At 46.5% G+C, this 54,307-nt stretch overlaps 2 protein-coding genes and 1 long non-coding RNA gene across 11 annotated transcripts; 1 reads left to right on the plus strand and 2 right to left on the minus strand.

Annotated features, from left to right (window-relative positions):
- Positions 1-796: 796 nt before the first annotated feature.
- On the minus strand, positions 797-14,263 carry LOC308471681. Of its 4 annotated transcripts, none has more exons than XR_013983069.1 (3): positions 14,028-14,263; positions 3,335-3,488; positions 797-2,141 (listed from the first exon to the last, which is right to left on the minus strand). It is a non-coding gene; the product is annotated as an uncharacterized lncRNA (long non-coding RNA). The 4 variants fall into 4 exon arrangements; XR_013983070.1 differs by lacking the exon at positions 14,028-14,263 and adding an exon at positions 4,599-5,075; XR_013983071.1 differs by lacking the exon at positions 14,028-14,263 and having other exon boundaries at positions 797-1,601; positions 2,034-2,141; positions 3,335-4,224.
- An 8,767-nt stretch (positions 14,264-23,030) lies between these two features.
- On the plus strand, positions 23,031-29,796 carry NDUFAF3 (NADH:ubiquinone oxidoreductase complex assembly factor 3). Of its 3 annotated transcripts, none has more exons than XM_080995929.1 (6): positions 23,031-23,205; positions 25,058-25,250; positions 25,502-25,568; positions 26,893-26,993; positions 28,233-28,335; positions 29,603-29,796. In XM_080995929.1, the coding sequence occupies exons 1-5, from the start codon at positions 23,129-23,131 to the stop codon at positions 28,323-28,325; spliced, it is 531 nt and encodes a 176-aa protein (XP_080852055.1). In that variant the 5' UTR covers positions 23,031-23,128; the 3' UTR covers positions 28,326-28,335; positions 29,603-29,796. The 3 variants fall into 3 exon arrangements, with proteins under 3 accessions (XP_080852055.1, XP_080852056.1, XP_080852054.1); XM_080995930.1 differs by having other exon boundaries at positions 29,608-29,796; XM_080995928.1 differs by having other exon boundaries at positions 23,033-23,205; positions 28,233-29,796.
- Positions 29,797-31,668: 1,872 nt separating this feature from the next.
- IMPDH2 (inosine monophosphate dehydrogenase 2) lies at positions 31,669-50,226 on the minus strand. Of its 4 annotated transcripts, XM_080995787.1 has the most exons (16): positions 50,004-50,226; positions 48,762-48,815; positions 45,722-45,770; positions 45,369-45,470; positions 44,318-44,392; positions 43,411-43,617; positions 42,044-42,131; positions 41,209-41,408; positions 40,894-40,984; positions 40,041-40,136; positions 39,520-39,591; positions 35,450-35,593; positions 34,194-34,338; positions 33,692-33,835; positions 33,360-33,443; positions 31,669-31,985 (listed from the first exon to the last, which is right to left on the minus strand). In XM_080995787.1, the coding sequence occupies exons 1-16, from the start codon at positions 50,099-50,101 to the stop codon at positions 31,964-31,966; spliced, it is 1,671 nt and encodes a 556-aa protein (XP_080851913.1). In that variant the 5' UTR covers positions 50,102-50,226; the 3' UTR covers positions 31,669-31,963. The 4 variants fall into 4 exon arrangements, with proteins under 4 accessions (XP_080851913.1, XP_080851915.1, XP_080851914.1 ...); XM_080995789.1 differs by lacking the exon at positions 39,520-39,591; XM_080995788.1 differs by lacking the exon at positions 48,762-48,815 and having other exon boundaries at positions 50,004-50,225.
- Between the last annotated feature and the right edge of the window lie 4,081 nt (positions 50,227-54,307).

The raw sequence follows: 54,307 nt of genomic DNA on the forward strand, positions 1-54,307 counted from the left end.
TCATCTCCAAACTAGAGCCATCTAGTCCTTCCAGATGCAACTGGAGACCTGACAGAACCTTAGTCACTGGACTAGACTGCTAAATCGCTTTTGGCATGGCTCATACGGCAAGCCGAGACAATGTTCTTGGGCTCTATTGACATGCCCCAAGCAAGGCTGCGCTGGAAGCTTCCAGCTAAGGAAAAATGCACTTCCGTGGCAGCTTTTCAGTTTTGACCCTTTTTTAATCCAGTGGAAGACCTCAGAGTTAAATATGCCAATATTGAGAGGCTTTAGCTCAGTAGTAAAGTACATGTTTTGCAGGTACAAAGGACCCGGGTTCTATCGCTGACTTCTCCAGTCTTAAAGGGAAATCCTCCACCTTAAGATCATTCTGGAGGGACCTTGCCAATAACCTTCCTCAACCTCCTCCAGATGTCTGTGGACCACAACTCCCAGCATCCTTGATCACTGAATTTGCTGGCTGAGGCTGATGGGAGATGGAGTTCAACATTTGGAGGCACCATGTTGGCTAGAGTAGATAATAACAGAAACTGTAGCAATTGTGTATATTCAGTCCTAAGCATTTTTGTGTGTTTACTTACCATTTGCAGGTTGACACAGAGGAGCTATATTACTTATTTACATGTTCAACCATTTGAAATGTGCTTGATTCTTTCCCTCTAGTTCCCGAGAACTTCTTTTTTAAAAATCTTTTATTTTACAACATGTGCTTTGATTAGCAAACAATTATATCAACATTCCCATTTGGGCCTGTACGGCAACCAGAATAAGGAAGGAGTCTTGGATGCAGAGCTGCTGTTTGGGGAGTTGGTTTATTATGTTATCTGTTTGGCTCTTAGATTAATGTCCTTTTGGCTTAGCATGTAAATAAAAGAACGAGCATCTAATTTGTGAGTTCCTTTCCTCTTTACACGCAGCATGACTCACATGACATCTCACATGTATACTTGTACCACACACAATAATTTATATGAAAGGACTGTCAACTTGCATGGGCCAGATCCAGTGCGGTAGAAACCTCATGCATTCACTTCTCCTTTCACTTCCTGTGCAAGATTATGCAGCTGTAGGAAATATACCCTTGAGAAACTAGAAGCAGCTATTTACTCTGTGTGCAAGGAGGACATGCTATGAAATGAATGAGTGAACCTGTGCTATAGACAAGACGCATGACATTGCATGAAATGTCTTCTTTGGGACTGGAAAAGCTGCTCACTCGTTCACCCTGCTGCATTTTTTTCATGGGCCCAGCTGGGATCCTTGAAAGAGCTTTGGACAGACACGACATCCCCGTGGCCATTGTGTCTGCTCGCTCAGCGGGAGTGATCGTGTCATTCCAAAGCAATTTCTTTTCCTGAACCTCCCTGGGCATGTGAGGCTTAAGATATCTGATCCACTCTAGGTGCATCCACACAAACTGGTCTCTTCATGCCTGGGCACCAATAATTTTTTTTTTGTTCTTGGAACATCTTGCAAGGAAGAGAAATGTCTTTTAGAAAAACTGGCTGAATACAGGAACATCGTCTTGAAGCCAACCAGGCTCTGTTCCAGTGGGTGCCTTCTGCAATTTGACGAGACCAAGTCCAGCCAGTCACCAGCTTGGGGAGGAGAGATTTGCAGGTTAAGAGTGATGGTGTCCTAGGAACATTCCTGGGCATCAGCAGTGTTAAAACATTCACAGGGTAGGGCTTGGAAAGTCCCCTGCTTGAGACCCTCCCCCTGGCCCTAGGGTCCTGTTCATAGTCTTGAGGTGGATGAGCTTCCATAGGAACACAATAAGAACCTTTTGGATTGCCCAAAGGCCCATCTAGTCCAGCATCCTGTTCTCACAATGGCTGACCAGATTCCCATCAGAAACATGCAAGGATCTAAGCACAAGAGCATTTTCCCCTCCTGTGGTTTCCAGCAACTGGTATTCAAAAACCTTACTGCACAGCCATTGTGGATAACAGCCATTGACGGCTAGCAGCCATCCCACTATAAGGCAACTCCTCCTTGGATAAACATGCTGGAGAAGAAGAGTTTACTACGTGTAATCTCTCTGGTCAAAAAAGCAACCGATTGGGAAGATGTGTCACTCCTAAGGCTTTCAAATCTTCAGCGCGTGACTTCAGTATGTGCCCAGCTGTAAATTACTTCTGGCAGAATCAAGAAACGGTTTAGGTCACAGGTTAATATACAGTGAAAACTGAAGATAGTTATTTATAACAGCTATGTTCTGATCAGAGAGACTGCAGCAAAATGTGCATAGCCTCGCATCCTAACAGGAGTGCTCCTTAGTTGGTCTTAAAGGTGCTACTGGAAGGATTTTTTTATTTTGACTATGGCAGACCAACACGGCTACCTATCTGTAACAGGAGTGCTCCTGTTCAGGGTTCCAGACAGCAAGGCAGCTGAGCATGCTCAGTTCTCATTAGGCTGCTGTTGTTCTTTAAGTGGGGTGGGGCTACCCGTTTAAGTGTTTTTTCAAAAATATTTTTGTATTGCTACGAACACCAGGGTTCCCCCAAGCAGACTGATACTTCACTTTTCTCTCAGTGGCTCCCCTTTTAGCTGCTGTATATAAGTCACCATATAAGTCTGCTGTTAGGAGCAGGGGTGTCCTACAGTTCATAAATGACCTCCAGAGCTACAACTCTCAGAGCTCCCAGAGGAGAGGGATTGACTATTAAATCACTATGATAATTATAGCTCTATGTCGGGGGGGGGTGTGTGTCTCCCAATGGCCCTCAGCACCACTAACAAACTAGTTTCCATGATTCTTTAAGGAGGGCATGGCAGCTCAAAGTAGCACGACACTGAAGCTGTGACCGTTTAAAATGTTAGGATACGAAGAGCTACCAATAACTGTCTCTGACGTGAGCTGAAGACTGATATGATAGAAAAAGGAAGCCCTCACCCTTCTCTCTTGAGAAGGTATATCAATCTTTAGCCTCAGTAGTCAATGATCTTTCAATGTACAGTGGTACCTTGGGTTACATATGCTTCAAGTTACATATGCTTCAGGTTACAGACTCCGCTAACCCAGAAATAGTGCTTCAGGTTAAGAACTTTGCTTCAGGATGAGAACAGAAATCGGGCTCCAGCGGCGCGGCAGCAGCAGGAGGCCCCATTAGCTAAAGTGGTGCTTCAGGTTAAGAAGTCTCAGGTTAAGAACCGACCTCTGGAACGAATTAAGTACTTAACCCGAGGTACCACTGTACCAGCTTCCCTTCCCTCCAACCATGCTGAAAACCCTCACAGTCTTAGGGAGATATCCCTCCCCCCCCCTTACACCACAAGAGACAACAGCAGCATCCGTGCATTTTTAGCATTAAGAGCCACGTCATACTTTTATGTGGCTATTGGGTGCGCTGGTTTCCTCCCCCATTTTGTTGTGGTAAACGCATAACCCGCTTTCGATCCGTTTTAGAATGTTGTTGTTGTTTTTCGTTTGGTTTCCATTTTTAGATCATGTCTGTTTGCTGTGCCATGGGGAGGAAGGGCTGGGTATAAAGAAAGAAAACATAGGATGAGAAACAAACCCCAAAGCCATTGGGGGGGGGGGGAATCTCATGCACAGGGAACAACTTCAGTCCTCCAGGCTTCTCTGCCTGGCCTGGGGAAATCTCCTCAAGGGACAATTCTTCACCAGGCCTGTTTTGCATCCTCCTCAAGTGGTTCTGCTTGGCTGGAAAGTTTCCCTGAACTGTTGAGAACATATCTTGCTCTCTCCTACGTACGGATCGGAGAAACCCCTGGCTTGTGTGGCTGGAATGTGGCTTACTACAGAAATTTAAGAGAAGGTGGGTGGGGGAGAGAGAGAACCTCGAAAAGGATATTGTAGAGTTGGAAACGGTTCAGCAACCGATACATGATCAAGGCAATGGAGGAACTCCCCTACGAGAGAGGTTGCAGCGTTTGGGACTGTTTTGGTTCAGAGAAAAGGCGACTAAGTGGTGACATGATAGAAGTTTAAAAGCTCGTGTGTTAAGTGAATAAGAGAAGTGTTTTTCTCCCTCTCTCTCGCAAGACTAGAACTCATGGCCATACACTGAAGCTAAATGCTAGACAGATAAAAGAAGCTACTTCTTCACACCACCAAGATATGGAGCTCGCTCCCAAACGAGGCAGTAATGGCGCCCAACCGAGATGGCTTTAAAAGAGAATTAGAAGAGAGGGCTATCGATGCCTATTAGCCACGATGGCTTTACTCTGGCTCCACAGCTGCAGGCAGCAATGCTTCTGAATACCAGTTTTATGGAAGCCACAGGAAGGGACACAGCTCTTGTGCTCAAATCCTGCTTGCTGTTTTCCCACAGGAATCTGGTTGGCCACTGTGAGGATGCTGGACTAGATGCAGCACTGGCCTGATCCTGCAGGCTTTCCTTACGTCCTTTATGGAAGAGTGTGTGTGTGTGTGTGTGTGTGTGAGTGAGTGAGTGAGAGAGAAAAGGAGTAGGCCTGCCCACTTTGGTTCCAGCCCTGTTTCGGTTCGTGACCAATGTCCCCTGAGGGAATGCGGTCCTTGACAGAAGAAAGGTTGCCCACCCTTGTCCAAAGGGCCTATATTCAACGGAAGCTGGTCCTTCAGAGTCATTGGGGCATTGCCTCACCAATCTCTGTCTGCCTTCAGCCAGCCCCCACCTGCCTGCCTTCTTGCATACAGCCGGCGGGGGTGCGGGTTTCCCCCTCCTCAGTGCCAAGGCTGCCCTTGCAGAACTCCGCTGTGTGGAGGGAGAAGACTGGGACAAAACTAGAACTGAATCGGTTGGCTCTGACTGCCATGAACTGTGGCTCCACCCATTACTGGGCTCCCACTTTACCAGTCACCACTGCCCCTACTGTGAACCACCCTCCCAGCTTCTAGATCTGCTGAACTCTGGGCCTCTCAATCCCAACTCTGCCTGTGCTGTACCCAGAACAGGAAGTTCATGCCCACATCGCGTGATTGGGCCCTTCCTGCCCCAGATCGCAGATGGCCTTATCCACTTCGTGGCTGGAAGTGCTTGCTGACTGTAGCACATCAACAGATCCAGATCTGGTGGTTTTCTCCCCAGGAAACAAACCACTATCTTTAGAGGACAGAGACGTGAAGAGCATACCCAACTCACCTCCACGGTGCTGCCGAAACAGCACACCATTCCAGCAGTCCCTCCTTAAGCCTGCTCCCTTAAGGACTTCTACCTCAAACCCTAGCCGCCTCTGGTGGTCAAAATATATCCTCTCCCATGCTGAGAGAAAGCTCCCTTTTTACAGGTACATACATCAGTAACTTGAAAATTGTGTTTCCAGACTGGACTCCTCGAGATATTGTTGGACTCCCAACTCCCATCAGCCTCGAGCCAGTATGGCCAATGGTCAGGGATGATGGGAGTTGTAGTCCAACCACATGCGTGGAGGGCCACAGATTCATCTCCCTAGACCGTCCTAGTTTTCAGATGGGATTTTGCATGTGAAGCTGATTTAGTGCCCCTGCTTAACAAACCCGCTTTCTCCAGAAGATAGGGGGCTTGTGAGAAGGAAAGCAATTTGAGAAATGCTGTGGAAAACGCTGGGTAACCCTTGCTTTTGCACAATGCCATTGAACCTCCCCAACTAACAAACCAGAGTGAAGGCTCATGAAGCAGCCAGTGCTGTCTATTTCCCCCAAAAAATGATTCAGGATGAATGCTCAATGAACCGGCTGTTTGGAAAAGGCCCCTATTGGAGACACCAAGATTCAGATAGTTCAGCAACCCAAAGTGGCCTAGTTAGATGCTTTTTGGAAACCTATGTGGCAGAGTATATCCAGCCCCTCTTGTTTATTCTGGCAATTAGAGGCTTCCTTATGTGGAAGTTCTGTTCCCAGCTGTTCTAGCAAATAGCCGTTGATAGACCATCCATTGGTTTAATATGTTTTTTAAAACAAAAAACCATACATAGCAGCTGTCATCACAACACCCCTTTGTCAATAATTCCATAAGCTGATTATGCAGCACATGAAGAAAGGCGCAAACAAAAACCAACACGACACTTTTTTTTTAAAGCTACTCCTCAGATTGGCACCTGGCTATTTTTTCTAAACAACCCAGGATTCCCCTCCGCCCCGCCTCGCTTGCTTTAGGTTCTTCATTTGCTACCTGGCTATTAAAGTTTCACCGTTGCCTCAAAAATTAACCGGTTAAGGAACCCACCCCCCCAGTCACAATCATTTTGCACAGCAATCGCGTCTGTTGCCACCTAGGGAGTCGGCTGCGAATGGAATCTGCATCCCGTTTTCCTCTTTTATATAGCTCAAATGAAAAGCTAGCTGAGCCAATTGACAGCAGATGACATCTGCAAGACCCTGAGGAAATTTGCTGTGATTTGGATTTCTAGCTCTCATTATGAGGGAGAGCAGAATCTTTGCTCTGCATGCAAAACCCCTTGTTCCTTGTCCTATAGCCCCACCGCCAGAAGCCGCAGCCTCTTTTCCCATGTCTCAAGTTAAGGAGGAGACCAAACCAACTCCAGAAGAGCAGAGCAGGAGAGCAGGGAACGAAATCCAAGCGCAGCTGGAATGCTAAGAGAAAAACAGCTGCTTTTGGGATTCCGTTGCCCGCTAACACGCTGTCGTCATCATCACTGAAGAAGCTGGCTGGCCGCAGAAGGAAGGCAAGGTGGTACTGAGGCCTGGGCAAAGAGGCAGGCTCCATCGCTGAAGGGAAGAAGGTCACACACTGTCAACCCCCATGAGATGAGATTTATGCAAGGAGCGCGAAGACAGTTCCAAGAGCAGCTATGGCTTCTGCGCAGAGGAGCTGCTACAGGTCCTGTAAGGAGAGAAAGCCCAGCCAGGGTCAATAAGTCCTTCGGCAGATTCCTCAGCAACACAGCGCACGTTTTTCCTGAAGCCCCTCTTTAGTGCAAGTTGCTGTTGTGTCCTGACTTGGTATCAAATGCTACCTGCCTGATTGTACTTATTTACCAGACTTTATTTGCCTGACTGGTAACCAGTGAGGTTAGTCTTATGTTCTTATACTTTCTCCTGTATTTGTCTACAGAGGAAAACCATGGGCACCCTGACCTTTTTACACAGAAGCTAATTTAACTGCAAGTGGAACTTAAGCACATTCAGTCAAATAATGATGCCCTGGTTAAGAATGCTGGGCTTTGGAGACCTCGGTTCCACGTGGTTCCTGAGTGGCCTTGGACCAGTCTCCATCTCTCAGCCTAATCTACTTCGCAGGGTTGTTGTGAGGGTAAACGAGAGAGGGATGCCCCCTTGAGCTCCTTGGAGGACAAAAGTATCAAATAAGATAAAAGGGTTTAGGTTCATTGAAGAGACTGCTTAAGGAGATTCCGGTGGGTGGGGGTTTAACAAATTGGGCCGAACAGCTCGAAGGTTTTGCACAATGCTTGCTGTCCTTTGTGCTGTTTCTCCTGTGTCATCTGCACTGATCCTGCAACTCTGTTTGGACTAAGAATATGCATACGGGTTAGAATTATTATTATTTTTGGATTAAGCAGTAAACAGATCTTGGTATATAAAATAAACAATATATTATTATTACTATTACTACTATTTTTACTTTTATTATTGTTATTGCTATTATTACTGCTGCTGACGCTACTACTACTACTAGATTTGCATTTATAATATAACGAGAGCACTGCAGGATCAGATTAAAGTTCCATCTATTCCAAATCTCCCGTTTCTACAGCGGTGAACCAGCTGCCTCTAGGGAGCCCGCAGCCAGTACCTGAGTGCAATAGCCCTCCGCTGCTGTTTGTCCTCGCAACACCTGGGGGCTCTATTTAGAAAACATGGCTCATGGCCATGGGTAGACCACAGATTTCTGGAAAGAAAGAAAAATCATTTGAAAGCCCCCCATCCTATGCCAATCAGTTGCTGCCACATCTGCTCTCTGCAATTTCTTTAAAGTAATTAATGTGTTGTGTGAAGAAGCACTTCCTTTCAGGAATCAGCCTAGCCCAGGTGAGACTAGCAAGGGGGGGGGGGGAGAGAAATGAGAACACCTGCCAGCCTACAATGTACCTTCGCTTGTGAGTGCTGCTAAGCAATGCAGGAAGGTGGAAGGGAGTCGGTTGTGAATGGACTCTGCAAGGGGAGGAAAATGCAAATCACAAACAAAACCCCAACCAATTTCAACATCACTTGCGCAAACAGCTTCGCTGGTAATTCTGCCTGGCATACATTAAATACTTTCCCTATTACCATGCCCCACCTTGGCAGGTGTCTATTTCTCCACCCACTTCCTAGTCCCTTGCTGGCACACACACTCCACAAGGAAAGGTGGTATTCCCACCCCCACCCGCCTTGATCTTCCTTCTGGCTGTTGTGCCACACAACTCCCCGCTGTTATTATGCCCCTGGGATGCAGCCAGGCTTAAAGCTCAAACAAGAGGAGGTAGATTTGCCAGGGTCAAATTTCAAATCTTTTATTGTTATTCCACTTCCTTGTAACCCTTTCCTTTGCAGAGCAGATGTATGCATTGTGCTAAGTAGAAAATTAGAGAAGGAGAGAATCAAGGGGGGGGGGACTATCATAGGAAAAGGAGTGGAAGGAAAGGACCATCTTGCATTAGAGTCGGGTGGATTTTGCAACCTGCCCTGATCCCCCCCCCCAAAGGGTAGAAGCAATGCATAGGAGAGGGGGGGCAGACAACACCTGTTGTTCGTGCTGAAAACACAAAGGCCAGCCATTAAAATAATCTGCAGAACAAACTGCCTTCTCTCCCATTTTATTTTAGAACCTCCTACAGGGCACCACACAACAAACCCGGCATCTACACTGCCCACTGGTTAGACTGGAGCCTGTTAGCAGTGCAGGAGGGAGGGAGGCCGGCTGCCCCCCACCCCTTCTGTCCAGCAACTTTTCTCTCATTCTCCTCCCTGGGGCCTTTTTGCAAGTCTCATGCCCAGCTGGAGAGGAAGGAGAAGAGGTTGTTGGGTAGAAGGCCCTCCCTGCTGCTGAATGTCCCCTGCAGGTATTCCTTGCCCAACAGAAGAAGAAAACTGTTGCTTGTGAACAGCAATACAGATGCACATTTCCAATTGCCCTTTGTTGTAGCACACAGAGACCCACATCACCCACAATCCCCATCTTTTTCCAAATCTAGGCAAATAAGCCCAGATGGACCAGCGGGGAAATAGTAAATGGGCAGACCAAAGTTGGCGCTGCCAGCTAGGGCTAAAGGAACGCATTCTTCTTCCCCTGCTCTGTTCCCTCTGCTGCCTCCTCTGTGCTGAATCCTAGAATGTAAGCTGCTTGGGGCAGAGACCTCTCTTCTTGTTCTCCCTCTGTAAACGCACGGTGCACATAGATGGAACTAGCTAGCTAAATAAATAGGCAGGTGGTTTAGACCACAGCGCCACGTGGAAAGTGTAGTACAACAATATCCACAGGGTCACATAGATTCCCCCATCTCTGTTCCAGCTTGCGTCTGTCAAGGGCCCAAGGCTTCCCTACCCCTTAGGGCTTCTTCCCAGACCTCACTCAGGCTGTGCCACAAAGACACTCCTGTCTCTAGGTACTGGAAGAGAAGTTAATCCCAGACAAAATGACAACTTTCCCATTCTGCAAACAATCCAGCATCTTTATTCTGCAAGCAAGATAATGGACTGGCAATAATATAGAAAGGGAAATGGAATCTGCCTCATCTATCTAGCTCATTATTGTCTACACTGAGGGCTTCTCCACACCTAGCTTTTGCCCCGTTCTGTCCAGGAGCTCTGGACTTTTCCCCTCGGAAACCTGTTCTTTAAAGCTGAAATGGAACCAATAGCAATTTGGGTTTTCTGCCGTTTGCTCCGATTCAACTTTAAAGAGTAAGTTTTTGTGGGGATAGCTAGCAAAAAGGGGGGGTGGCACTCAGATGGCTTAAAGCATGGGCCATGCCTGGAAAGTGCGGACGAAAGGAAAGTATGGCTAAGCCTGACTGTGAGTGGCTCTCCAGGGTTTCAGGCAAGGAACCACCCCAGTCCTACCTGGAGACACCAGGGATTGAACCTGGGACCTTGTGCATGCAAGGCAGAAGCTCTGCCACTGAGCTACGACTCTTCTGTACAACTGGCTTTAGCAGATACCACAACTGGCCTTGGCAGTGGTGCCTGGTGGACATCGATGCTGATGGGGTGGCCATTGAAAATAAACACACACGGTTTTTTCTGTGTAAAGGCAGTGCAGCCCCGTGGTCTTTTAAGTCAGGGCAAATGTACCTGCACCGTTTATGCCGTTCTCATGTGACCACTGGTAAAGTACCGAGCACGCCAGCCATGCTTCTTACAGCGAATAGTTGGCGGGCTCTTCCACCCCCTCAGAAAGGCAACTCTCTTCCAGCCAAAGGTCCAACTTGTGGTTCCTCAACAAAAACTGACCTGACACCTCCAGGGAAAGTTTGGCCACAGTAACTTCACAGCACCTCCTTTTCTCTCTTCCATTTTGTACTAGAGCAATAGCCACCCCTTCCTCCATAGTCCCTAGGAAGTCAGTTTGTTTTGTGCTCTACATATAGTATCTCCTGGTGGCAGTCTCTGGAGTAAGTCAACTGTCACTTTTCTACGCCAGGAGATTCTAACACCTCTGGAGCCTTTCCTGCTGATTTATATTTTTTACATTGATAAACCACCATTTTTTCCTCCAAGGAGCTCAAGGCGGCATGTATAGTTCTCTCCCTCATCGTCAAATCCCCACAACAACCCTGTGAGGTAGTTTAGGCTGAGAGGCAAGTGGTCGGTGGCCCCAAGGTTTGCCCAGTGAACTTCACGGCCGAGTGAAGGGATTTGAACCCAGGCCTCGCCCACTCACAGCAGGTCTGTACTGGTACATGATCTGTTGCTGTGCTGGTGCTTGCATGCTTTCAGGGGATACGCTATCATTTGGGGCTGCCTCACAACTACGCCCTTCCTAATTTAAGTGCTACACCGCACACCACAAGCCTCCCTTCTGCTTCCTACTGCGCTGGAGCCGTGGTTTCCGCTGGGCGCAGAGGCAGCCTAACTCGAAGAACACAAAGGGTGCTGCAATCCTGTGCAGGGTTATTAGGGAGTGAGTCCCACTGAGCACCTCAGCCCTTTCCCCTGAAGTAAATGTGCATAGGATTAGGCTGTAAGTAGTGGATGGATCAAAGGACTGATAAGGGACAGAAAGGAACCCAGTCCTCATCTTTCCATCCATCGCTCCACCTGCAGAACCATCCACTTGCACCCAAAGCCATCTCAGACAGTGCCCAAACAGCTCTTTAACTCCCCCAAGGTCAAAAGTCAATTTTGGTTGTGTGTGTGTTCCAGTGTGCGCAAAAAAAAACAAAAAAACCCAGAGAGACAAAAATACACATGTCAGCAGAACAGCAAACGCTGATTCCCCATCCCCCCATTTCCTCTTTTTTAAAATAAAATAATAAATCCATAGCAGATCTCTAAACTGCATTTTGAACCTGCGGAAACACAACCAACGTGTTGCAGCCATTGTCCTCAAAACCCACAAGGTCACCTCATTTTGTTGTTACAGATCGAAACCGTTGGCCGCACTTCTGAAAACATAAACCACCTCGATTGGAAGTCTCGGTTGTGCCTCTGAATTCCGATTCAGAGAACCAAGCATGTGATCCAAATACAAGGGTCACACTGGACTGACTCCTCTGTAGGTTTGCCGCCTTTTGCTGCAGGGCTCTGGTAAGCTGAACAGCCACCAGATACTGAGGCATTGTTTAACAGGTGGAATTTCCCCTTCTTCCTCTCTCTCTCTCTCTCTCTCTCTCTGCTGGACATGTTTCCCCTCCTAAATTCCTGTGTGTCAGCCTGCCACTGAAGACACCAGAACAGATCCAATTAAAACAGGGGGAACCCACGAATTCTCATTTGGAAAAGGAGCAGCTCACCAATATTTGAAATCCAGCCTCTCTAGCAAGGGGGTTGCTGAAAATAATTGGGGAAAGGAACCATCTCTCTGTGTGGGGGTCCCAGCTCATCCAATGGGGGCTTTCCCAGGAAGCAAAGCAGTCCAAACGACTAGGCAACGAAGGGTGGTCTTCAACTCTGAGCAGACGCGTTGAAATTAACAGAGCTAACTTAGTCATGCTCCTTAGTTTCGGCGGGTCTGCTCTGAATGAAACAATAGCTGAATCCCACCCTAATACATCAGTCATGACTGAAAGGATCTGCGCCATTAGCCACTGCATGCCCATGGTATGGTCCAAAGGTACAAGAGGCAGGTCCAAGTCTGGTCAGTGACTGAATGAGAGAGCATGTGGGAACCACATGCAATGCTGCCTTGGGTTCCACAGTGGAAGAAAGGCAGGAAGTAAGTAAATAAGCAACAACTTCAAACAGCGAAGCTATTAAAAACAACAACAAAGAAGCAGTAACAGCTTTTCTTGGCATGGAAACTCCAGGCCGGGGGAAGTTTCACCTGTTGATTTCTGCCTGCTATGCAGGTGTTGAAAAGCTCCAGGACCTCAATGCATTAAAAAAAAAAAAAAAAAAAGGACTGGAAAGTTTACCTAAATGGGGTGCAAACAGCAGCTTCGAGGGGAAGCGACTTCCACCTGAAAACAGCAGAGAGGGGGATTTTTAGTGCCAGTCCAGGTGTTTCCCTTCAGCTACTGCTGTCCCACTCTTTCTCCTCCAGAGATTCCCTATGCTCTGAAAATCCTAAAAGGAGAGCTGCCTTGACATCACAGAGAAGCACCAGATTTTTTTTATCCGGGAGGAGAAAGTGTGGAACAGCAATACTTGGAGGAGAAGGCCACATGGCACTAAAGGGGAAACTAAAGGAGGAATCCACATTAGGCCCGAGGTATGAAAGGGGGACCCTTAGTTATTCTTTTATTCTATGCTTCGGTGTAATTTCAAGATTCCTGTGCTGTGCAGGCAGGTGTGAGGCTTAATCTTCTCCAGGGAGCACCCCTTCCCACCCCTAAAATTATGATCCTTATGAAAGGGCAAACCTCCCTTTCCCCACAGTCCTGGTTCAGATCCTCACCACCCCTCAAAGAATGCCGAGAAAGAAATATAGAAAACATCATCCCTCTCTCAAAATATTGTTTGGCCCTCAACCCTGAAAAGTATGGAACAAAGAGGCCTTCTTTTGGGGGGGGGGGAGTGTACCTTCAGTTCTTGCAGAAACTCAGACTTGGCCCAGAATATTTCCTGTTAATTTAGATACCTTGGAACACCTTGCGCCATGGGGGAATAAAACACACCTTACTAGTTGTAGTAACATTTCCTTCTTCCAGTCAGCTTTTCCTCAAACCCACTATCCCCAGTTTTTACAGAAGGATAGCTGGGGGGGGGGGGGTTTGCAAAAGGTTGTGGCCTGCCTGAAACCACCCAGCAAGCTTCTGGCAAAATTGGGATCTCTCTGTTCCAAGCAGAGATGTGGATCTCTGCTCTCCCACTCTTGGCACCAGTTTGGGTTAGGGAGGGAAGTATTTTGCGGCATTGAGAAATGCAAGGTCCTTGGGAGGAAACTGCCCCTTGCTTCCTAGCCACCACACCCAATTCCTTTTGCCAGTTTGCCAATGCCACCAGTTGAGGACACCTGGCTTGATGAAACCAGAGGCAGTGACAAGGTAAAGGATCTACCTGTTGCATCTCTTAAAAGCACAGTATGGGGGGGTGGAAGGGGGCTGGCAGCAAACTGGGTCTTTGGCCCGGACGAAATAAAGCCTAGTTTTGCCTCTGCTTTCGCTTGGATCCTGCTCTCTTCCTAGTTCTTTGGCCTCACTGTGTGCACTGCTTCCTTAGCACAGGCCACACCCTGTCTGTGGGGTTCAAGTCAACTACTTTCCTCCACTCGCACCCCCCCCCGCCCCCGATCAGCCACACCATCCTGTTACCTGTGTATTTCTGGCCTGACCATTAAAACGTTGTGATGAATGTGCAAGTCTTTTGAGTTCATCCGGGTAAGAATAATGTGTGGAGACACTCCAGTGGAGTTTAACCTCTCTCCCTCTCTCTCCCCCTATATATATATATACCTGTGCAGAAACAGGTGTGAGGTGCCAGCCCTCCTGATGCCCCCTCTCTCCCACCCAGGCGCGCATCACCCACCTCTCACCTGCCAGTCTGTGGAAGCGGGGCGACCAAGTGCCCTCGCTCAGCTTTGCGTGCCGCGGATCCAGACCACGGCACAAGAGCCACGCACGTCGGGAGGGAACCTGCCTGCCCGCCCGCCCGCCTAATGGGCAAGTCGAGGCACGGCCCGGCCAGGCTGCGTGGGCACAGCTCTGAAAAGCGTGCCAGCCTGTGCGTCCCGGCCCTTTCTGCGCTGCTCCTCGCGGAGCCTACTTTATGCAGAGAGGACCAGCGAATTGCCCCCTTCCTTCCTCTCCTGGGAAGGCCGCCGCAGCCAATCAGGGCTCGGGAAATCCCCCCCCCCCCGCGCGCGTACACACATACAAACACACACTCGCCTCCTCCAAACGAACTTCTCCTTTGCTCTCGCAGCCGTCGAGCCACTTTCGCTTTTGGTCTTGCTCTGGCCAAATCCCTCCCGGGCCGGGCCTGCTGCTTGCTCCGCCTCAAGTGCTGCTGGTTTCTCTCACCCTACTCCAGAGTAGGACAGAAACTCAGACGCCCGCACAAACACACTCTGTCCCCAAGACGTCTGGCACTTCCTGCACACCTGCCTGTGTCAAAAGTGTCTTGTGCCCAAGTTCTTCTGATGCAAACCAATCCAAGAAGCACCGCGCCGCGCGCCCTCCCCCGAAATAAGAACTGGAATCGCAAACCATTTGCTAGCTTCTCACCAGGCCCCAAACCAGCTGCTTGTGGTTGTGTGGTGGTTGTCAAGACTAGGGCCTGGGTTCAAATCCACACTCGGCGAGGAAGGTCAATGGGTGGGGCTGGGCTGGGCCTCTTTCTCAGCCTAACCTGCCACACAGGGTTGTTGTGAATATAAAATAGAGCGGGAGAATAATGAAAGGCACCGTATAAATTGTAATAATAATTGAAAATAGTAATCGTAAGGCCTGTCGTGCTTTGGTGCAAACCCCAGACAGTTGGTGCCAGAGGATTATGCCTCAATCTGTCAGGTTGCAATGTTATTTCCCCCTGGATGGGAACTCAGCAGGACTTGCTTCTCTGGAGGCATACACAAGATCGCTGCAGTGTTAGTCACTTTGCCATGCAGTGGGAGTAAGCTGGAGCCAGAGAAAATGGTAATAAATGTACAGTGGTACCTCGGGTTAAGAACTTAATTCGTTCCGGAGGTCCGTTCTTAATCTGAAACTGTTCTTAACCTGAAGCACCACTTTAGCTAATGGGGCCTCCTGCCGCCGCCGCACAATTTCTGTTCTCATCCTGAAGCAAAGTTCTTAACCTGAGGTACTATTTCTGGGTTAGCAGAGTCTGTAACCTGAAGCGTCTGTAACCCGAGGTACCACTGTATTTAAAAGCCTTATTTAAGACACAGTCTCCTATCCACACCCCAGGAAGTATGTCCCACTGAGCAGTGTCTGTTCCTGGGAGTGGTAGTTAACCCCTTACAGAGCTATAGTTCCCAGCACCCTTAGCAAACTACATTTCCCAGGTTTCTTTGCAGAAAGCCATGTGCTTTAAATGCCTGGCAGCCTGTGACTGATTACTCAGTGTGTAAAGTCAAATGGCAAATTCAAGTTCAAGGGCTGGCCTGGCCTGTATATCAGGCTCGGCTGCTTTCATCAAGCTGGTGTTAGCTTATTGGGCTGTGCTTGCCTCAGTTTGTGACCAAGCTCCTAGTGGTGTGTGTGTCCCGCCCCCCACTGCCGCCCAGTTTATTATCCCCTTGCTGTTTGGGTTGCCATAGGATCCTGATTCCACACAACGGTTTCCTTATTCCACATCCCTGGGTTTCAGACATCACAGCTGCAGGGAAACACACTCTCGCAAACACACCTCCATCCTGAATACAATACAGCAGACCCCAAATAAATTAGCGGAGGGGTGGGGTGGGGGGCTCTGCTTAATTGCAGCTCCTGGTTGTAGGTGGGGCGGTTCGGCAACAAAGCCTGTATGTGTGTGGGGGGGGGAGAGAGAAGAGGCGGAGACGAGAGGCGCCAAAGTGACTTCAGCGTCCAGATGAGCCCAGATGGCTTCAAACGATGCCAAGTGGGGAACAGAAGGCCTGCGCGTCCTTCCCACCCTATTAATGTAGAGAAGGAGGGAACCCAAGACCCTCTCCAAGCAGCTTATTGGGATTGGGTTTCACCTGTGGCTCTGACTCAACATGCAGGTGTGCAGGCTGCTTCCCCACCCGATCAGAGATTTGTTGTTGGGGTTTTTTTAAAGCCTGCGAGAGGGATTAAACAGCAAACCTGGGAGATGTGTGTCCTCCTCATCAACATCAAGTGATACCATGCTATCACTTGAGCTGTTCTCCCTGCGCACAAAATCCCACTGGGAAAGATTATTCTTGCTTGTGTTCTTCCCAGCTGATTGCCTTTCAGGTCTTGATGCCTGAACACCCTGAATGCCCACTTTTATGTACACCACTTAGAGAGGCAAATTATTAAGTGGCATGTTGTTGTTGTTTAGTCGTTTAGTTGTGTCTGACTCTTTGTGACCCCATGGACCAGAGCACGCCAGGCACTCCTGTCTTCCACTGCCTCCCGCAGTTTGGTCAAACCCATGCTGGTATCTTCGAGAACACTGTCCAACCATCTCATCCTCTGTCATCTACTTCTTGTGCCCTCAATCTTTCCCAACATCAGGGTCTTTTCCAGGGAGTCTTCTCTTCTCATGAGGCATATAAGATGTCTTAAAACGAAACAAAACAAACAACAACATAATAATGATAAGGTCTGAGGACAGTTCACAAAGTTGCTTCAGCTGATACTACAATTGCGACTGTGGGGGGGTACTAAAACCATAGGTTGCCAAATTAGTGTTTCATGTTGTGCCTTCCTTTTTTTTAACTGGGCACTGCTCCCTTTTGAGTCCCTTATTTCATTATTTATTTCTAAGTACAATGGTACCTCGGGTTAAGTACTTAATTCGTTCCGGAGGTCCGTTCTTAACCTGAAACTGTTCTTAACCTGAAGCACCACTTTAGCTAATGGGGCCTCCCGCTACTGCCACGCTGCCGGAGCACAATTTCTGTTCTCATCCTGAAGCAAAGCTCTTAACCCGAGGTACTATTTCTGGGTTAGCGGAGTCTGTAACCTGAAGCGTATGTAACCTGAAGCGTATGTAACCCGAGGTACCACTGTATCCTAATAACCATGCCCTTCAGTTTAAAGCAAAACTTCTAGCCGACAGGGTGGCTTCTTTCTGATGCAGTTAGACTACAACTCCCATGATTTCAGACCGTGGATCATGCTGGGGCTGATGGGAACTGGAGTCCAACAGCACCTGGAGGGGACCACGTTGAATATATCTGTTCTAGGGGGTCTAACAGCCCAGAAAACAATTTCAAAACAGCAACACAAAAATTACAAAAACAATGACTACAAACCAACTGTGCAGGGTATAAAGATAGCAGGAGCCATGTTCAAATCTGAAACAGATGAAAGGTTTTTTCTATGTTAGGCATTCAGTGTGGAACCTGCTATGCTTCATTTACTCTTTTTTTTTTTTTACAGGGCATCCGCACATCAGCAACTTCAGGTCATCCTGTAACTCTCCTGTGATTCTTCTGTCTTTTCTTGGACTGTCGTTTTTTAAAAGCACAGAAAAGTAGAGCGATCTCCATAGATGTAGGTGCCTTTACCATTACTCTCCTGTCTCAAACTGCATAGGGCAGCGGCTGGTGGGTGGGAGGAATGACCTGTGGCCCTCTAGATCAGGCATAGGCAAACTCGGCCCTCCAGATGTTTTGGGACTACAACTCCCATGATCCCTAGCTAACAGGACCAGTGGTCAGGGAGGATGGGAACTGTAGTCCCAAAACATCTGGAGGGCCGAGTTTGCCTATGCCTGCTCCAATATTGTTGGACTCCAACTCCCATCAGCACCAGTCAGCATGACCCCTGGTCAGGGATGATGGGAGTTGGTAGTCCGGCAACCTCTGGAGAGCTACAGGTTCCCTACTGCATACGGCTTTAACCAGAACTTCAAATTGTACTTGGATCTTACAGCTGTTTGTGTTTTAGTATTACCAAAAAATAAAAATAAAAATCCAGCATTTCTGACAAATCATTGTGGCAGCTGCCTGTGTGTGTGTGTGCACGCAAAGGGCAAGCAGGAAGCATCCCTGGGGTCAAGGAGAGATTGCAGTTGGCCCTTGAACCTTCAGTTTTGATCTTCTGATGCTAGGAACTTCCCCACAAACAGGAGATCACACAGAGGTGGGTTTCAGAGTCAGAACGGACCTAGATTCAGGTGGGAGGAGGAAGGCTTTAGGAGGAATTGGCTCTGGTGAGGGGCTCTGTTCTTGTCTCCAGGACACATACAAGTTCACGGGTTTGAATTTCTTGCCCACCCCTCCCTTTGCTGACACCTGGCACCTCCCCTGCCCCTCAAAACATACCCTCTGGCACCTGTTTTCCCGCCCCTCCTTCAAATTTGAGCCAGAATGGCTGGAAAACACCGGTCTTTGGGGACATTGGGGTATTTCCACAAGCACCTGTATGTTAATTGGAGACAAGGTGAGATACTGGCAGATTTCCCCATCCTGCCCAGTGGCAGATGGGCAGGATCATATTTGCCAAACCACAAGCGAATGGCATCCTTTTGCCACCCTAGGGCTAAGAACAGACTATGTGTGAGTGTGTGGCTATGTGCGTCTTGCCATTAGTCAAAGGCACCCCGCCAAATATAACCCAAAAGCTGTCAAATTAATAGCCAGAGTTTTGTTTGCTTGTGTGGCAGGTGATTCCATGAAAACATCAAACTTAGAGAGCCGTTTTTCATCTTCACATATAGTTAACAGGTTATATATGGAATCATAGAATTGTAGCGTTGGGAGGGATCCCAAAAACCACAGCTAAATGATCTCTGGCAGAATGGCCATCCAACCTTTGTTTAAAGACCTTCAGTGAAAGAAAATCCACCATCTTTGGAGGTAGTCCGTTCCAGTGTCGAATATCTCGTTACATTTAATATAATTTTAAAGATAATTTCCCAAAGTTTCGTGATCTGTTTTTCAAAATGGCATTTTACATGTGAGTAAAACAACCAGAAGCATCACATGCAAGATAACTCAGAACATCTCTATTCCACCCCCCTAAAATTCAGATAAAACCCTCTCCAAGAAAACAGACAATAGGTTAATGACCCTTTATTGTATTGATAGTTCTGCTTTCTTATTTGCTGAACTGACAATTTTATGCTAGGAGCAAGATCGGTTGTGTGTGTTACATTGGTCACAAAAAAACATACTCCACCCAAGTAGATGATAAGAAAAATCTATGTACCGTATTTTTTGCTCTATAAGACTCACTTTTTCCATCCCAAAAAGTAAGGGGAAATGTGTGTGCGTCTTATGGAGCGAATACAGGCTGCGCAGCTATCCCAGAAGCCAGAACAGCAAGAGGGATTGCTGCTTTCACTGTGCAGCAATCCCTCTTGCTGTTCTGGCTTCTGAGATTCAGAGTATTATTTTTTCTTGTTTTCCTCCTCCAAAAACTAGGTGCGTCTTATAGTCTGGAGAGCGAAAAATACGGTAGTTTAACTTTATTCTCTTCTTTGAGTTTCTTAGCATTAAGAAAATGTGGTTGGACGCTACCCAAAATGTGTTTAACACGCAACATTTCTTGTGACCAACGTAACTCCATAATGTGCAACTTAGATAGCACAAATGTGTTGTCATGTACATCAATTGAACCTCTTTTTAGGATTGTAATAATAATAATAATAATAATAATAATAATAATAATAATAATAATTTATTTATACCCCATCCTTCCCGGTTCAAAAACCGGGCTCAGGGCGGCTAACAACAAATTTAAAACACTTAATTGTAAAAGCAACATAAAATACAGTATAAAAACATGAATAATAAGCAGAGGTTGGGTGGCCATGTGTCATGGATGCTTTAACCGAGATGCCTACCTTGCCGGGGGTTGGACTAGATGACCCTCGGGGCCCTTCCAACTCTACGATTCTGATTCTTCCTGAGAGTTTCATAATTATTACGCCTATTATCATCAGTGTAGGGGATATTAGAAAGTTTCACAAAAAGAGACGGGTCCCTGCTCCCCAGAAGTTCACAATCTGAAAGGCAAGTCAGACTAAGCTATTTGCTATCGCTTTTAACAGAAACATAATATAATATATTAATATATTTGGCAGGTACCTTCCTTCGGCTAATTATCAGTAGACTTCTACTTTGGTATGCTTTAGAAAAGTGTAGAATTTGTATTTCTCCACTAGGCCCAGAGCTGGATTTAGGTTTGATGAGGCCCTAAGCTACTGAAGCTAATGGGGCCCTTTGTATGTCCCAACAAATTGTCACTGTTTTTTTGTGTTGAAAATAAGCTATATGGTAATTTATGGACCTAATAGGTATCTAAAGCCATTTGCACATGCAGAATGTAGGCACCCTATATCTAGAAATGAGCAAACCAGTGATATTTTAGGGATCAGGCTAGCAAGTGGGACCCATTTCTTACATCATAGGAACCTACGCAACACAAAACACTGTTCCTGTGTGTAGGTTTTATTTTCTTTGTTTTTTATATTATATTTTGGAAATGTACATCAAGTGTTTTTTTCCCTTTAAATTTGTTGCGACCCCCCAAGAGAGCGGGGCCCTAGCTACAGTTTATACGTAAATCTGGCACGGACTAGGCCCCACTTTTTCTTGAAGCATGAGCAGTAGAAACTCCTTCCAGCGTCCTCTCAGATGCATAAGAAACATGCCCATCCAGACTGCCTCTCCTTAGCTAGGCTGACTAGGTGGGTTTACATAGAACAGGCAAGAGGAAGCTTTCTGACTCTTAAGGACCACTTCCTGATCAGGATCTCCATCACAGACCAAATGTGACAGGTGGCCAACATCCCTTTTGCTCTCATCGGAGGGAAATCAGGCTTGTAAGGGAAGAGGAGGAGAAGGCTCCCCATCCCTTTTTAAGCCAGTCCCGTTGTGATTCTAAAGTGGGGAAAGACTCCCAAAGACTTTTTTGAGCATTTGGAAGTCTTTTTTTAAATGTGATATATCTTTATTGTTTTAAAATAGATACATTTATGCCAGGAAAGCAAACAAACAAACCAACAGACATACAAACAAATAAACTATAAATTGACAAACAGACAATAGCAATATATGAAACAGCACAATTCTTATAATTAACATCATTTGTACTCCCAATGATGTGAACGATTGTAAAACAAGAAATTAAAAATGACTTCCAATTAGTCTCACTGTACTTTATCTGTTGATTATCTTATACCGCACAGTTACAAATTTCTTATATAGTTTCTGTTAACTTCCCTACAAACTTATATTTATACAATGCAAAGTTCAGTCTAATTCTGCCAAGAAGTTTCCTTTTATACCGTAATTTTTAAAGAATACTTTAAAGAATTCTCCAATCCTTATAGACTATTTGTTTTGTTTGGCCTCTTATCCTTCCTGTCGTCTTTGGTGGCTGCAGGTATTCTACCATTAGGATTTGCCAATCCGCCATGTTAGGTATTGCTGTATTTTTCCAATTTCTTGCTACTAAGATTCTGGCCGCTGTCATCCCATACATGAACAATGTTCTTTTCGATTTCCCTATTTCTTTTGGCAATATACTAAATAGAAATATTTCTGGCCTTTTTTTAAATGTAAATTTGAATAATTTTTAAAGTTCTTCATAAATATTATTCCAAAATATGCATTTGGAAGTCTTTAAAGACCACAGCAAGACTGGGTTTAAGATCCCCACCTCCCTCGTAATGCTGTATCTTGCTGCAATCTTAAAGCGGGGAAACTCACACAAGCCTTGGGGAGTCTCCATCTCTTAAGATCGCAGCAAAATGGGGCTTAAAAGGGAAGGAGAGAGACTTCGCCGCTTCCTTTTTAGTGCTGAGTTCGGGTGCACCCCCAGAGCTCGCGAAAGAGTTTCCTCTCCCTTCATATGTGAAGAGGGAAGGATTCTGCCTAGCGCCAGTTCCTGCAGCGCTTTGAACGTTCCTGGCAAACCAGCTGTTTGTCGGGGGGCTTTGCAGACTGTTTCTATTGTAGTATTTCATGTTGCTTTATTGATTTGTGAAGTGCCTCTGACGTTATTTGGAATGGAAGGCGGCATACAATTGGTTTTAAATAGTGCAAAATAAAACCAGCCGCCTGTCAGCATGGTCATGAGTGATAGGCGTTGGAGCCCAGCAATAGAAGGTCCCTGAGTCTCCTCCTCTATTTTATAGGGACGAAACAGAAAGCTGGTTTTTCTTAGAAGTGTCATGCTTTGGCTTGTAATGCAGACTTGAATCCTCAAAGACTAAATAACAGAATCACGGAGATGGAAGGAACTGCAAGGCATAGCTGTCAACTTTTCCTTTTTTAAAGGAAATTCCCTTATTCCGAATAGGATTCCTCGCAAGAAAAGGGAAAAGTTGACAGTTATGCCGCAAGGGTCATCCAGCCCAACCCCCTGCAATGCAGGAATCTCAACTCAAGCATCACAACTAAAATAAAATAAAAAACCAAGACAAATTTTATGTATAGTAAAGCCGAAACCCCTTACTCAGAGTAAACCCCATGGGCCTTACATCTGCATAGGATTCCAGTTACATCTGCATAGGATTCCAGTGTGTATCTGAAGAAGTGTGCTTGCACACGAAAGCTCATACCAAGAACTAACTTAGTTGGTCTTAAAGGTGCTACTGGAAGGATTTTTTTTATCTGCATAGGAGTGTGCTTTCCGTCTAATAAAGTGATTATCAACTCGCTCGCAAAGACTGCGGCATCATAGAGTCGGAAGGGGCACCGCGGGTCATCTAGTCCAACCCGCTGCAATCCCGGAATCTTTTGCCCAACAGAGGTTGCAGGATGCCTCCTGTTCATTGAGCCTCCCATGTGGAAAGGGAAAAAATTGTGTGCCCGTTATACACTTGTCACCATCTAGTGGTGATTTTTCTCGGTGCAGTTTTATATCACAGGCTGCGCGCGCTCTCTTTCTCCCGCCACCAGGCAACCTCCGGTTCCTCCTCTTCTGGCTCCGCCTGCGAGAGTTCGGCTGGCGCCGCTCCGGGTCAGGCGCGCGATTTCTTGCTTTGCAAAGGGCGCCGCGTTTTGCGCCGCTTCCTCCTCCACGAATGGCTCCGCTCAGGCTGCTGGGGCCAGCCCTGGGCTGGAGGCTCGCTGCTGCGGCAAGGCCCGTTTATCTCAGCAGGTAAGCGGGATCTACACCCCGCGGAGGAAACTGACAGTGCCCTATGGCTCGGGGCCGCCTCCCTCGCCGTCAAGGATTCCCGTGACTTGGGTTTCGTGCCAGGCAGAAATCCAACTGGTCAAGCCTACCCCTTCACAGCATCTTCGGGCGGGGGGCGGGGAGGAACTAACGCTACTGAATTTCCGCCTGGCGTGAAGCTTTTCTGCCAGTAAGAAAAAACGGAGCAAGGAAGCAAGCCCTGCTTCTTAATGTTTTATGTTAGTGACTGAGCCTTGAAGCGGGGTGTCTAACTTTTTTGCCCTCCAGGTGCCATTGGGACGCAGCCCTCTCCATCTCTGACCATTGGCAGTGCAGGTCGGGGCTGATGGGACTTGGAGTCGCCACTTGCCCGTCCTGCACGATGTCAGCTTACACCACCCTGGTGCCTTCCATATATTTTATTTTTTTTTAAATATATTTTAAACTAATTATAATATATAAAAGTGTGCACCCACCCCCACACCACTCCACCCAACCTCCCAAAATTTCAACACCTCTTGTGATGGTTTGACCCCTTTCCTTTTTAACAGTACAAATACTATAAATACCTTCCATATCTCAAAATAATTTCTCCTCTCTATTCCCCATCTTACCTTGATAGCACACATTGATTTATCATTAATAGCTATATCCCACACCTCTTCGAACCAGTCTTCCATTTTATATTCGTCCTACCCCTTCCAGATGTTTTGGACTACAACTCCCATCAGCCCCTGCGAGCACAGCAGATGGGCAGTGCTGTAGGGTGCTGGACATTTGGAAGGCACTAGGCTGCCTGAGCTTGCTTTAGCTTATGTTTAACAACAACAACAACAACGATAATAATAAAGAAGTACTCTTAAGTACACGCAGAGTATATTTTTATTCTGCACAATTAATTTCTGAAACCACTGAGTTGCTGCGGCCAGCTCAAGCATACTGATATCCTGAGTGCTATGCTTGGAAGCCAAGAGCAAGAATTAGGAATATTTCTGCAAAGCAGCTGCTTTTAACCAAGCTTTTGAAATGGGATGACTTTTGTATTGTTATGATCTTGTATTTTGTAAGCCTTCTTGAGTTCCTTTGGTGAAAAAAGGTGGGGTATATGCTTTTCAAGTAAATAAAAAAGCGGAGAGGGACCCAGAACATTTATTATTATTATTATTATTATTATTATTATTATTATTATTATTAATTTATTTGTACCCCACCCATCTGACTGGTTAGCCCCAGCCACTCTGGGTGGCTTCCAATGTATATAAAAACATAATAAAACGTCAAACATTTAAATCTTCCCGATACAGGGCTGCCTTCAAGTGTCTTCTAAAAGTTGTGTCGTTCTTTATCTCCTTGACATCTGACGGGAGGGCGTTCCACATAGAAGGCGCCATTGCCAAGAAGGCCCTCTGCCTGGTTCCCTGTAACCTCACTTCTCGCAGTGAGGGAACTGCCAGAAGACCCTCGGAGCTGGACCTCAGTGTCCAGGCTGAGCGATGGGGGTGGAGATGCACTTACAACAGGGCTGAGGCCTTTTAAGGCTTTAAAAGTCAACGCCAACACTTTGAATTGTGCTCGGAAACATATAATTTTATTGAAACTTTCCAGCACGTTATGAAAACGAAACTAATCTAAATAAAAATAAAGAGGAAAACCGGAAACAAAAAAGAAAGAAAATGAGAAAGTGGGATATGAGAGAGAGAGGGGTAGACTTTAACCCTTATATCACACAGAAGGAGGTGGATCCTCTGAGCTCTCGCCTCCCAGCAGTGATCCTGAGTGCACAGTGATTTAGATACAATCTCAAGTGTCTTCTTCTCCCTACCTCCACCGCCAGGCCACCCCAGCGAGGCCACCGCCTGACACCTTCAGATGATGAGCTCTACCAGAAGACCACGATCCAGCACCTGGAGAAGGAATCCGAAGACATCATGTACATAGAAGGCTACAGTGAACGAGGCTTCAGCATCAGCGGGAACAAGGTGGTGGGGCCTTGCGCAGTCTTGCCACGAGCCATCCTGCAGTGGAACGTGAGTTTGGGGCGGGGTGGGGCCTTTCGACTCCTCAACATCCACCCCGATGCTTGGAAATGCGGACCGTGGTGCTAGGAAGGAGATTCCCTTATCTGCAGACAGGACTGTCAACCCTGGAAGATATTATTTCCAAGTCCTGAGATCCTTTGTTAGATCATTGATCTCACAACCATATCCTGAGCTGTGTAGCCTATTTTTTCTCTTCTAAAGTAATTACAGGACTTCCTTTTTCCACCCGTCCTTTCCAGGTTGGCACACATAAGGACATCACTGCTGAGAGCCTCGTCCTGTTCCGCCTGCTGGAGCCTCGAATAGGTACAAGTGCTCTAATTTCCCTTACGCCTGGCATGGGGAACCTCTGGCCTGCCAGATGTTGTTGGATTTTATATCCGATCATCCCCGACTTTTAGCTATGCTGGCTGGAGCTGGTGGGGAGTTCTTCTGGTCCAGCAATATGTAGACGGCCACAGGTCAGCCAACGCACACTTACTGTGCTCTTGTAGGGACGGGAAGGAAGCAAAAAGCAGGGAAGACGGTTTGTGAGCAACCTGCTTGTAATCATCCAGTTTTACACCTGGATACTGCCCCAAAACGTGCTTCAAGCTTGCCACCTGCTCTTCCTCTGAAGAGCAGCTTGCCTTGGGTTCCCAGGTGATGTACACAGTCCGCCTGACTTGCCTTGAGCAGTAGACCCCTGGGAAGACCCAGGGGAGATGGTGGGACCCCTGCAGGGAGTGGAAGTTCAGTTGTGCAGGAAAATGAAGTTTCATTGCACAGATGGAAGTCCTTGCACTAATGGGACTTCTTTTTTAAATTTCATTTATACTTTTCAGAGATATACATTTCGCTGATGTTACATTCATTTTGACATTTTAAAACTTGACTTCCTTTCACCTCTTTCTGCGGTTCCTTAAATTTATTTTTATTACCTTCTGCATATCCAAATTAACTTGCTCATTTATTTATAATATATATTACACACACACACACACACACACACACACACACACACACACACTTACTTATATAGCTGCAGGTTATAACAATAATCCTACCAGTGTTTTTATCTGTTTACAGTTTGTCTGTAAATATTCAACAAACCATTTCCATTCTTTTATAAAAAGAAGTTTGTTATCTTGATTTCTTATTCTTCCGGTATGTTTCGCCATTTCTGCATATTCTGCAAGTTTTTGTATCCATTCTTCCTATGCTGCCATAATGGGACAACTTCCCTGGGGGGGAAAACCCCATTGTGTTTTTATTAAATGATGAAATTAAACTTAAGAGTGGCAAACAGAATTTCCCATCCCTCTCTAAGAAACTGAGAGCATCTTGCTGCTTTGACTTGTATAATTATTATTTTTTAAAGTGTTTTTGTGTTAGCTTTTATTACTGGGGGGGCGGGACTGCATTAAATTATTTCAGGGGAATGTTTTTTTTAAAAAAGGGGAAATGGAATAGAGGCTGCAAATAGGATTCCTAGCAGCTGATCGGAGCCAAATGAAGCGGCTGGCATGACAGTCACAAACTGATCATCTTTGCCTCTCGCAGCCCATACCACTGAAGAATGCTCAGGAGGAAGGTTGAACTGGTGTCCATTCTAATCACTTTCTGTGGTTTCATCTGTTGGCTGTCCTAGAAATCCTGGTCCTGGGAACGGGAAGCAAGGTGGAGCGGCTGGATCCCGCGGTCCTGAAGTTAATGCGTCAGTGTGGGATTGCTGTGGAGGTACAAGATACGGTAAGAGGCCCAAAATGGGGACGAGAAGCAAAGGAGACAATCTTCTCCCTCAGTTCTAGTGCTTGCTTCATCTGAATCTCTCACCTCTGTATTTGAAACCTCTGCATTTAGAATCTGGAGCTGGACGGGACATGGTAGCAGCATGGTATCGTAGGCTTAGGAATCAAATTTGGGCCTAATGCTCCCAGTCCTGCTGGCAAAGAAATGTTGGCAATATCTGCCAACAACTTAAGGAAGAAGAAGAAGAGGAGTTTGGATTTGATATCCCGCTTTATCACTACCCTAAGGAGTCTCAAAGTGGCTAACATTCTCCTTTCCCTTCCTCCCCCACAACAAACACTCTGTGAGGTGAGTGAGGCTGAGAGACTTCAGAGAAGTGTGACTAGCCCAAGGTCACCCAGCAGCTGCATGTGGAGGAGCAGGGAGGCGAACCCGGTTCACCAGATTACGAGTCCACTGCTCTTAACCACTACACCACACTGAAATTGTATGGCGATGTACTTTATTTGGGGCAAATCTTATCTCTAGAGCTCCTTGGCTATTCTTTCCAACACCAGGTTTCTGGCTGCGAGGCCTCTGGTATATTGGTGTGGGTATTTTTCACCCCTTAAGAGTAGGAGCTTCTAGGTATTGATCACTACACTGGTAACATGAGCCGTTTGCTGCAGTGAGATACACTCTGTTCATTGCTGTTGTTTAGTCGTTTAGTCGTGTCCGACTCTTCGTGACCCCATGGACCAGAGCACGCCAGGCACTCCTGTCTTCCACTGCCTCCTGCAGTTTGGTCAGGCTCCTGTTGGTAGCTTCGAGAACACTGTCCAACCATCTCGTCCTCTGTCGTCCCCTTCTCCTTGTGCCTTCAATCTTTCCCAACACCAGGGTCTTTTCCAGGGAGTCTTCTCTTCTCATGAGGTGGCCAAAGTATTGGAGCCTCAGCTTCACGATCTGTCCTTCCAGTGAGAATGCAGGGCTGATTTCCCTAAGATTTCCCTCTGTTCATACTGGCTGTTTTTGCTGAGATGCACTCTTATCGTTAGATTTGCACTCTGCCTTGATCCATGCCTTCCCCAACCAAACTTCTTCTAGCTCAGTCAGTAGAGCATGAGACTAATTGCAGGGTCGTGGGTCTGAGCCCCACATTGGACAGAAGATTGCTGCATTGCAGCAGATTGGATGACCCTCATGGTCCCTTTCCAGCGCTACAATTCTGATTCTTGTTTCGTCTCATTGCTTTCGCAGCCCAATGCCTGTGCAACGTTCAACTTCTTGACAAGTGAGCGGCGTATGACTGCTGCCGGCCTTATCCCACCTCCCGGTGTAACACGGGGCTGAATCTCTGAGGGTAAGACCCAGGGGAAGGAAGAGTCTTTGGCAGGGCGAAGAAAGTGACGCTGTTGTCACGCCTGCCATGTTCTTCGTTGCTGTGTTTGAGGGACCCTCCTGTTTGAAAGCAACACAAGCCTTTGTGCCCCAAGGCGTATTTGTCAACCTGTATGAATGAGTGACAAGTCTTTTTTAAAAAAAATACAAGTACCCCAGCATGGCTAATTCTAGAGACAGCTTACTTAACACCCACTTTTGGGATGAGGCCCTGGGGTCTAGTAATGTAAAAAAGAAGAACTGCCTTCAGTTTGATCCACGTGCTAAATTAACTTCATGTGGCAACCTGGATTTGAGGATGGAGAGGCAGTCTTTCTTGTGGAAAAAAATCTAGCACTGTGGAGTTTGCACATTAGATCAGCTGATCGATGGAGATTGTTAGTTTCCCATAATTGCGGTCTAGATACTATACTACCAATGAGTGCTGGATATTAGCAATATTTTCAGTTATAGCACTCCTCAGTGTCTGTTTATGGTCTGCCTGCTTTGAGGGCTGCAGACTCCCCCCAAATAGTTGGAAGGAATAATTGGATATTCACAAAAAAACGAAACCTGTAATTATTGAAAAGGTTCAGGAACTTAGGAAAGAATAGAAACAGGGAGTTAGAATGTATTGTACAACCTAAGCAATAGAAAATATATTGGAATATAATACAGAATACTTATTTAGATTTGAGATTGATTCAGCAAAAATTGGCTTTTTGGATATACTGGCCTCCACAACTACTCTACAAGAAGGTGCTGTCAAACTCGGATGGACATTTGAAGTGTAATGCTGGAAATATCTGCTTAAGGCATATGATGTGGGATTGTCCAATGCAACTGGACTTTCTGAAGTTGTTGTATGTAACAACTTTGCATGAGCAAAATCCTTGATATTCATGGATGTTCGTGTGCTTTTAAATTATGTTCCAGTTGTATGGGATTGATGGCAGGACAACAAAAATTGATTTTGCAAGCCTTTAGAGAGTCACCGAGTGATTTATACTTCAAGCCTGGAAGGGTAAATATTCACCACCTATTAGAGAGTTGCCTAAAGACCTTAAATCCCTTGCTGCATCTGAACGTACTTTCTAGAAACATCAATTTCATTTGATATATGCTACCCAGCCGGCCAAGTGGATATCCAATCTCTCTATATAAATCACAGCAGATGTAATTGATGTAAGCTGACAGGTGTTCCTCCTCCTTTTTGTCTCCCCCCTTAATAATCTTGCAATAAAAATCAGTTAAGAATGAAGACAGGACAAGCCAATGACAGACCTTTGGCAATATGGATGGCATCCTTGAGCGAAGTGTGTAATCTTAGCATTTGAGCGTGGACTAGCCCAGAGTGGCGAAGGTCCAGAATATACTTGAAACAGAATAACGTGGAACTATATGTGTGTGTTTTCCCAGTCTGTATAAAGGGATTAAGGACCCACCTGTTACGTGGCTCTTTTAAGAAGCTGCTTCTACTGTCTCTTATGGGTTGGCAATTTCTGCGCAAAGGGAAGTAGTGGGGACCTTCAAGCCCTGGTGTGTAGGCTTTGAGCCATCCATCCAGCCTCTCCTCACATTGTGTGCTTTAAGAAGCATTTTATGTGGAACCAGCAGTGAATTGCATTTCTGTAGCCCGCCTTCCAAGATGCCACAGAACTGGCAGGCGTGCTTTTAAAAAACTATTCTCACAACAACCTTATGAGGTGGGGCAGATAGATTATTTGAACCTGGGTTTTCTCCAATAACACCCCCCCCCCGCCCCATTTCTGAACCACCCAAATTTTATGAAGGAAACTGAAAAAGTGTAAGCCCAACAACCTTGCGTGTGTGTGTGTGTGTGTGAGAGAGAGAGAGGGGGGGGGAAGGAAGGGAGGGAGGGAGGGAGTGAGTGTGGAAGCCAGGGGAAGGAAGGGAAATGGTGTGACCATTAGACTACTCAAAGGAGATCTTGGGGCCATTTCAGGCACACAAACCTCTTGGAAGTTCAAATATGTCACAAAGGGGAAAGGAAACACTTATGTGAGCTGTTCTCTGCAGAGCTGGCGCTCTTGATATGTCATGTCTTAGTCCCAGCAGCTCCCTTGCATGTTGCAGTTCTCTCTCCCAGATGAAACATGCAAACCCACTTGGCATGTTGCAGTAGCAGCAGGCAAGAGGAGCAGAAATTCCTTCTCTCAATGATGCATTCTCTGAATATGAGGGCCCTTTGCAATTCACCAGAAACTGCAGATCCTCGCTACTGTTATGAATGGAGGGGAAAGAAGTTTAACCTCCTTGAACTGGATTATTTGCTTCTCTGGAAGGGACCTTCCCGGAAAGATCAGAGTGCCTGTGCTTCCTTTAAAGGCTTGACATCTAAGCATCATTGCCTCTGAACAGGTGGCCCCTTTTAACAAGCCGCAGATCTTTCCACAAGTTCTGGCAAGAGCAGCCCCGTTCTCCTAAAAGGTCAGACTGCATGCTCAAAGGCTTGGCAAAAGCACATGAGTCCAACTTTACTTGCCCCCTTTACAGTGGGGGTGGTCATTCAGCAGTAAGGTAAAGGGTAAAGGGACCCCTGACCATTAGGTCCAGTTGCAGACAACTCTGGGGTTGCAGCACTCATCTCACTTTACTGGCCTAGGGAGACGGTGTACAGCTTCCAGATCATGTGGCCAGCATGACTAATCCGCTTCTGGCAAACCAGAACAGCGCACGGAAACACTGTTTACCTTCCCACCGAAGCGGTACCTATTTATCTACTTGCACTTGACATGCTTTTGAATTGCTAGGTTGGTAGGAGAAGGGCCGAACGACGGGAGCTCACCCCGTTGCAGGGATTCGAACCGCCGACCTTCTGACCGGCAAGCCCTAGGCTCTGTGGTTTAGACCACAGCGCCACCCGCGTCCATTCAGCAGTTATTGAACTACAACTCCCATCATCTCTGATTATTGCCCTGCTGGGCAGGAGTACAAGAACAGTTGGAGGATGGGCAAAGGTTAGCCACACCCGTTTTAAATACCAGCTACGTTTGGGGCCGGAATGGAGACCCTTAAGCCAGAATTCTGAAACTATAGTTTGAGGAAAGTATTAAAGGCATTGTCTTCTGACCTGTTCATCTGGATAGAAGGAGCAAGTGGAATGTGACTTTAGCAGAGAAATAATGTGCGGCACAGCACAGGCTGGGGTGGGCTTCTAAAAATAAAAAGGTATGTCTGGATGTACCTATGTAGAGGCTCAGCAGCACACGGTTGGAAGGATATCGGCTCTAATCCACGACTGCCAAAAGAAAAGACGATGAACCCTGCCAAATAGCTGTAATTGCACACGGAAGAACTTGGAAGAGGCCTTCTTGCCTCTTTGTTTTATTGTAAAAAAGAAATACAGAGACAGAGACACAGGACCCCTCTCCAGAGCCTCGTTCAGCTGACACTTCTGGAATAGGCTGATGCGTTTTATCTTCAGCCCGTTGGTCAAAGCGGCTGATAATGCGAAGGGGAAGCAGCAGGCAGCTCCACCCCTCCGTCAAAATGGCACTTCTGTGAAGGGAGCAGTTCATGATCATGGCAGCAAAGGTCAGGCACCACAGGGCAAAAATGAGGCTCAGGGAAAGCGCAAGGGACTTTCATCAGAAAAGGCGTTTTTCATACCTAGGCAAGAGAAGGAAAAGAAAGCTGAAGTTGCGCGCTGTTCACCGGAAGTAGCAAATTATTGCTTTCTTTTACCAAATGGAATTAGATAGGGGGTCTCCTGCTTAATTCCACTCCCCTGCTCACAACCTCAGGAGCCGTTTTAAAGTAAAGGAAGAAGTGGGCAGCAGTCTTGGCCCTTGTCCTCGACTCTCCATTCACAATGTCAGCTGGAACCCAATGATTTTAAAATTTATTTTCTGCTCGGAACTAATTCCTGCCATGGGCTCCAATCCAGAGCAGAAGCATGCTCTGGATTCAGACCCTGCAGCAGCTGCTGCAGCAAAAGAAACAACCCCACTGTTTTTACTACCATACATTTGCATGGTCGCAGCATGAGGGTAGGCTTGTTTCAGTGCAATGAACCTTGACTGTATCTTCACACGGTCTCCACCTCCAAATACGTACTAGTACTGGGTGTAAGAAGAACACCCTCAAGACCTGTAAACCACTTACAGTGGTACCTTGGTTTTCAACCGTTTTGGATTACGACGTCAAACCCGGAAGTGCGTAGCCCATTTTTTGGACTACAACCCATTTTTTTGGGATTACCTCCCCTTTTTTTGGAGGCCCCATTGGCGAAAGCGCACCTTGGGTTACAACCTGTTTTGGTTTACAACCAGACCTCTGGAACGTATTATAGTTGTAAACCAAGGTACCACTGTATAGTGCAGTTAGAAGTAGAGTGGTACCTTGGTTCTCGAACTTAATCCGTTCCGGGAGTCTCTTCCGACTCCCGATCAAAAACCAAGGCACGGCTTCTGATTGGCTGCAGGGGCTTCCTGCGCTCAAGCGAAAGCCACGTCAGACGTTCAGCTTCCGAAAAGCGTTTGCAAACCGGAACACTTACTTCCAGGTTTGCGGTGTCCAGGACCCGATTTGTTCGACAACTAAGCCGTTCAAGAACCAAGGTACCACTATACTCCACAATTCTAAAAAATCCAAACATAACAAGGACCTAGCCTCAACAGGAAAGAGACTATCTGGCCCTCTCTGATCAGTTCAGGGTGTTTTCTAACAAACGCAGCCCCTTGATCTTTTCTGCTTTGATATTTGTCCATAGATGCAAACAAGGCCTTGTGCTAATTCTGCTTCAGAAGGTATTAAGAAGCAGCAGAATTGAAAGTAATTGCTGGGCTGGTCCCTTCTTGGAAGTGTCTAAAGCACCTCAGCTACTTCCCTGCACTCAGGATCCTTTGGGATCCTAATTGGTTCTGGCCACAGGCTGCTTTCACGCTGGCAGCCAGGAGACACACTTTTCTTTTCTTTTTTAATTTCCCTGTTTGCTAAGTGCTCTGCTTACTCAAGATGGATCAGTCGCACATAAAAACTTACGAATGGAGGCCATGAATCCCTCCTTCTACTTGGGCAGATGCTGTCCTCTTTTCAAATTTCAGCTCTCCAGAATACATCATGGCCCTGGCGATAAAAAGTCAAGAGAAGAGTGACGGAGTGTTCCTGTTTCCCTATTAAGAGCCGCATTCTTGCAACAATACAGGATGGGAACCATGGTGTGGGCTGACCAACCCATGTGGGCCAATCATGGAAGTGAGGGGCAGGCATGGTCTGCCTGATAGATTGTATGTGGCTTGCTCACATGCCTTCAGCATTCACATCCCAAAGTATACAAGATTGGCTGGGGTGGTGGCGGCGCAGAAAGCTCTCACCTCACTTGCGTTAGACTCTTGGCTCCGATATCCTGGCAGGAGTGCTGGATGCCAGCAATCAGGTACGGCATGAACTTGTGAATGGAGCCCTTGTCTTGCACAGCGCCGGAGACCCCCTGTGCCACTTTAATTTTATCTGTCTCACTGAGAATCACAAAGAACAAGAAAAGGCTTGTGAGAAACGCAGAGCTGGGCATGCAAGCTTTTTCCAGAGATGGCAAGAAATAAATGTTTATGGTGAAAACAAGGAAGGGTGCACTGCAAGTCTTCCACCTAAGTCGCCAGATGCCCGCCCCGGATAGAAAAATCTGGGCTTGCTTCTGAAACGCCATCAAAGCAAGATTCTGAAAAGCCTCCAGTGGGAGAATATTCCATGGAGGTGAAGCGGCAGCGGCGAATGTCAGTTTTATTATCTTCCACAATCTGCATGCATTATTTTGTTTATACAGCCCAGCCTGGTACCATTCAAGCAGTCCCTCTCTTAAGGATACACATCTCCTACCTGAAGTATCTATTCTGACTGCCCAGGTTCTTGTCCATGGCATCAAGTGACCCCATGCCCCGGTACTTCTTCAGCCTGATCCCATCAGAAAAGAAATACTCCCCAGGGGCTTCGGTTGTGGCGGCCAGGAGCGAGCCCATCATCACTAAAGCCAACGAAGAGAGCAAGAACAAGTGGTGTGACGTTCTAGAGAAAGCAAAGCAATGGGGAACTGGGCTTGCACTTCCAGTCCGCTCTAGAGGGGTTGGGGGGTAAACTTTGATGCTGGCTAGGAAAACATTCATGTGATCTAGCCCCTTCATGTGTGTGTGTGTGTGTGTGTGTGTGGTTTTGGTTAGAGCTGGGATCCAACAGAACAACCTCCACTTCCTTTACGTACTTAAGGAGATGCTACATGCACCACAAGCCAACCTGGCCCCGATCCAGCCTCCCAATAGCTCCCAAGGGTTTGTGTGCCACCAGTCTGGAATGGGGCTTCCTTCATCTGCATGGCAGCTACCTGTGCTATTTACAGTATTACAGCTCTAAACTGAAACTGCTTGTGTGAACTGCATGGCTGCTGCCGCCTGCTGTATTGCCATTTTTGAAACCTTTCTACAGCTTTATAGGCAGGGCTGGGAACCTATGGCCCTCCAGATGTTTCTGGCAGCCTAATCCCAGCCCATCCGGCTTGGCCAACGGTCAGGGATGACAGCAGCTGTAATCCTGCAGCATCTGGAGGGCAACCCATTCCTTAAGGCAACCTTTCTCAACCTTGGGTCTCCAGTTGTTGTTGAACTACAACTCCCATCACCCCTAGCTAGCAGGCCAGGGCTCTGGAATGATGGGAGTTGTAGTCCAACAACATCTGAGGACCCAAGGTTGAGAAACACTGCCGTAAGGCATTACAATCACTGGAGGAAACTTTTAAGTGTCGCACAAGCCTCTCTCACAGTGAAAATGTTTTTTTTTATTTCATTTATCACCTGCCCTTCACTCTATCATCCCGGGCGGATCTTATACGGGCATTCACACACCTCCAAGCACCGGGAAATCTTGCCCAATCTGGTTTCCCAGAGGTACGCACAGGTTTAACAGCAGTGCATTAATGCAACACAACCTATAGCTGTTTCACCTGCTCTACCTAGTAACCACTTGCCCCATGCAGGACAGATGTGTCTGGTACAGCACATCTGGAGATACTACTGTGGCAGAGTTCCCTGGTGCACAACCAAGCGTTGCAGTGAAATCCAAGTTGACCACCATTGCCATCTCACCTGTGGAAGCGCCAAGCGCCAGAGCCTTGGCGATGTGCCCAACAGTCTGGATGCCGCCATCCGCAATCACCGGCACGCCAAACCTCCGTGCGTACTCAGACACTTTGTAGACTGCTGTGGCCTGAGGCCTTCCACATGCCAGGACTAAATCCAGAGAGATAGAAAAAGAAGAAGAACAATCAGAGTCTGGTCCGAGGCAGGCCCTTTGACGGAATCCCCATCTTCAGGACGCAAAGTTTTAGAAAGGCACATGGCTTCTTTCAGCTACTGCCTTTAAGTAGGAGGCAGAGTAAAGCAAGTCAGCCTGCAGGGGAAGCACCCTCCAGATCTTCATCCCAGAATGCAACTAAAATTGAGATGCGAAGGCACAGGGGGGGGGGGGGGACCTGACGTAACTAACCTATGAAGCACCTGTGTGCTGCTCCAATGGCTAAGGAAGGCTTTTGGAATAGCCCATAGAGCAGATAAAAATCCATGCAGTCTTGAGTCCCACTGACCTTGCTTGCGTGTGGCATCCAACCGGAATACTAGAGACTTTCGGAATATAACAAAAGCCCTGTTTATGCTTGGTGGAGGGGACATGAGGGCTCACATGGGAGTTATTATCAAGCCAGCTATCTCCTGGCACACAGGGCGGCTGTGTATAGGCCTCACTGTTTCCATCTAAAGCACAAGATGGTACAGGAAGTGAACATTCCTCAAATGAAGGATTCCTGCAGAACACACCCCGTGTGTCAACAGGAGCTCTTCTGTGCTCAATTTCATCAATTTGTCCCGGATTTGCTCGCTGTTTCCACCCACGTGCCACTTGGGATGTGCATTCTGGAAGCGATGCATACTGCACAGCCAAGGACATGCAAAAACTCTTGCCAGAAGTGTACCACCCTTTCTTCCAAAGAGGGCTTCCTTCCCCCCACACTTCACAAATAACTGGGAGGCTTTTCTCTGCCACCATTAGAATAGTGTACCAGATGAGATTGTGACCATGCAAGATTAGTCAAAGAGTGCAAACTTCCTGTTAAATGCAGGGTTTCAGGGTTGCTATCTGCACCGCCAAAGCTAACTCAGTGCTTCACCAAGAAACCGAGCCAGACACAAGCCACTTTTTGCACCAGCTCATCTGTCGTTTCATCCATTCCCCTTCACTTTCTAGGGCTCAGTACAGGCAGCCCGGAAAGGGAATCTCGTCCATTCTAGGAAATGCGAGTTTCAAACTCACTGAAATCAACTGCATTGAACTGGAACTCAAATCAATCATGAAATGGGCTGCCAAAAAGATGAAACAGTGTTAGTGCTAAAGAGGTGGTCTCGCTTTTGCTGAGGCTGCCTAATGTTGAGAGCAGCGTTTCCATGTAATGGCCGACAAGCCAATGAAGCAGTTTGTTCCATACATAAACACCCACCCTATACTCTGGTCGTAGGAACCAGGTCATGTGCGTAACCGACCTTTGCAACAATGGTGTACAGAACTGTACACTGAGACCATCCCTTTATGAATTAACATGTTGGCACCAGGGAGCAAGACACAGTCCTACAACCTAGTGCCTTGCACAGATGTTGACTTCCAAAGCAGGGTTTGAAATTTGCCGTAATAATTTGGTACAGTAACGTCGCTGCCATTTGGAGTTCCACAGAATAAGAGATAAAACAAAAAATGGGCAAGCCTAGTCTTACATTAGACAAACTCTTCATTGTCGTAAAGCAGGGGTGGGCAACATTTTTGAAGTAGAGGACCATAATCCCTTGGAGGAGGAGTTCCAGGACCACATACTGGTTGCGATCAGGCCTAAAGCAGATGCAAACACCCCTTTTCTCTCTCTCCCTTTGAAGCCTGCCACCTTGCTTAAGAGAGTTGCCTGGGAATATATGCTCACAGACTCTTACTGCATTTAAGAGCCATAACAGATTAAAATTAGATTGTTGGGTTCTTGGGTCATCACAAACCAGCTGGTAACCCTGTTAGATAGCTGGTTATATTATCTTAAGGCTGCACCTATCCTAGCCTGTTGGTTGTCTATTATTATTAAAATTTTATATACTGCCATATACCCAGAGGTCTCACTGATCTACACTGACCGGTAGCAGTTTTCCAGAGTCTCAGGAAAAGGTTCTTCCTAGCTCAGCTTCTCAAGATCCTTTAATACAGAGATATCAGGATTGCAACTGGAACCTACAATATGAAGGTTCTGCTACTGCAACTAGCAACTTCATTGTATAGCTATTGCTCCGTATAATAATAATAATAATAATAATTTATCCTGAGCTTTGACAGTTACAATAATGCAAAAGCAATTGCGGATTTGAGGAATGCTCTCCAGGGGTGGGGTGGGGGTTGCTTGCCTGGAGCCTTCATTACATCTTTGGGCACCAGGTGAAAATGCTTCTCTTCAACCAGGCCATTGGCCAATTAACATTCTATGACCTTGTAAATGTGTTTGTGGGAGGGTGTTTGTTTGTGTGTGTGTGTGTGTGTGTGTGTGTTATTGGTCTGTTTCTGTTTCATTATGTACTTTGTGGATTTACGGCACTACAAGTCTCTCTGCCGCCTTCACATTTGTCAAAGTATCCTACCTGGAAGCAGGTTAATATTACACCATGCATGTATCAGGCATTTGTTGCCATATTGACCTTAAAGAGATAAGAGGTCCAGAGTGGGCGATGCTGAATTTTTACTGGACTAACCTGCCCAGAGCCCTGATTGCAACTGTGTCAAAAACCTCAAAGAGGCATGTCAGGGATATAAAGTCCATAACTGTGTTGACTACCACAGCTGGGATCCAAAAAAAAGTACACATGCACATGGAAAAGAAACCTGAAAATGCACGTGGGAAGCTGTGCTTGCTGTCTGTCAGGTGAGCAGAGAGCATAGTTCTTGGGCTGTTACAGAAATCTGACACCGAATGCTTCCCCCCCCCCAAATCAGGTCAATACCTGAAATGACTGTTTTTACTTTTAAAAACAGCAACTTTGACTTCATAACAGATATAGCTCTCTAAAGGAGAATGAGCTAGTTCTGTATGGGACAAGAGAATGACCTCAGTCCTCTCATGGCAACCAATTGCAAGGAAAAATGAGCATACTTTCCCTATGGAACGCTTAGCAAATGGCTACTGGTATTCCCTGTGGCAAGCAAACAGGAGAGCGGCCGGTGTTCTGGGGGAAAGGCTATTCCCACTTCCCACGGAGAATCTCCATACTCAAAAAGGAAACTCTCATTCATCTGTGTGGAACAGTAGCTAAAGCCCTTTTCCGCGTGGCTACTTTGGGGGCACTTTAAAGCTGCGTGGACAAGCCCATAAGTGGGGGGGGGGGGGACTACCATGGACTAAGGATGGGGAACATACAGGACAGGGACTGTGGTTTTCAAATACTTAAGAAGCTGCCTAGAAATGATCACCTAATTTACTCACAATAAAAGCTTAGAATTACTTAAAGTAGGCTGAAATTGAGCATTGTAAAAAAGATTTCCTATCCATTATCAATGTTGCAATATGGATATGGTCATCAGTGCAAGACAAAATCCTTCCATCATTATAAAGGAAAATACTCAGGCCAGCTCAGGCTACCCTGCATGAAACTGGGATCTTCCTAGTAAATGTAAACAATCCCCCGCCAACCCTACTGGTAACAGCAGTCAATCTAATTAAACCCCTGAAAATTACAATTTACCTATTTTGTATATGTGGTTGGAATTTAGTTAATTTAACTTGTAGAATCACAGCTGTTGCCGCACGTGCCGTTAATTATGGCACCTTTTCCCACCAAGAGATAGGAAGCAGTCAAGGTAATTTAAAAAAAAAATCCACACAGTCCTGGATTTAAGAAGAGAGAAAGAACTCCAGCTAGTACCATTAAGGGCAACTTTGAAACCCTGCTTTAGGAAAGGCTCAGAATCAAGAGAGTGTCTCAGCTTTAACAACCAGTATCCAAAGCCACAAAACCCCAAGTGCGTCTACAACTAGATTATTCTCAAAACAAGCAGGGGGGGCGGGGGGGGCAATGGGCAGCCAATCAAAGCCTTGCTCCAAGGCACAAAATTAAGGGGTGGGGGGAAGGGGGCAATGACTTACTATAGGTGCCAGTGACTGTGGAAGGGCATTTGGGGCTGTGGGACTTTAGGTCTGGAGGGATCTTTGGAGCAGCTGAACAAGACAAAAACACATACAGTTTATAGGTAAGAGGAAAGCAGCTCAGGAACCAGGAGGACACCCTGAAGAGCTGACGCAACGCCAGCATGCTGGCACTGTGCAGTCGGGCTGTGCTCCATTAGTACAAAGTTGGCCCTGGCCAGGCAGCCCAGCACATCTCTCCTCTCTGTTCCATTGCTGACTTTATACACAATTAATCTGCTGCATGCTCAGAGTCACGACTCCTCTGTCCTGGTTGCTCACAGGGACAGCCTCTCTACTACTGGCATGGCAAAAGGGCAGAAGCCCACCTCGGTATCGGAAGGACTCAGTGGACCAGATACAATTCCTCTCCTTTCCAGGCACTGTACAAATTCTGGGCTAGTGCTTCTGGAGGGCTAGGTTCTTTAAACAAGGCACTGGGGAAGAGAATGTGTTAATGATCTGCAGCGGGAATTGAATACCTTCTTGCGTGATGCAGATGGAACCGCTGCCCATGCCGACCCTCAGGGCATCGGCCCCAGCGTCAATCAAGTTCTTCGCCTGAGCCGCTGTCACCACTAGGAAAAGGAGGAAAGTATTATGAAATGGGGGAAGGGAGGGGGAAGAGATAGAAAACTGGTCTCCGTCACCCTGCGCTTGCGACAGTGACGTTTCCCCTTCCAAACAGACAGGACCGGCTTTGCACAGCGGAAGCCACTGCAATCTCAGCTGAAAAGGGCAGGCTCGGATTCCAGTTCTTGCTGGCTGGCCGGCCTTTGGCCATCTCACCAACGTGATGGTGTTAACAAGAGAAGGGAACAACCTGTACAACCAAAGTGCCTTCTTTTGTTAATTCAGAGAAGGAGGTAAGCAGTTAGGGCATGCCAGATGTTTGACCTCTGGTTACACCAGAGGTTTTGTCTGGTATGAAAAGTGTGTCTTGCTAAAATCCCATGTTTTTATTTGTGGCATTCTAGCAAACTTAGGATTTGGAGGTGCCAGTGGTTGCATTGATGACTTTAAAAAAAGGGCTTGGAGCCTATTCTTCTGTCAAGGGCTGCATTTCCTCAGGGGCTGTATGACAGCAGAGAGTTGACCCAGAGCCAAAAGCCAATGGGGAAGCCCCTTTTTTCTGTCTCTCTATCAATGCCAGCCTATGGGCTGTTAGAGAAAGCCCTTCATCTCTCCTCTGCCAGCCTGCAGCCAGCTAGTGGGGTTTTTTTTTTGGGGGGGGGAGCCAAAAAGCTAGAAACTTCTGTAGATTTATTTACAAGTCCGTTTTACAACCCAAAGAACACGACATTTTAATGTTTATATTAGCAAACATCTTGTTACCGTTGCCTCCAATGACCTGCAGCTCAGGGTATTTCTCCTTGATGTATTTGATCATGTTGATTTGGAAGATGGAATTCCCCTGAGAAGAATCCTGGGATTGAAAAGAAGAGGAATGAGGTTTAGAAGCTTGCTCTTCATCAGAGTAAACATCAGCGATCATTGAGAGATGTGACAGCTATTGAGATTTCCAGACAAGACCCCCTCTGCACAGACTCAAACGCAATCAGCTCCACATAGAAAAGTCCAGATTCCACTAAAAAAGGCATCACCCCTACTGCATACTACTAAAACTTGCTTACCACCCCTAGGACTCACCAGAACAACAACGTCCACACCGGCTTGCACTAGTAAGTCGAGACGGTATTTGTCATCTTCATGGGTCCCAATGGCAGCCCCACAGAGCAGCTGCTTCTTGGCATCTTTTGACGCAAGTGGGTAGTCCCGGTTCTTCTTCAGGTCCGTGCGTGCAATTATGGCCACCAACTCCCCCTTCTCGTTAACAATGGGCAGTTTTCCTGGAATGCCAAAAGTTATCTCTGAGTTGCAATTTTAACTCTTCCCGAAGGTTTCACATCTGCTTTTGTTTTTCATTCTCTTTGATTTTTCAGCGGCAAAAATAACGATCAAAGTAAACTGGAGCAATAGATAAATACAAAACCTGAAGTCCACAAGCCCATTAATCAGTCTGCGTTGTCAGGCACCTATTCACAAAATATTCAAATTGACCAAAATACAGAGAAAGGAAAGGGAAAATGCTGCCCCTTATTGAGAATCCAAGCCGGAAGAGGTCATGACTTAAACATGGCACTTGAACAAGTCCACTGTAGAATAAGGGAATAAGCTGCAGCTTCTGTACAACTAACTACAGTGATGTTTTGATTTCCCCCCACAAGGGGGAAGACAATTATTTGAACCTTTGATCTTCTCCACTCAAAGCAAACTGGGCTTAGCTCAAGGTACTTGGAGACACCTCTGGGTCACATTATAAGCCTTTGCTCAAGACGCTGGTAAAATTCATGCCCTAGGAGTGGAAAGTAATTGTGCCATTACCATTGGCACATCAAATTATGAGGTTAAAACGTGGGATGAGCCTCATGTTCACTGATTTAGCATAGTATGCACAGAATACCACACATCTATTCCCACTGACCTTTCTTACTCCTCTGCAAGATTTCATTAGCTTCTTTTAACGTAACTCCTGCAGGTGCCACAACGAGGTCTTCCCGCTTGGTCATGATCTAGGGAAAACCAAAGAGCAAAGTAAAGACGCTGTCCTCTGCGCCTGGGCCAAATTGAGCCATTCTGAGTAGCAGATGGGGTCTCAAGGAACGAAGAGAGCTGCAGGAGAGTCTCAAACAGCAGCAGAATTTTTATTTTGTTCCCAGTTAAAGGAGGGTTGACAGCATTTTGATCAGACTAGGCAAAAATTGCTAGAGGGAGAAGGGCAGTGGTACTTGAGAACATCATAGTGCAGGTCAGAAATATTATTTATTATTGTTTAAAGAATTCGTATGCCATGTAGTAACCGTGTTCTCTGGGCAGCTTAAAACAATAAAGCATTTAAATATGGTATCAACCAACCACCTAAAAGCAACATAACGTCAGTGGAAGCAAATAAAAATGTGTTGTTGTTTTTTACCGACCAGTTTTACTGCTATGTTATTAAAGCTTGCCCTGGTATTATAGTAGCAGTGTGTTTTTATGCTGTGCCCAGCCTTGTTGTATTTTCCACGAAAGTGTGGTATATAAATATTTAAATAAAGTAAATCACACAATCCTCCAACTGTAGTCTGAAAACAACCCACAAACATTTGCAACCTCAGTGGCTCATGTACCCTACGTTTAAAGTATGAGTGGTTGAGCTATCTGCCATTAAGACTCAACAATTATTTTCTAGGCTTAATTGTATCCGTGATACCACGGCAAATCCAGCTCTCAAACTACTTCCTATCAACTTCCACACATGACTCTTCCCGAGTAAGAAATCTGAGAAGAATGGCCTTAAAGTGTCTCACCCAGACAGGAACAACAGAAAACAAAAGCTTCCAGCCTTGCTCAGCATCTCTCCCCCTCCCTGAAGTTCACATCTCTCCAGAGCTCTTTTCAAAGCATGTCACTCGCAACTCCCACTTGAGGGTAATCAGAGATGATTTAAGGCCGCTATTGGGCAGTGTGCATACTGCTGGTTGTGTCAGCACAGCCTAAAGATAGCGCAGGAGAGCAGAACAGGCTCCAAGGCACTGCGGAACGTTGCACTGCTGAAATCCGATGCCCAGCTATACAGCAGTTACACTAATGCTAGCTCCAGAAGGCTTTCATTATGCAACGCGAGGGGAAATGAGCCAAGCGAACAGAAAAAGTTGCAAAAAAACCCAACCTGTGCTATGCTCTAGTGCTCCAAGACATTAAACATAATTCCTTTGGCCAGTGCAAAAATAAAAATAATGCTAGAGGTCCACACACTACCCCAGCACAAGTTCTAGTCCTGCTTGCTGATCCCAGAATAACCCCACTGACCTCGCTGAGAGGCAGGTCATGCTCTTCTTCCTTCAAAAAGTCGATGTCTCGGGATGAAATAATCCCCACGAGTCGGCTGCCCATCTTCCCATTATCTGTTATAGGGATGCCGCAGAACCCATGGCGGGCTTTCGCTTCGAAAACATCTCGCACGCGATCTTTGGGGCTCAGCACTACTGGGTCCGTGATAAATCCTTGTTCATATTTCTGGAGCAAGACACGAATTCAGAAGGAGAATTTTGAGCCGCATACAAAATAGTTACATAAAGATATGGATTGGGGGAAGCAGACGTCTGCGGAGCCAGACAGGACTCTCCTGGGGAATGGCCATCTGTAACTGCAGCATTGTAGTGTGTGGCTTTCAAACATGGTTAGGGGCTCATCCAGACAGCTGCAAGTACAGAAATAAAGAATAAGACAGGTAGCCTGCTATGCCCAGTTCATCCGAATTACAGGGATCCAGGAGACCAAAGCATCTTGCCTGAATGTACTGAGGGCCTCAACAGCTACTATGCTTTAATGCCGAAACACCAGTCAGAACTTTCTGTATACCTCAAATGCAACAGGACCATCTTTTAAGAGTCCAGAAGCCAATATTCTTAGTGAACAAACAGCACGCATTTCAAAGCATGGCTACAAAGTGAACTCTGTTCCACATCAATCACCATGAACATCGGCACAGACGCAGCTATTAACTTAATTAGAACCAAGGGGGGTGACGGGGACTTGTATACAAGAGGGGAGAGGGCACGTAATCATACAGCCATACGTTTGTGGTAAAGGCACAGGTGAGTAAACTATGTCTACAGCAGAATACCCACCTCACAAAGCAGTGCTGGGCAATAGCCAAACCTGTTATCAAACCCTTCTCCCCAGGGACGTTTATATACACAGAAGTTGGTTTTACCTTAACTTTCCGTACTTCGTTGGCCTGGAATTCTGGGGTACAATTATGATGAATGAATCCAATTCCACCTGTGAGCTGAGAAGATATAGAAAGAAGTTTAAGTTGGAACAGAAATAATACAGTGGTACAGTAGTACCTCGGGTTAAGAACTTAATTCATTCTGGAGGTCTGTTCTTAACCTGAAACTGTTCTTAACCTGAGGTACCACTTTAGCTAATCGGGCCTCCTGCTGCCGGTGCACGATTTCTCTTCTCATCCTGAGGTAAAGTTCTTAACCCGAGGTAATATTTCTGGGTTAGTGGAGTCTGTAACCTGAAGCATATGTAACCCGAGGTACCACTGTACCTTGGTTTAAGAACAGCTTAGTTTATGAACAAATTGGATTAAGAACGCTGCAAACCCGGAAGTAGGTGTTTTGGTTTCTGAACTTTGGCTTGGAAGCAGAACATATTCCGCTTCCTGCTGAGTGTGTTCCATTTGTAAACTGAGTCCCCCGCTGCTATGGGAAAGCACACCTTGGTTTAAGAACGGACTTCTGGAACGGATTAAGTTTGTAAACCAAGGTACCACTGTACTTCTTTGCTGCCTTTGACCAAGGGCAGAGAGAAGGTTAGCAGGAATGGCTCAGAAGCCAAACTGTTGTTGTTGTGCAGAATAAGGCTCTGCATTTAAAACAAAAACAAAACCCCCAGCTAAGAACTGATATACTAAGAATTTTAAATACTGTAGGGAAAAAGCATAAAAGCAGAATTGGAAGGGACTACTACTTTTCTGGCTAATATTGAAAAAATTATTACAGACACGGCCATATGTTTTTAACAGTACAATGCCATGCATGTTTAATAAGAATTAAGCCTTACTGTGTTGAACAGGCCTCACTCCTAAGCATGTGTGTTTAGGACTGCAGACAAAATGATCTGAGGAAAAATGTTCTTGATATTCTATAGGGATTTACCAAGATACCAAGAAGTATTTCTCTCTCTCTCACACACACACACACCGCACTCTAAACTAAGGTAAGCTCTCTCCCCCTTCTGCCCTGGTTTCTTACCGCCATTGCAATGGCCATGCAGGCCTCTGTTACAGTGTCCATAGGGGAGGATACCAAGGGAGTCTTCAGGGTTATCTTCTTGGTCAGAGCAGAAGTCAGGTCCTTAAAATAAAGAGTTTGGCTGAAACAGCAGGCAGCTTTATTTGCGATCTTTTCAAGCACCATTGTCATCGTACCTTCACACACTTAGTGACCCATCAGAACTAGAACTGCAGAACTAAGACTGCAGATTCCAAAACGCTCAGTTAGTACTATAAAAAGAGACAAACAGAAAGGAATCTCCTACAGTGCAGAAAGCACTTGCTTCTTGACACTGATTTTATATATTATACAAACTTTAGTCTCATACTCACCACTTGGTCTGCAGTAAAGTCTATGTAGCCAGGGAGTATAAGGAAATCGCTGAATAACAAAGGAAAGAAGAAAAAAATGTTATTTTTGGAAGCCTAATACGGAACTTTTAACAAGTAAAAGGCTTTATAATGTAATTTGTGGTTCGCCACAGCATGTTGCTGAGATAATGACCGTACCTCTGTGTGGGGATTTCAACTAAGTTCTATTCAGAGCAAACCCACTGAAATTAATGGAACTAACTTAGTCATGATCATTAGTTTCAGTGGGTCTACTATTGAGAAAAGTTCAGTTGAATACCACCCGGGGAACCTCCTGAAGTTCTGTGATTGGAACCCCCAACAAAATTTCCTCCTTTAAGAAACAGTGCCTACAAGGGGAAGATTTGGATCAGGAACGTGGCTCAGGTAAGAGAAAGGGTTTTAAAAGTGTAGGAAACATTTGGGCCTCCCAATGTTGATGAACTACATCTCCCATCACCCAAGAACATTGACAATGCTTGCCAGGGCTGATGGGAGTTGTAGTTCAGCAACTGATCTGGAGAGCCAAAGGTCCTTTACCCCCAAGGCAATTCCTCAAATCTCTCCCAAGCTACTTTTAAATTTGTAGGAGAAAATATACAGTCACAATTTTAGTGTTCATATGGTTTCCCTTCCACATCTAACAGCACTCTTGGGAGGTTAAGGGATTTGAATCAGGGCTTTGGTGCAGAGGGGAAACATCAGACTGCCCTTGCTCCTGTACCCCAACCTCACTGGCTTCATTTTTCAGAGGGAAATCAAGTAGAAAGTTCTAGTCATACAACTTCACATAATACACACCTCTGGGATGGCTATGAGTGGGCAGAGGTAAAGTGGTTTGATTGCACCAATTGCCTTCTGCTTACTGCTTCTCCCAACCAAGCCTATAACCTCGTTATTTACTGTTTGAGAGAGGGTCTTGTAGCTCAGCAAAATGTTTCTGATTCACTGCCAGGAACAGAATATTGGGTTGCCGTGATGGGGACCCTGGAAGAGCTACTACCACAGAGAGTAAATAAAACTGAACCAGACAGACCAGAGGTCTGACAATGTAAGGCATGCAATGCAAAGATTCCCAAATCGAAACAGGAATCTTCCACGAAAATTTGAATCTTTGGCATCTCCTGAGTTTTAGAAGTTAGAACAACCCCCACCACATGCATGCCCAGCTGTATTTAGCTCCCCCCCCCCAAAAAAAAGTCTTCAAGAAACCAAAGTTGTGAAACTCCCGAGCAAAATGTTCTACAGGAAAAAGTTAGCTGATGTTTAACGAATGCCATGTCCCCAACTTGGAAACCTTCCAGGAGACCTGTGAAGACCTTCCTATTGCATTGACTACCTCTCTACCAGCAGCTATTAAGTCGTGGAAATCTAAAGGGAATTTCCACATACCAGGGGCATCATACGGGAGTGCTGCTGGCACCAGTTGCCAGAAGCAACTGAAAGAGACAATGCTGTTGCCCTCATGCCTTGTTTGTAAGCCCCACAAAAGCTTACTGCTGTTGGAAACAGAATGCTGGATGAGATGGGACTCTTGGTCTGATCTGAAACATGATTCTTATGTCCCAATGTTGGTGCACCCGAGACACAGTTTAAAGGCATTGGTATATGTGTGAATTAGGTAAAGGTAAAGGGACCCCTGACCATGAGGTCCAGTCGTGGCCGACTCTGGGGTTGTGGCGCTCATCTCGCTTTATTGGCCGAAGGAGCCAGCGTACATCTTCCGGGTCATGTGGCCAGCATGACTAAGCCGCTTCTGGCGAATCAGAGCAGCGCACGGAAACGCCATTTACCTTCCCGCCAGAGTGGTACCTATTTATCTACTTGCACTTTGACGTGCTTTCGAGCTGCTAGGTTGGCAGGAGCAGGGACCAAGCAACGGGAGCTCACCCTGCCGTGGGGATTCGAACCGCCGACCTTCTGATCAGCAAGTCCTAGTCTCTGTGGTTTAACCCACAGCGCCACCCACATCCCATGTGTATGCATTAGCTTGTACCATTTTATTTTTCCAGAAAGCAATTGCCTTTCAGGAAATGGGAAGAGCCATAAGCTCAGTAGCAGAGCATCTGATTTGCACGCAGAAGGACTCTGGTTCAATCCGCAGCAAGGGCTGGGAGAGAGACCCTAGTTTGAAATGCTGAAGAAATGCTGCCAGTCAGTGTATACTGAGCTAGATGGACCAGTGGTCTGATTTGGTATAAGGCAGCTTCCTTATGATCCCTAGCTTTGGTGAAGGGCTGTGGGCTCAGTGGTAGAGCGTCCGCCTTGCATGCCAAATGTCCCAGATTCAAACCCTAGCGTCTCCCAAATTAGGGAAAGACTCCTAACTGAAACCAGGGAGAGCCACTGATAGTGTTGGCAATGCTGGCCTAGATAGTACAAGGCAGAACCACCCACTCGCAGCACCTCAGTCTTGCCAAAATTCAGAATGAGTTTGTTTATCCTCGTCCTTTATAGCATACTTCACTGGGTAGAAGGTGACTGCTCATGTTCTTCCTTTTAAAAAAAAAAGCTGCTTCTCCAACTACAAAGTTTGTTTCCAAACAGAAATAATTTATTTATAGATTGCTGTTCTCTAAAAGGGGAGGGGTGAGGGGTTGTGGCTGCTAAAAAGAGGGTCAGCTTTCTCGTGCAGGAATTATTTCCAAGTAAGTTTCTCAGAGGGTTCATATTGCACGTCTAGTTAGGGAGGAACTCGTGAAGGCTGTGTGCAACCACAGATCATCTGGCATCACGTGAGTCTCCACATGGATAGGAAGAGACTAAGCGGTGGAAGAGACAGAAAAATGGAAATAAAAACCTCCTCTCGCCAAAAACTCACAGTATACAACTCTAACAAGATAGCAACTTTATACTGCCGATTCATGTTCTTAAGAGGTTGGATCAGGGGTACATTCTATGCTCCTCACGGCTTTCTTCTTATAGAAGGATTATGACTAAATACGCTCAGACTTGTCATATGGACCAGCAGGTGGTTTAGGAACATAAACTGATACACAAGTGTAATCAGAGAAACTGTTACATGATATTCTGGCTCCATGGTCTCTCGCAAGGGCTGGGATCATCTGCGCAGTTACTAGATAAAAAACACAAAAGGTCTTGCTGGGTGCGAGATTCAACAGACCCTGAGGAGGACTGACTATTCTGTGGAATTATGTCAAAGGTGAAGTTTAAGAAAAGCAAGGGCCAAGGAGGGGAGCAAGAGGAGAGATCCGCTAAGCAGAAAGGATTCCTCAAACATGAGCTTTCAGGGAACATCTTGCAACAGGAAGAGGGATACTTGGCAACAGTTCTACTTATACAGTACTAGCCAACAGACACATTCCTCTCACCCAATGAAGAACTGAGAAAGGTGATCTCACATAGAATCAAAGAACTGTGGAGTCGGAAGGTACCGTGAGGATCATCTAGCCCAACCCCCTGCAATGCAGGAATCCTTCATCCAACATGGGGCTTGAACCCACAACCCTGAGATTGAGAGTCTCATGGTCTACTGACTGTGCTATCTGCACTACAACGCAAAAAGGAATCTACCCCACGAGATTTTTCTGGAAGTTCTAGAGCAGGGGAGAAACAAGGTCTGCATGTTCAGGCCGAGAGTTTTGCCTCTCAGGACACTCTCTCTCTCTCTGAAGTTGCAGGCCGAGAGTCTCTGCTTCTCCATAGGGAGCAATGGGCAGAAGGACATTTGCCCCTACTACTGGAACTAGCATCACCCTCGGCTTCAAAATATACAAAAGTGTGGGGGTGGGGAGAGAGAGGAAGGGGGGGATCTCCTTGGGGCTCGGGTAAATCCTTTTTCAAAGACCCAGAGGAACCCCCTGGGGTGAAAGGTTAATTCGAGCATTCATGTTTAGGGAAGCTTTTAATGTTTGATGTATTACAGTATTTTTCTAGAAGCCGCCCAGAGTGGCTGGGGAAACCCAGCCAGATGGGTAGGGTATAAGTAATAAATTATTTATTATTATTATTATTAATTATTATTATTATTTGAGCACCCCCAGCCCCACTTTCCTTGACCCCGTGCCAAAGCCATCATTATAACCTTCACTTTCCTCGGGCTATGATAGCATGTCGCGAGTGCAATACACACCCCCCCCCCAAATTCCGCGTGCGGGGTCCAAAGGGGCATCAAATGCCCCCCAGCATTAAAAGAAAAAAGGAGAACCTGTGGCAATTCCTCGAGGCGGGTGGAGACGTAGTAGCGCCGACCCCCCACCCCATTGCCACCCGCGCCCCACGGCCTTCCCAGGCGCCTCCTCACTTGTAGGTGAGCCCATCTCCGCAGTTGAGCATCTGCTGCGCCGTGAGCCCGTCGTCGGGCACGTAGCCGGTGCCGCCGCTGATCAGGTAATCGGCCATGGATGGATAAAGGCGCGCGCGCGCGGGCCGCGTGTGCTTCTTCCCTCGCGGCCTCAGAAGCAGAAAGCGCGCGCGAGGCTCTGCCTCTTCTGCCACGCGCCCTCGCCGACAAGAGAGTCAAGCGTCGGCGCCGCCGGGTACAAGAGCGCGGAGCTCGAGGAAACCCCGCCCCCCAGACGACGACGCGTCCTTGCGTCACGCCGCTCCGTCCGCGCAGGTTTTCTCTTCCTCCCCGCCCCCACCCTGCCTTGTGGGTGCGGGGGGGGGAGCGGGCTACGGCGGCCGCGCGGGCTCATGCGCGGCAGGTTGGACGGGCTTCGCCTCCCTCCTTCCTCTTACCCCTCCCCCCTCCCCTCGCTTCTTGTCCCGAAGTAACGAGTTAAGAGCGGGAAAACAGAAGACGTTCCTTTCCCCACTCATTTTCCTCGATTCTATGAGGTCATTTGGGCAGAACAACAATTTTATTTAGTAGCCCCTTTTGTTCTTTTTTTTAAAGAGCCCTTCTTATTAGCTGCGCTGTGTGCAGAGAAGTGGACCGGCCCCCGCAACACGGTGTGGCAGTGCCGGATTTACGTATAAGCGAAACAAGCTATAGTTTAGGGCCCCAAAAAAATTTAAAGGGAAAAAATCGATGTACATTTCCAAAACATAAGATAAAAAATAAAATAAAACCTACATACAGCAACAGTGTTTTGTGTTATGTAGGCGCCTATGAAGCTAGCTAGCCTGCTCCCTAAAATATCACTAGTTAAATACTTATTAGGTCTATAAATTACCATATAGCATATACTCCACACGCAAAAAGCGACAATTTGTTGTTGACAAAGGACAGCTGGACATATAAAGGGCCCTATTACCTTCAGTAGCTTAGGGGCTCATGAAAACTAAATCCAGCCCTGGTGTGCGGGTGCGTTTGGTGGTGGGGCACCGGCTTCTGAGGAATGGTTAAATTCCTTATTAAAAAAAACAACAACAACCACCCAAGGCGCGAGATTCTCCAAAAAAACTGCCATGGGGTGCCAACACGTCAAGCAAGCTGTGCTGACCTGCCTTGGCAGCAGAGCGCAGGCGCCAGTACTCAGCCACTAGCTGCCTCCTTCCCTTCAAACTGGGGAGGGGAGGTAGGGTATCCACTTCGCTTCGCCACTACCCCACCCCGACTTTGGTCCAGAAGCAACCTCGAGAAGTCTTGCAGTAATCCAATACTGTGAACAGCTTTGACGGGGTTGTTTTGATGGATGGCCGGGGGGGGCGGGGGGGAAGAGATTTAGTGGAAAACCTATTTGCAGCCGTTTATCGAGGTACTCCACACTTTCTTTAAACAACATCGACTGTGTCCCCCCCCCCCCGCAAAAAAGGCTGCTGGGAGGGAGAGGTAAGGAACCACCACGAGTGTTTTGTTGCTGTTGCTTGAGTGCAATAGCCCCCTTTCCACATGGCTCCGTATAGCCTACATGGCTCTCTTCCCATTTTGGCCTCGCATCTGCCCTTAAAGTAGGCTAGGCTAAGAGTGAGTGGTGCAGGGTCACCCAGGGAGCGCCACTGCTGGGTGATGTGAAAACCCTGGTCTCACAGTTCTTCCTGGAACAGGCAAACAACTACTCTAGCCTCAGTTTTATTACTGAAAACCAAATTCATGGCCTGAGACTTGCTCAGAATTAAGGAACAAAGCATGTCCAAACACTGTTACGTAATTATTTTGGCTCACCTTAGCATTCTTGAAAAAGCAAGCTGCTCACAAAAGCTTATACTCTTGTAAATTTGTTGCGTCATTCAAAATGCCACAACTCACTCATCCCCCCCCCCAAAAAAATACACACACTCTGGTCCAGAAAAGAACCTCAGAATCAAAACTTACCATATTGAAGCTGTAAGGAATTTTATTTTTCTCATGTGCTTCCACAAGCAGCTCACATTTCCTTTCATCATTAACCACTCTGAGGTGAGCTGAAAGATCATGGGCTTTATAGCCATGGATATTCTCTTCCTCCCACCCCACCCCTAGCTAGATACACCTGTGTAAGTATGAAACAGGTCTTCAGTTCTCTCAGATCTAGGTATCTGTGCTGCATTAAAATCTCCCCCAACTGCCTTCATTTGCTTGCATTTACACAATGTACTATATTCTATACCCCAATTGAATTGTGGAATTTGTTTATATCCAAGCTTGCCCACATAAATTATGTTGCTCAAATGTTCAGGGAATGAAATTAGGCAGCACTTAGAAATTACTTACCCCTTTTCTAAATTCAGGGACTAGAGGTGCTGTTGAAATAGCATGCATGACAAAAAGTGTAGTTTGAAAGCACATCAGTGTTAAGTAGATAGGTACCGCTGCGACGGGAAGGTAAATGGCGTTTCTGTGCGCTCTGGCACTCATCATGATGTCCCATTATGCCTGAGGTGGTTTAGTCATGCTGGCCACATGACCCAGAAGCTGTCTGCGGACAAACGCCAGCTCCCTTGGCCTAAAAAGCGAGAGGAGCACTGCAGCCCATAATCACCTTTGACTGGACTTAACCATCCAGGGGTCCTTTACCTTTTATTTCATACATATGCATGAGGATGCTAGAGATCTGTTTTGATCAAAGACAACCCCATGAGAACTACATTGACCCAGGAAAACACATCTGAGGGTCAGGTGTGAGAGCTGAGAGAGAAAAACCCTTTTCTGGGATTTGGGCTCTTGACCCTCCATGCAGGGCTATCTGTTATTCTTCAGGCTTCACGTACTGGCTATTTTTTCCAGGTCTAAAAAGTCACACACACACCCCATTCCAAATTCTGCATTAAAGGAAGGAGGGGGCCAAGAAAACCTTTAACAGCTAGTAAAGCTGCCCTCTGCTGCAATCTACCTGCAACTGCAGCCTTGAATTTACACACTGTTCAGAAAATGTGGGGATTATAGTAGAGGATTAGAGACTTCAACTCGGGGGTGGGAAGCCTCTGGCCCTCCTGAAATTGTTAGACAGTCCAGCCAGCATAGGCAATGGTCAGGGATAGTTCAACAGCAGTGGACCTAAATTTCCCCAGACCTGCCTTAACCCCAAGCCCAATCTTTATATTACACTTTGCCACAGTCTCTGCCAAGGTTTAACGCCAATTTGGATAAACGAGATCTGAGTTGTGCCCAATGATATTTATCCTATGTGCCAAGCTTTATCCCCAGCACAAAATTTGATTTTGGTAGTTAATACAGGAATCTGTGGTTATCTGAAAAATACATAGGAGCTACTGAAAGTGAACCCACATGCAAACATAAAATGGAACTAGGGAGTGGGTCACAGGATTCTGTGCTCCCAGCTTTCCTCCCCTTTCCAAGTTCAGCATTACATGCAACTGTTGTCAAGGAAGACAACAAAGTGGAGCTCCTGAATGCAGTTAATCCAACCCTGGATTAAAATATGATTTGCAGTGGTTATACATAACGCCAAATTCAGATAGAAAGGGGTGCAATGGGAATGGGCCATAGAAGCGTGTAGCAAAATAGCAAAAGCAATTCAATGCAAACAAAGCGTGATGTGATGCACACCAGGTGTGTGTGTGTGTGTCTAAATTTCACATACACTCATGGGTCTGAACAATTTAATAATTTTTAAAAAATGAATGAAGATGTTGACTCATTATGCTGCAGTGGTTGAAAAGGGTGGATTCCATACCAGTTATCATTTGGAAATTAAACGAAAATAAAACTGCTTATATCATGACATTATACAAATCTGTGGTGAAACTGCTTGGAATACTGTGTACAGGTCACCTTACATGAGAAAGTATACCGTAGAGCTGGAAAAGTTTAAGAAAGGGCTAACCAAAATGCTTTAGGGGCTATGGCAATTCCCCTATGAGGAAAGATCACATTGAGGCTTTTTAGTTTAGAGAAAAATGAGCAGGAGACGTAATAGAAGCATGTAACATTATGCATAGGGACACGGGTGGCGCTGTGGGTTAAACCACAGAGCCTAGGACTCGCTGATCAGAAGGTCAGTGGTTCGAATCCCCGCGACGGGGTGAGCTCCCATTGCTCGGTCCCTGCTCCTGCCAACCTAGCAGTTCGAAAGCACATCAAAGTGCAAGTAGATAAATAGGTACCGCTCCGGCGGGAAGGTAAACGATGTTTCTGTGTGCTGCTCTGGTTCGCCAGAAGCGGCTTAGTCATGCTGGCCACATGACCCAGAAGCTGTCTGCGGACAAACGCCGGCTCCCTTG

The sequence above is a fragment of the Podarcis pityusensis genome (assembly GCF_964106645.2).
Source record: "Podarcis pityusensis genome assembly, chromosome: 2".
In the NCBI taxonomy this organism is placed as follows: domain Eukaryota; kingdom Metazoa; phylum Chordata; class Lepidosauria; order Squamata; family Lacertidae; genus Podarcis; species Podarcis pityusensis.

Excerpts from the sequence above, each read along its gene's own strand:
- NDUFAF3 (XM_080995929.1), top strand. The coding sequence starts at position 23,129 with ATGGCTCCGCTCAGGCTGCTGGGGCCAGCCCTGGGCTGGAGGCTCGCT. Across the intron at positions 23,206-25,057 it reads AGGCCCGTTTATCTCAGCAG|GCCACCCCAGCGAGGCCACC; the intron begins GTAAGCGGGATC and ends CTCCACCGCCAG. Across the intron at positions 25,569-26,892 it reads CCTGCTGGAGCCTCGAATAG|AAATCCTGGTCCTGGGAACG; the intron begins GTACAAGTGCTC and ends TGGCTGTCCTAG.
- IMPDH2 (XM_080995787.1), bottom strand. The coding sequence starts at position 50,101 with ATGGCCGATTACCTGATCAGCGGCGGCACCGGCTACGTGCCCGACGAC. Across the intron at positions 45,771-48,761 it reads CCATGGAGCCAGAATATCAT|CGATTTCCTTATACTCCCTG; the intron begins GTAACAGTTTCT and ends TTTGTTATTCAG. Across the intron at positions 40,137-40,893 it reads GCAGGTCATTGGAGGCAACG|TGGTGACAGCGGCTCAGGCG; the intron begins GTAACAAGATGT and ends TCCTTTTCCTAG.